Here is a 72,089-nt window from a genome sequence, read left to right as displayed (position 1 = left end):
CAGTGATACACCTTTCACTTCTACTATGTCTATTTTCTCCTGTAGCCACAAGTTTATTTTTGCATCTGCTTGTTTCCTAATCTTTTTAGTTCTTTACATGGATGCTGTGGTAGACAAATCGATATCCCCCCCCACATACCATCCAAACATGTGCATGCCCTAGTCCCAGGACCCTGTAAATATGTTACCTTGTATGGCCAAAGGGACTTTGTGGATGTGATTAAGTTAAGAATCTTGAGATGGGAGGATTATCCTGGATTATGTAGGTGGGTCAAAAGTAATTTCAAGAATCTTTATAAGAGAGGCAGGAATATGAGAGACAAAGAGGAGATCTAATGACAGAAGCAGAGGATGGAGTGATGCTCTTTGAAGATACAAGAGCCCTGAGCCAAAGAAGTCAGGTGTCCTCTAGCAGCTGGAAAAGGAAAGAAAACAGACTCCCCGCTAGAGCCTCCAGGAGGAAAGCAGCCCTGCTGAGCTCTGATTCTGGCCCAGAGGCTTGCTGGACATCTAACCTACCATAAGCTAATACATCTGTGTTATTTCAAGCCACTATGTTTGTGATAATTTGCGACAGCAGGACCCAGAAACGAATTCTAAGGTTATGTCTTTCTTTTTTGATTTGAAGATATTTAATATATTTAGAATCGTTTCATATTGTTCTATTTGTTCTATTATACGTACTTCATTTGGACTAGATAAATCTTCACTCTTTGTCCTTTTCCCATAATCCTACTCTTTCTCATTAGAGATACAGGCCTTATGGTTTCTCTTTGGCCTCTATCCTGCCCCTCCTGAGGTCTCTATTCCAGAACTGTGTCTTAGAACAGTGCCCCCTTTCCACAGGGATGCTGGGATATCTCAGGTCCTGTAGCACAACCAACAGGCAACCTGGCCCCTTTGGCTTCCTCCTCTTCCCGACATAAATGTGACTACCTAAGCCTTAGCCCCAGGCAATGGGCAACAGCACATAATTTTCCCAGCATCCTTTCTCAAATTGGGTAGCCCAAACCCAGCTCATTATTTTAAGCAGCAAAACCATTCCTGGCCACTCACCTTGGATGTGGTGCCACTGCTTTTTTTTTGCCTCCTTCCAGACCCTTCAGCTCTGCCTACCTTTGCCTTTTCTTCCTGGTCTCGCTCGTTCACATGTTCATTTTGCTTTTGACCATTTAATTTTTCTCTTTATCTTATTGTCTTTTTCTATATAGCTTGGGGGGGGGGGGGGTTGTCTCAAAACATGAATCTTAAAAATATCACCACAAATAAACATCTTTATATCCATTAGTTGACGACAATTTCATTTTTAGAAGAACCCTTGGTGAAAGACAAAAGTAAATAAGCTCTATCTGGCAGCCAGGCAACACAGTTTTCTTTCCCGTGGCAGCTCAGTCTAATGTGTAATGCTTCCTGGAGCATTGGGCTGAGAACCACCACAAGCTTCCGTCTGTTCTCAGGTCAAGGAGAGAAAACTGGAAAACTGTGCCATCCTCGGGGAACAAGGGGGCTGGGGGCTGGGGACGTGCCCCTCACACACACAGCATCCTGCCACAATGCAGACAGCATCCTGTTGCAGCAGTTAGAGGTACTTAGTTTCAACCTAAATAATTTTAGAAGGGAATTTTTCACAAAGATATTAGAAACTCCTGAGTCCAACAAGAACTGGGGAAACATTTTTGGATGAGTCAGGGTGAACCACCTCCCCACCTAGTAGTTCAATGAAGAGGCATGTTGTCACTGTATCGGCAAAACCTCATAGAAAGGGTGTTGGTGTAAGCATTAATGTATTGGGACGTCCCCAGTGGTCCAGTGGCTAAGACTCTGCCTTCCAATGCAGGAGGTGTGGGTTCAATCCCTGGTCAGGAAACCAAGATCCCACATGCTGCAGGGTGCAGCAAAACACTAAAACTAAAATAAAAATGCTTCATAATTTTTTTTAAAAAAAGAGTTAATGTATTGTCTCCTACAAGGCAGTAAACTACAAGTACAGTCTTAGAGTCAGTGGAGAATATACCATTACAAATTTAAAGTCCCTCAAACCTATGCAGAAGTCCAAGATCAATATTTTCATGCCTTTTACACAGTTCCAACTGAATCCTAAGGAGGATGTTCTAAATATTTTAAATTTCCTTTTAGTCTTGTTAAACAAATAGCAACAACAAGATGTGAAAATTTGGCAGACACAGAAATGTAAGTAGATCTATAAATACAGGATATCTTTTGTGGTCAGGCAGTTTTAATGTACTTTACACATAGGGGATATATATTTCTATGGGTCTTTGGGAAGGATTCTTCTTTTTTCCCAATGTGCATATCTCTATATGTAGATATGTCTATATATCTCTATGTAGTTCAAGTTAAAATATATATCTATAAAGGCATTAAAAGAACTTAGGTGATATTAAAATTACAGACTTTTCATTCTTATTTCAGGAATAGGATACTTTTATCTATAAGGAATCATGTGAACATTGATTTCAAAGAAGAAAAAAAATTTATGTGTTAACTGAAATGAGAATTGATTTAAAAACTTAGCCCAGATTGAAAATTTGCTTAACAAAAGTTTAATTACTGTAATATTATACCCACTATGAGAAATGATTTACAGATAATTAAAATATATAGCAAAATGCCAATATTCCTTTAATAATTCACAGCACGGTGATGGGAAAATTGTAATTGTAGTTATAAGTAAAGACATTTAGAAGGCCAGTCAATTCATTTATTGGCAAGCTCCTCTGCTTTGTCAAGACCCTTAAAAATGAAAAATACTTGCCTGTACCTTAGACTTGACTGATATTTAAGTGATGGCACATGAAAAGTCTGAATGCAAATGTTTCATTTAAGAATTATCATTTCTGGGACTTCCCTGGTGGCACAGTGGTTAAGGATCCACGTGCCAATGCAGGGGACACAGGTTCGAGCCTTGGGCCAGGAAGATACCACATGCTGCAGAGCAATAAAGCCCGTGCGCCGCAACCACTGAAGCCTGCGCACCTAGAGCCCGTGTTCTGCAACAAGAGAAGCCACCGCCCTGAGAAGCCTGTGCACCGCAATAAAGAGTAGCCCCTGCTCACCACAGCTACAGTTGCCTGTAAGCCCGCATACAGCAACAAAGACCCAAAACAGCCAAAAAAAAAAAAAAGAATTATCATTTCTAATGATAATTTCTAGTGCATTTTTCTTCTTACATATTCTGTTTTACTATTCACCAGGTCATATCACATGAGGCATTGATTTACTATCTCTAATTTCAAAGATTATACTTCTCTTTTAATTCGTTTGGTTCCATGTTACAAATCTAATCTCAGGTTTGTCGTTTACTGTTAGAAAATATAAATTCTGCTCACAAAGGAAGCAACCTTGCTCCTCTTTTCTTTTGCACACATCCACAGAATTTCTTTTTCACTTTCGCTCCTGAAGGCCATAGCCCTGAAAAACTCTAATTAAAATACTGGGTTTAATTCTGTTCTCTTCAAGGATTACTGAAACTAAGGAGGCGAAAGGAATGTGGATTTAAAAAAATTATCCAGGTCCTGATAAAGACTTCCTCTGAGTTTCACACTGTTAGCTTTTCTCCAACATCATGTACCTTGGGGTGGGGAGGATGTGTAGGGGGAGAAGTTACAGTCAAACACTGATGAATGTGGACATCACTGAGCTACTTTAATGCATACATTGTTGTATTAGTTTAATGCACATATGTGACTGTGAACAGAATTTCAAATAAAACATCTAAGCAATGATACATGCAGAAAAGAGCTTTGTCACCTATTAACTTTATGGAAATAAGCATACTATGTCCACCTGTATGTCTGCCTGTCTTTACAGTAGAAGTTGGGTTTCTACACTTGAGAATGATACCCAAGAAAACAGACATATTTTCAAGAGGTAACTGTCAAGAGCTATAGATCAGGATCAAGCTCAGTATAATAAGCACTTCTGCATGGGCTTTAATGATCAAAACGCTCTCTCTTTGATGAAAGATTCTTTCTCTCTTCCTCTTTCTGTCTCTTCCCCTTCCTCCCTCCCTTCCTTCCTTCCCTACTTCAACTCCTTCCTTCCTTTCTTGCTTTTTTTACTCTACTTGTTTCTTTTTTTCTAAGTGAGACTGCATGCATATCAAAAGAAAGAAACACAACCCTGTATACTAACCCCTTCATGGTAGTTGCACTATTAAAAAAAAAACTCAAACTGATGCATTACTATGTCTTGATCTTAGTGTCCTCGCTTATTCCTTTGGGTCCTTTACAGTGATGAATCCTTAGCCTCATTTGCCCTAAAAGGTCTAATATAATACAGAAAAGAATTACTTTGATGTTATAATATTGTATTATCTATATTTCCCTACTTCTCAATAAATCCTCTAAATGAATACCACTTGCTTCCATTATATTTAAAAACTTTTTCCACCATGGAAAATTGATTCAGTTGAGAAAAAGAAAAAGAAAAAACAAGAGCCAGCCTTTCTAAGGTTATAGTTGTACATGGATAATAATTGGAAGAAAACAGAGAAAATGTATTTCATCATGTGTGGGATACAGGAGGATGATATCGAGAAATAGGCCTTTTGGAGTTTTCATCAAAATGTTTAGCTTCATGGAAATCCAGCCTTGGCTTTGGTGTCACCACTCAGGGCCTTTCTGCTTATCCCTATCATGAAGATTATACACTTGAACCTTTGATACATTTGAATCAGTTAAGGATATTTTTGTAAGTTTAATTTCATATTTAACACCCAAATTCCATTTCATTATACGTAGCCCAAAACCCAAAGGCTAAGTTTTTATAAAAGAAGAGTTTGACGCTGTACTCATTCATTTTCACAGACAAGATTATGTGGAAACAAGCTCTTCTATCAGAACAAAAGATGCCAACCTCCACATTCCACTTGGTGATAGCTGGAAAACAGCAGGTATTAGAGCTCAGAGGAAAATTAGAACTCAGAGGTTAAATGACCAGCCCAAGAGCACACAGCTAGTAAGGATAACTCAGCAGTAGATCCCAGATCACCTTGCTGTCCCTCTCAGGATAGAACTACAAAAATTACTGTCATCAGGGATAACACAAGCTTTAAAATACATCATGGAAAATTAATTTTAGGATTTTTTTTTGCAGTTAGATCTGTTTTGTTAAAATTATGTAGAGATTGTCAAAAGCTACATCTAAACAAAACAAACATAATAAAATGGAAACTAGATAAAACATCCACATCACTGACATCATACTGCTAAAGTACGCGTTCTAGACAGCAGCCAGAATTTTGTCGTGTTCGTGCAGGTGCTGTCTGTTGTCAGACACACATTTTTCTTTTCCTTTCATGTCAGTGCAAGTATATCTTCTTATATTTGTCCCATGCAATCTCTTTTCTACTGTTCAGTACAACATGTAGTAGTTCATCAAAGCAGAAGCAAGCACATGAAGTTTTGGCATTTAAACAGCCAAAATACAAAAGCTTTACAGCTATTAATAAATATTTATAAAGCAAGAAAGGTGATTTTAAAATGTCAGAGTGCACCGTAGTGAAGAATTCACGTCTGAGGCATCTGACAGTGAGAAAAGCTGCAATACTGGAACTCACTTCCACTTCCACGGAAGACTCAGGTTCATTAGCTTTTGGTGAAGTGACCGATGACACTTACTCAGGACCATGCTTTCTGGAGAAGAGCAGCCAGTCTGGATTGAATTGAAAGCTAAAGTGACTTTCCATTTGGAAAATATTTAGATGTCACTGCAAGTCTTGTATAAGGGAGTTAAGCATCTTACCCTAAATGAAACATCTCCAGGGGACGCCAGGAGCGCTATCAAGTTCATGGAGAAAATATTCAGTCTCAGAAAACGTGGGTACTGCAAGGCCTTGGAAAAGGAAGGACAACAAACATGCACCGGGGCCTCAGCAAAAGGCCCCCCGTGATGTTGAAGACCCACGTGGGACACTGGACAGCAGCCAGTCAGACGCAGCTTTAGACCCACAAGGGTGTTCTCAGCCCTTCCACTAAAATGAAATAGAGAAGGTGTACCAGGCAGAGCCTAAAAACAAGAGAGGCTATAGCAGACAGCATACAAAAATAGATTTGGGGCAAGCACACACTAATGCCTAGTTTCTACTAACTGCAGAAAAGTAGACTATCAGAGTTTAGGTGATTTCTAGGCTGATAGTTATGACGGCTGATTTGTTAGCAAATCTACTCGGGGTGTATTGTTTACAAGCTGAACTCAAACACAACAGTCACATTTCACAGAGCTCTGATTACGCTTGTTTATGTCTATTTTATATTGTTTGGACAATGAAATCCATGACGAGAGTCCACGGGACCCGGGAACATAGCTGTATTTCCCCTGCTGGCGCCCAGCTGGATATCGGTGGGCCTTCCTTTCCCAAGTTCCTGTGGCCCTCACGTTTTCGGAGTGAATATTTCCTCCATAAACATTGCAGAGATCATGATATCCCCTGAGGTGCTTCACGTAGGGTAAGAGGTTTAATGCTCTTATACGAGAACTGCAATAACATCTAAATATTTTCCAAATGGAAAGCCACTTTAGCTTCCAATTCAATCCAGACTGGTTGTTCTTCTCCAAAAAAGTATTTAAAATGCCATTTTCACACACACACACACACACCCCCATCCCACGGCACAACTGCCCTATAGTAACTCTATTTTATCATAAGAAGCAAAGTTGGCAACAGAATTATAAAGACTTGGTTTAAAGTTTTATTTGAGCATTTGCCAATGGAAAAACCAAGATTGTCTGAAAATAATAATATTGATTCTAACACAAGGAAGAGATCAGTCCCCTGCACAATGATATGGAACAAGAATAGTAAGATGACTCACAGAAGAGAGACAATAGAACTTGGATGGTGTAAGAAGACACTATGCCCTGGATAAGAGGCTTCTCCAGTCTAGTGAGGAACAGGAGCTGGAAGTTAGCATCAGAAAACCATTACACACCACATACGCTGAGTACATAAAAACAAAGTAGTAAACTACTTGTAACTCATATGACATAACATGGATTCAATACGTCCAAAGTTTTTCCCTAGCAAAGAAACGCCTTCAGATCCCTGCATATGAATACCTGGACTTTGTGGATGTCACCTCACTATGAAAGGCAAGATTTTGATACAAAAAACTGGTCAAAGCATATTAGAGATATCCCTTAAAGAAATTTCCCAGAGCACACTTTTATCTAAGTGCTCCTCAAATGGCTGCCTTAGACAGTCCCACTGCACATCCTTTATTACAGAAAAATTATTAATAGCATCTCCTTTTACTCTCAGTTGTGTTCTGGTTCAGAAAATAAATTATGTGGTAACTATACTCAGAGCCAAATGTTTTCATGGTGCCTCATTTTACACTGAGGATAGAGAAGGCTTAAATACTATCTTTGGCTTGTAAACAAAGTAGGCAAAGAATCACCTACGGAAATTGTTTAAATATACATCACTGGGCAACAGTCTTAGATATTATGATAGAAAACATTTGAGGAGAAGGGATTTGGGGAAGATGTGGAGTAGGGAAGTACTAGAAATCCATCACCCTGCACAGACAACACTTGCACTGGCAGACTGTCTGATGTAACTGCTTTGGAGCCCTGCAATCTATTGAAGGTTTGCAACCCGGGGGAAGGTTTGGACAGAAGACAGTGGTTAATTTTAGTCACTACAGGTTCTTAGCACAGGTTCTTAGTAGAAACACCCCATCCTCCACCCCTCAGCTCCAGGGCACACGGCTGTGTGTATCTTCCCAGAGCAGCTTGAACACGGCCTGCAAAAGCCAGGATGGGCATAACAGGACCCTGACCACCAAATATTGAGGACCGGTGCTCTGATGCTGACCGCTGCTTCTGGGCACAGAAGTGCAGACCAAGATGCAGCGCCTATGATCGTCACACCTTCCTCCCCCACCCCCTGGCTGGAGTCATTTCCAGGGGATTTAAAGAGCCAACATATTTCCCCCTCACCGTCCTCCTTCATTTCTTTCCTTATCCCCTTTTGGGAACGGGTCATTGAAGACCAGGGCATTCAAAAGCCCCTGTGAATACAGCCGGTCCTGACCTAAGATGGTTCGACTTAGGATTTTTCAACTTTATGATGTGGGAAAACAATATGCATTCAAAACTGTGCTTTGAATTTTGAATTTTGATCGTTCCTGAGCTGAAGATATATGGTCCAATACTCTCTTGTGATGCTGGGCAGTGGCGGTGAGCCGCTGAGACATGTAAGGTAGGCTGGGCTAAGCCATGATGTTCAGTAAGTTAGATGTATTGAATACATTTTCGACTTAAGATATTTTCAACTTAGGATGGGTTTACCAGGGTGTAACCCCACTGTACGGTGAGGGAGATCTGATTAGGAAAATTAGAACATCGCTATGCACGTGTAGGGGAAGGCCCAGGCCCAGGAAAGAGCTCACAAGAACCTAAGTTTACACCTCAGGATGATACTCAGCATGGAGACAGCCTGCAACAATCAGAAAACAAAAACAAAAACAAAAAACAAGAAAATAAAAGCACCAAACCCCAGGGAAGGGGAAGAATATGATTTCCAGAGTTGTCACATTATTAGATTCAAATGTCCAGTTTTCAACAACAACAACAAAATCACAAGGCACACAAAGAAACAGGAAAGTGTGGCCAATTCCAAGAAAAAAAAATAAACCAACACAAACTGTCCCTGAAAAAGATCTGATGGTGGATCCACTGAACAAATTTTTTAAAAACTGTCTTAAAGATGCTTTACAAACTAAAGGAAGGTGGGGAGAAAGTCAAGAAAGTGATGAATGAACAAAGTGAAAACATAGATAGAAAGAAAATCTAAAAAGAAACCAAAAATAAGTTCTGGAGCTGAGAAGTGCAATCACTGAAGTGCAACATTCACTAGAGGGATTCAGAGGAAGATGTGAGCAGACAGAAGAGAGAATCAGTGAACTTGAGGATAAAACAATGGAAATGAGTGAGTCTGAGAATCGGAAATGAAAAGATTAAGCAAGCATGAACAGAGCCTGGGGGACCTGCGGGACATTATTAAGTGGACCAACGTGCCTGAGTATCCACTGGCTTGAATGCTGAAAACAGTAGTGTGTTTAACACTCCCACGTGCCACACCTGTCACACGTACTTTAAAAAGTGTTTGAATATATCTTTAACGTGATCTATCAGATTTTAAGTACTAAATGATATTAGCTTTAAATAATCATTTCTAAGCAAGGATTTATTATTTCTCCAGAACCACCACTCTCCGTATAGTTTGCTTATTCTTTACACCTTCTCCCTCTACAACATCTTATCAAAGCTAGTACCAGGGTGCTCTCTGCCTCTGTAAATCTCTCTCTCTTTCTCTGTCTCTCCCTCCTTCTCTCCCTCCCTCTCTCTCCCTCTTTATCCCTCTGTCTCTGTCTGTCTCTATCTCTGTCTGTCTCTCTCTGTCTCTCTCACACACACACAAACACACACACTATTTATCTCTCACCTGTCTCTGAGCACAGAAATAATGTTCTGCTTAAGGCTGACACAGTTATTTACATCTAAAGCCTTCAAGGAGAAATATGAGGTTCACAAAGATTTTAGTTTCCTATTGAAAGCACCTTAATAGCATGTGTTCTTGAACCTGGGCCTTGAAAGGTGGGGTGACTTGGGGAGGAAATAGCTGAGCATTCTGGGTTTAATACTAAGCTGTCACACAAAAACTGGGAGGGAGGAGTTGGGGAAGGCAAAGGAAGAAGTTGAAGGGAAGAATCAAGTGCAATGAATAGTTGCAATTACACATTAGGTAATTGGGCATGGAAACATTTGCTCTAATTTGAACATCCACTATGCATTCGGAATTCACTACTGTCTATTTGTGTAATGTGTCCCTATTTCTTGGTCCTTAGTGGCTTTAAAAAAAATAATTGTCTTCAGCTGGAAGAAGATATTGCACGTGATGCATTACATACAGGAAACCACATTACACATATGATGGTAACCCTTTGTGTTTCAGTTATCAGATATTTTAGAAAGTCTAAAAAAAAGGAAAAATAAATTCTCAATGCCTGATAAAGAAACTGATGACTCTGGAAACAGTGGGATAAACCTCTCATGTTATATCTGTAAAACTAGAACCATGAAATACACATCAAGCTACATAACCCTCTGATTAAAACTGTATTTTTAAATATGATTCCACACACACAAAAATGTTAGGCATACTAAAATGAGACTGCTAGAGGAAAAATATTTGAACTAAAATTACTTAACTCCGATATTCATAACTATAGCACAAAAATATCTTGGGCTTTCAATAGTAAGATGATTCTCAGCTAAATTCTGATATTATTGGTAGGTAAAAATTGTCTTCTAACATCTTAAAGAGTATTAGGGAGTTCCATCACTTCCAACAAAATCTTTCTCCCAAAAAAGTCCAAAATCACCAATTTTTAAGGATATTTTAGTCAACTGTAATCAGTAGGACAGATTTATTTTTTTCTCCTCTAGGAGAGGCCCTACTACACAGATATTTGATGAGATAATTGCTCTAAAAAGCCTATGACCAGAAAATAATAAGAAACTGTCAAAGACGCTGCTAGCATAACTGCGGCAGTTCAGTGGTTCTCCCCACCCACCTATCGAAACATAACTTGCTAAGAAAAGCTTATGTCACAGCGACTTCTCTAATGTTGCTGCTGTGTGTGTGTGTGTGGGGGGGGGCATGTGTGTGTGTGTGTATCTGTGTGTGTGTGTGTGTATGTGTGTGTATGTCGGGGGGGTGTTTTAAAAGGTCTGAGGAGGCTTTTTCCTTCTAGATAATATGATCAATACAAGACATTTATAGTAAACAATTAGGCAAAAATTACTAGTTCATTAAAACCTCAGCTATCTGATTATTTTATACTCTGATTAAAGTAAGTAGAATTCAGGACATCGATTCTGGATATGAGAAAACAATTTGTCCGGAATGTCTGTTTTTTGTTTTCTGTTTTTTAGTTTATATTAGATTCTGGAAAAATATGTAAACGAAACAAATATAAGCAATAGTGAGGCTCGGTGACTCTAACCTCGTTCTATGATATGTCGGTAGACTGTAGTGTTGTTCACACAATTACCGTTCCCCCTGCGCTGACACCATCATCGTCAGGCTTAGCAGTTGGCTTGTTTTGCCCGTGGAATGTGAGCAGAAATAATACGTGTCCTCCAAGGAGGGCTTTCGAGAGAATACAGCTCAAATGTGTTCACTGCGCTCCTTTTCTCTTTGATTATCGCAGTTTTCTAAAGAGGAGATGTTCAGTCGGCTTGCATCCTGGGGTGAAGGTAATGTGGACAGAGCTTAAGCCAACTAGTAGTGAAGACGTAATGCAAGTGGGAAATAAACCTCTATTACAAGTTATTAAGATGTGAAGTCATGTGACTACAGTGTCACAGCACATCCTAACTAATAAAGGAGGTGGCATCAAGGAGGCATTTGGTCTACAATAACCGGATCATGAAATGATAAACAGGTCAATGCTGCATGTTAATTAACCCACATCTGAAACAATAAGCCCAAAGTAGCACAATTACCTTCCAGTTACTGAAGAAATTCTAGTGTCTCATTCTGACATCACATAAGATGCTATCTGCTATTTCTGTAAAGTATATAATGAAATAATTATAAGCATTCTAAAATATAATTTCCTCAAAACTTATAACAGCAAAAATGTAAATTATGATGTCTTAAATTTTATGATTCCACAACACTTAATGAGCAAGGCTAACTAGAGATAAGGTAGGACATCAATGAATGCTTTCTACAGGAAGAACTTTTTATAACAGATGTTCCCTGAGCCTGCAAATTACATGAAATATATCCAATGCTTACCACATTTATAAAAAAATTTAAGTGAAGCAGGAGTCATAATATAATCTTATAACTATGAATTTTAATTGCCCACACAGTTGGCATGTACCATTCACTGAATAAATATTAAACAAAACAATGGTAATGACCTGCACCTAAATACATGGTCCCTGGACTTCGCTGGAGTCCCCTGGAGCAGTGGTTAAGAATCCGCCGGCCAATGCAGGGGACACAGGTTCGATACCGGGTGCAGGAAGATCCCACATGCTGGGGAGCAACTAAGCCCATGTGCCGCAACTACTGAAGCCCACGAGGCTAGAGCCCGTGCCCCACAAGAAGAGAAGCTGCCACAATGAGAAGACCGCACACTGCAACAAAGAGTAGCCTCCATTCGCCACAACTAGAGAAAGCCTGTGTGCAGCAACAAAGACCCAAAGCAGCCAGTCAATCAATCAATCAATAAATATTTAAACACATGGTCCCTGACAAAAAATAATTGTTTCTAGTCCCAGAGATCCTTCTAAGTCCAAAATGTTCTCCCTATGCATGCTCAGTACCTTCACAAAAATATTTTGTTTTGCATATATTTTGCTTAACTCATAGTATCATAATAGAAACCACCAAATATCACTGCTTTTATACGTCTTTGTCAATGTGTGGATCTTCTCTTTTAGCTAGACATATAAAGATGGATATAAAACCATTTTTATACCCACGTTTAAATATAGAAAAGCTGCCACGTGAGCGTGATACAGTGTGCTTGCAGTTGCTTTGGCTACTGTCCAACAAGACACGATTTTTAGAACTACTTGCAAAATCCCATGGCACGCACCCCACAGTGGCAAAGTGGTAAAATCACAGTATATATAAGCATTTTTAGATTTCTTTAACTCAAATCCTAAAGATTAATTTGCATCTTCCTAGAAAACTCTACCTTGTGCAAACGTTAATCTCAGAAGACCTAACTGATTTCCTCCACTGTGAGGCCAGATCAACCTTCACAAGGGAAAGAGACATGGGACCATCAGCAGACATCTGAGACGCCGTGTCTACTTTGCCTCAGTGACTTAAATAATCAAACAGGCTTGAGTCCTAACGCGTCTGCAGCTCTTAGCTGTACTTCTTCCCCCGCTGAGGACCCAAACATGACCACATGCTTCTCCTGAATTGGCTGTGTCCCTCTTAACTGGTCTTTCAACCATCTTATTAACTATAAGTTGATTAACAAATCAGGTCAATAATATGTTTTGGATATTTAGTCACTGCCACACCTGAAACTTCTCTATTTGCTCTCTCTTTATTCAGTGCTACCATGCATAGAATGTGTGTGTGTAGGCATGTGTATTTCAGAGAGAGGGGCTACATTTATTTATTTGTTAAGTATAAACATTTATTATGACATTTATTAAGTATAAACACCACGATGACAGTCAAATTCATAAAATCGCATGATCTAGAACTTGCACTCTGCTCGTGGATTACTTACAACTGGCATGGTGCCAGGAATAGTGTCGAAAATGCCATATTGTATTTCATTCTCTGAGCTAACCACCCATGATTTAGTTCAAGGACTATATAAGAAAAAGACCAGTATAATGAGTACTCACAGTGTAGACTACAGCTATTTTATTAAAGGTTTTTAATTTTCTCTTAAAGAGATTGAAAAAAATAAAGTTGCAGCAAGGAGAGCTGACATTTAAAATTAAGTAATGTGTTCAAAATAGGAAGAAGAGGTCATTGAGGTGCAAAGTCAGACTCTGAGCTTCAGTGGCAGGTTAGGAGGTGGAAAGCTCTGCGAGACGCGGACAGAAGTGGTGGAAGATCAGGCGTGGGGCCACAAAAGGTGAGCGAGAGGAGCAGTGGCGTGATCTAGGTGAGAAAGGTGAATAGGATGTAAAATGTATGCCTTTGCTTCTCTGCAAGGAGTAGGGCTGCAATTCATAATGCACGTTGTATAAAACACGGAGCTCGCGATGGGGAAAAGGAGACAACCTGTGTGAAAACTATCCCAGGCCAATAGCTTCTTCCATTAGAATGCAATCAAAATTTTCAGAATGCCCCCAAAAGATCTGTAAATTTTTCTACATCTCAATGATGATTTCTCTGCAAGGTCGTTTTGTATTAGAAATTTAAATTATTTGTTAGCCATGTCAGACTTGAAGATTCCACTTAGTTCTATACAGTGAGTAACAGAGAAGGATGTGTGTCTGTGTTTGTGTGTATGAGGTCTCCTTGTTAACTTGTTTTATATATATACAAGTTACATACATAACAGGTTCCTGGAACACAGTAGGAAATCGATAAATGTTTATTCAAGTATCACTGAATTGATAAAATTGATACACAAAAATTTATGGGAAATATAAAGTTTAAGTTTGACAACAGAACCATTTCCTCAAATGTGTGCTATATTAGAAAACAATAAACGTTCCCTTCGTTCCCTTCCATTGCAGAGTTTTTCAAACTCATGGATGTCATGTCTGCTGCGTAATATATGATTTCTGCTTTTAGGCATGTGATTCTCTGAAATTTCTTCATTTCTCAGTTCTGTCTGTTTCTTAGGCATCACACTTTACATTCTGTATCATGGAACAATTATTGATATTTGTTTTTGTTTCAATGACTATTTCTAAAAATAGATGCACTGGAAAGAGACGTCACGGATCTAATACACAACTGCCGAGTTCTCAGAGTTTCTGAGTGGCTATACTTTGAACCTCTGCAGTCCTCCTCCTTTCCACTGCCCACACCTTCTCTTATGGAGTCACCAACAAAATACACTGAATGCCAAGGGGTGGAAAATATCAGAAGCAAGATGGCTTACGATGTTTAAACTGATTACTGTCCTACCCTCAAAATCCTTAAAGTCAGGTGAGAATGAAAGATTTACTAATGGACTGATCACACATACATATCAATGCTGCTGCAGTAGGCAAAGAGCGAGGTGAGGCTCCCAAGAGTAAGAGGGGTGGGAAGGCTCCCTGGTTCTAATGCTTACCTGAGGATGTTATGCAGAATTTTTTAAGGATCATCACTATGGCTTTCAGTACTTGAAAAACTGGCTAATTTGCTGCTAACTCGGTATAGTCTTTGGAAAATACCACTTGATATTCTCAGACATATGAGGAGGACAGAAAGGTTATATGGGGGGTCCAAAATGCATGGTGTCCTTACTAGAAAAAAGGAAGGAAACTTGTTGGAGAAATACATATTTTTACCAGAAAATACAATTTCCAAAGAATTACTCATGAATTCAAAGGTAGACTTCTTCGTGGCAGTGATAGGATGTGTCTCCAGTTGGCCTGAAATAAAAGTTTAACAAGAGCAGAAACTACTTGCGAATCACCATTGCTCTGCGTCTGTCACCAGCACACGTGGGGGCTTTTACAAGGGCGAAATCTTGACATAAACCACGCTAAGCAAGATGAAGACACCCATGCTTCTTTTCTTAGAGCCACAGGCTCTTTCAGGACCAGTGTGAAAAAACAATTGAATGTTAAGAAAGGTCAAAAGCCAGGATGAAGAGACAGTCTGATTAAAAGCCTTCCCTGAGGGCGGCAAGCCCTGTCTCTGTTCTCCAAGTCAAACAGAAAGACATTTCGCTCATGCTAGTTTCCTGGTTAATTTTTCAAGAATATGGGTTGTTAGGGATCAGAATATTGTACGAGCTTCAAAAGATTTGAAAAGCTCTGGCTGGACCCAAACGGCATGAGTTGGGTCTCCCTGCGAGCACAGTGCTCGTTTTTCCTTTAATTTCTGCTTGTCTTCGCTCTTCACATTTCTTTCTGACATCCTTCAGTTTTAAAAGACATTTTTTAAGCTATATTATTTAAGACAAAGAATTTCTACAAAGCCTTGGAGGGGAACTGAGTTCTTTACTTTCGAAAGAAGCTAGCAGTAGAATTTTTATTTTTTTAAATCAGTGGCATTGATAGATGAACCTCAAAATTTTCAAAGACTTAATTTTTATCCAAGGTATTTTAGTGCAAAAAACCTCAGGAGATCAAGTTTTCTTTTTATATTCCTATTACTTCCTGGTTTAAGCCAGATCTAAAATATCATAAAACGGCTTGACTTGGAATTTTTTTTTATATGATACAAAAGTTTCCAAGCTTGAACATTCATGGAAACCCAGATTTCTCATTTATGTGATATAGGAAGCATAAGAGAAAGAAGTAAGAGAACAACATTTATAAGGCTGGACAGGCTGTATCTATAGACCCATAAGGCCCTACCCTTAATATCTGCAGGCCCCAGGGCTACCATGGAGGTCCACATACCATACGTGCAAAGAGTATAAGTTAAAACTAAGGAAACAAGTTTGGCACCTCCTCAAAATGTGCAACATACAATTGCCATATGATCCAGCAATTCCACTCCTAAGTCTATACCCCAAAGAAGGAAAGACAAAGGCTCAGACAGATGACTTGTACAGCCATGTGCACAGCAGCATTAATCACAATAGCCAAAAGGGAGAAACAACACAAGGGTCCATCAACGAATGAATGGACAGACAATAACGTGGTAGTTCTTACACTGGAACCTCACTCACCCAAAAGAGGAATGGAGCTCTGATACACGCTACGACATGGAAGAACCTGGGATACACTGTGAACGGTGCAAGGAGCCAGACCCAAAGGGAAGAGCATCGTATGATGCCACTTATGTGAGGTACCTCGAACAGGAAAATTCCGAAGGTCGTAAAAAATAGAGTTTACCGGGGGTAGCAGAGAGCTGGGAGCTAGTGTTCAATGGTATAACAGTTTTTCTTTGGGAAGATGAAAAAGTTCTGGAAATAGGTAGTGGTGACAGTGAAAGTACCTACTGCTACTGAATAGTACACCTGAAAATTATTAAAGATTCAATTATATATAAATATTTTTTATTTATATTTAATGTATATTTTACCGCTCAAAAAATACAGTATTAGAAAAACAAGGAAACAATCTGTTAAATAAGTTATACCCTATTCTTTTATCTTGATAAATAGGTCTCTTGGCATAATTTGAGTTTAGGTGTGGTCGATTTCTCTGTCTCCCATCTGGAATGAGGTGGTACAGACAGGGCAGCGTCCTACCCTGTGCCACCCACCACCGTGCACACACACCGGAAGGCGTTTCTCTGCTCTTCCTACCCTGGCTTCTCCCTCCCCTCATGGGGCTCTGTGATCATGTGTATGCAACGCGGTCCCACCGTCATCCCCTCGGAGGTGATGGTGTGGTCTGGCCTCAAGACAAGGAATCCACACAAGAGGTTCTGCTTGCTCTAGACTCTGAGAGCAGGAAACTCCGGGAGTAGGGTGTGGAAGCTGGTGCAGGCTGATTGTGGGCAAGGCTGTCTGGTCCACAGGATACTCGGACTCCTTGCTCCGTGGCAGAAGATGAAATGATTGCCCACAGGCGGGTCAGAATGGGTCCTCTGCAACATGGGGTCCAGGGTGCTTCCCTGTCTGCTGAGACCTAAGGGCAGAACTGGATTCTGTGATGGGTTCAGAAGCTGTTTATTTAGCTACACTGATGAGAGAGCCCAAAGAAAATGATAAATGCCTGCTCTAGAATTTAAGCAAGAAAGGACTCTGGGCTCACACATTGTGTCACATCTTTTCTGTTTTAGGAAATAACTGTAGTTAATCCATGTCGAATTAACACCACCAGCCTCGGCAACACACACCCTCTGACTTCCAGATCAGTGTGTTTAAACACTCTTGGTTGACGCTGCCCAGTTGTTTCTCAAATGCTGACCCATTTCTGCACAGACAGCCAATCCAAAAACTCCATCTTGGTGTCCCAGAGTGGATCACTGACTGTGACAGCTACCACACAGTCTTCGTTCGCACACCCCTTTTCTCTACTTCACTTCACTGGCCAATAAGAAAGCAAAGCTCCAATCATCTGACTTTTTAAAAACAATCTGAAGGTGACTTAGAAGGAATAAAGAGTCACAGCCTCCTCCGCTCCTCCTCACACACTGGCCGGCACAAGTACTCGCTCTTCCTCTTCCCCTTTCTGCCCAGGTTGAGAAGTACATGCCTTTAGCAACTCTATCATTTTTGACAGATGGCTGGTCCTAGACCTGAGAATTAAGCTACATTGTTTTGGTACCTTTGGATTTTGCAAGTATATCTAGTTCTTCCTGTTGTTAATATATTAGGTGGTTTTCATATGTAGAAGAAGGCTCAAGAATACTGTCCTTATGATCAGAAATTCAAACTACTCACTTTTTCTTTGCTTCCCTTGGTGAAACCAAATTGCTCCAACTTTTTTTTTTTTTTTTGGTCAAGTAGACATTCACATTTCGCTATTAAGCTATGAATTTGATTTCTGTAATTTCTGTGGTTTCTCATTGATTCATTTATCTGTACCTATAGAAGTCATCAAATTAAACCAATATTACAGAACTACTTGTTGCAGGTAAAAGCTATCTATTGATGCTAAAATAACTGGGCAAATGTACAAAGAAAAGCAGATGTTTCCATGGCCTTAAAATATCTCTCCAGAAGATACTTATAAATTACTAAGTCAAAAACAGTTGTGCTTTTCTCATTACATGGTATCAGGGGGTACGTAATATGTGAACCTGGCAGACACCATCAAAACCAAAAGATCCAGGTTTACAGGTTTATATCTCATGTATCCCTGACGCCATGTGACAACAAAAGCACAATGCCACCTCTGCAGTATTTCTGCAAAAATACACAGCCTCAAGCTAATCATGTGAAAACATCAGGCAAGCCCAAGTTGAGGGGCATTCTACAAAATAATTGACTAGTACTCTTCAAAATTTTCCAGGTCACGAAAGACAAGAAAAAAATTAAGGACTGGCATAGATCGGAGAAAACGGAGGAAACATGATGAATAAATGCACTGTGGAAAGTGGAGCCAGAAAAAGGGCATTCGTGGTAAAACGAGCAAAATTTTAATAAGGTCTATAATTTAGTTAGTAGTGTTATTAACTAAAAATATGAATAATATTACTATTAATATCCTATATTACTATATATTCTATATTCTAGTATTTTATATTACTAGTATTACCATATTATGAATAAATAATGGTACTATGAGTTAATGGTAATAGCTGTTAATGAGTTCCAATATAACTACTAGCAATTAGTTTCCAGTAAACACTAATTTCCTGATTTCAATGAACACACTCTTGTCAGGGATGACGTTAACACCAAGTGTAGCTGGGAAAGTGGGTATACAGGAACTATCTACTATCTTTACAACTTTTCCATAAGTCTAAAGTTATTTCAAAATAAAAGAAGAAAAACACAGCGCCTCTTCTGCAGACCCGTTTTATCCTTTGCCCCTCTTCTGTCTGCTTGGGACGCAGGCTCACTGCTGCAAGGGGAGCAGAGACAAGGTCACCAGGACCAGACAAGGATGACTGGGTGGAGACAGACGGGCCGAGTCCCAGTGGCCCGCGGTCCTGCAGGCCCTGGCTCTGCCCAGCGCTGCCTGCCCGTCTCCAACGTCGTGCCACGTGGGCAAAACAGCAACAACACAGGACGAAGTAAGAAATAATTCTGATTCTTTTTTTTTACTGTCCCTCATTCTTTGGAAAGTAAAAGTTTTCCTTATAGAAGGAGTGTTCTCTACACAGTGTGGCTCTCAGCCCACCTCAGAGGTCATCACCCCAGTGTCTCCAGCACACAGCAGGTCCATGATGAATGGCGCTGACTGGCACCAACACTGTTACCTGCTCACACCTTCCATTCACACAGCAGTCAGCACTTTACAGATCCACCACAGGCATCTTTTTATTTAACAGCCTCGGTGCCTCTCCTAGGTGGATGGTGTTATTTTCATTTGTGAAGGAAACTGATATTCAGAGAGGTGATATTGCTCAAGGTCACACAGCTCCTGTGGTGGTCTCAAATATGCCCACACGTTCCTTGTCACTCCTCACTTCAAATGACAGAGCCTAATTCTTCTGCCCTGCAGCATCAGCTCACCTTAATAACCCACTTCCAGTGAATAAAATATGTAGACACGACGATGTATGGTTTCTCTCTTGATGTCTCTTACTTGGATCACTCATTCTGCAGGATGCCAGCTGCCAGGTATGTGGGCAGTCAAACCACCAATGAGGCACGGGTTTCTCCTACCAGAAACCTTGCAAATGAGATAATAGGGAAGCCGATGGTCTCATCCAGTCAAGGCTTCACACACCTGGTTCACGGCTCCACTGCAACCTCATGCAGGGCTGCAGGTCAGAATCACCCAATTAAGCCATCCCCAAATTCCTGACCCACTGAATCTATAAAAGATGACAAACACTTGTTTTAAGAAATTAAGTTTTGGGATGATTTGTTACACACCAATAGATAACTAATACAGCCACTAAAAGCAAAAGCTGGATTTAAACTTGTTACCAGCTCCTCTGATCCCAGATCCAGAGATATTTTTACTAGATCACAGTTACCTTCTTCCTGACAAACTATAAGCCAGTCTTTTATTTTGCTCTGAACACAAATAACCCAGATATAAAAGTAACTGTAATTATGGCTTTCAGTAATAGGATGCATTCGCCATTCTACCACTGCTTCAGAGCACAAGCCACGAGCCTGACATAACATTGCATGGTTAATAGGGAGAGAGGGAAAGAATTCTCTCATGCAATAGCATCCATGAAACATTCATGGAATAAGTCTTGGCAATGTCTTTCAATATACTTTATACACAGCGTATAAAGAAGAAAAACTTTGTCCCTCATAAGATTTATAATAGCAATCAATTTAAATGAGTAACGAGGGACTTCACTGGTGGTCCAGTAGTTAAGACTCTGCACTCCCAATGCAGGGGGCCCAGGTTCCATCCCTGGTCAGGGAACTAGATCCCACATGCCGCAATGAAGATCCCGTATGCCGCAACTAAGACGCGATGCAGCCAAATAGATAAATAAGTAAATAAATATTAAAAAAAAAAAAGGGTAATGAAGTTAGAGTACCTCTAGTTAGTAATTCAAATGCTACAGAATTATTAGATTTTATATTGTTTATGTTTATATGATTTCTATGTAGGTCTAAAAACAAAATGTTTAGGATTGAATGGCATAGCTATGAATACAATATGGTACATCACGTACACATGAAAATTACGAGGTGTAAAACAAGATTCATTATGTTATTAAATCATTAAATTGTATTGCTTTATTTTAACGACTCCAGCCCCTCCCCCGCAGTTATTCTTGCCTCACATGTGTTGATGCTCCTTCTGTCCAAGTGCTAAAATGGATGCAAAGGCAACAAAATGCCCAAGACAACCTTTGCGAAATTTCAAGGAGAGAGCAGTGCATGGCTTGCAGGCTTTATTTATTTTTTAAGAACTTTTACTGAGATATAATTGACATACAATAAACTGCACATATTTAAAGTATATAAATTGATATTTTTTATTAGTAATATATATATGGCAATCCCAATCTCCCAATCATCCCACCCGCACCCCACCACCACTTTCCCCACTTGGTGTCCATATGGTTGTTCTCCACATCTATGTCTCTACTTCTGCCTGGAAAACTGGTTGATTCGTACCATTTTTTCTATATTCCGCATATATGCCTTAATAGACTATATTTGTTTTTCTCTTTCTGACTTACTTCACTCTGTATGACAGCCTCTAGGTCCAGGCTTTACAGACTGGCACCACGTGTTCCCATCTTGAAGTCACTCCTTCTCACTGTGCCATAGCATGTGTGACTTAGGACAGAGTCTATGTGGAAATACATGTGTTTTAGTAACGTTTCTTGCATGCAAACGGGCTATTCTTTTCAATATAACTTGACATTTCTGGCCAAATGGAAGAGAACTACCAATGGCAGAATGAGTAGTGGTTTGTCACTGTCCCACTCTCTCAGTGCTGTTCTTGGTCCACCTGATGTGAGCTCAGCTAAGGTGCGAATCACCTCAGTATGTGCCTGTGTCCTTTGTCCAATGTGGCCAACAACTGATGCCTTTTTTTCTTAACTCTCTCCTCCACTGCTCCCTGCTGTGATTCCACTCTAAAAGCAAAATTAAGAATAGCTCAGGAGTTGACAGGAAGTGTTTTTCTTGGGGTCCAAAGACTTCATACTGGGCTTCATTAGGAAAAAGAAAGTAAAAGGGTAATGTCCATACTGTCCAAATAAAAATTGCCTCCAAATTACTGACATCCCTTTTTTTATTGGGTACATTCACAATTGTCTTTAGAACCAAAATGATTATTATTTATATTTACTAATTCTCTTCCTCTGTGTATTTTATATTACATAGAGATAAGTAATTCAAACTTAACCAAAAAGAAAACAGACAACACAACTAAAACATGGGCATAAGATCTAAACAGACATCTCACCAAACAAGACTTACATATTTAAATAAGCATACAAAAAAATCACTGGGAAATGCAAATTAAAATGAGATACTATTACATATCTATCAAATGTCTGAAACAACAATAACAACAAAAAAACCCCCACAAAACCTGAAAATATTTATCTCTGGCAAGAATGTGGAGTAAGAACTCTCATTCATTGCTCATGAGAATTCAAAATGGTACACCTGCTTTGGAAAACAGTTGGGCTGTTCCTTACAAAGCAAAACACAGTCTTACTATATAATACAGCAATCTGGTATTTAACCAACTTATTTGAAAAATAATGTCCCCACAAAAACCAGCAAACAAATATGTATTCACCTTTAATCATAATAACTCAAAACTGGAAACAATCGTAATGTCTTTGAACAGGTAAAAGCTTAAATAAACACTGGTACATTCATGCAATGGATAGTGTTCAGAGATAAAAAAGGAATGAGCTGTAACACATGCAAAGATATGGATGAATCTTAAATTAATATCACTGAGTGGAAGAAATCAGTCTGAAAAGGCTACATACTGTACGATTCTATGTTTATGACATTATGGGAAGAACAACACTATAGAGACAGTAACAGATCAGTGGTTGCCAGGGGTTCTAGGAAGAGGAGAAGGTTGAACAGGTGAAGCATGGGATTATTGGAGGGGAGGGCAGTGAAACTGTTTTGTATGCTACTGTATGATACCTAATGGTAGATTTATGACACTATGCATTTGTCACAACCTTGGAGAAACGGCCAAGTCTAGGGCCGGGTTAGATAACATACAGGATGAGCCTGGAACATCTTAAAGCATTAGACAGTAAGAAAGTGCATCCCCCAAATCCATGATTATGTCAAAGAGACACAGTCGCCATGGGAGGTGCCCAGTAGGGCCAAATGGCCGAAGCCGGAACAGCCTGAGCAAGAACAAATAAAGTAGGTTTGGACTTTAATCCAAAGTTTAAAATAAATATTCACGAACCGCATTAATATAAATAAATGGTTAAATAAGGAAACAAACTGCGGAGGAGAGCTAAATAACTCATGCAGATGAATTCTGAATAATTTCTATGGCTATTTTTGTTCCCAAGGATACGAAGCAAAACTCTCCACTCCTTAAGCATTAGTGACTTCCTTCCAAAAACATCCAGAACGGAAACAAGGAAAGTGGCGGTGGCGGGGGGGCGACAAACAGTATGTCCGCCAGGTGCCCGGCATTAACGCGGGTGGTGGGAAGCCTTGTTGACGGTACGTGCCTGTGATGCGATGCCCTATCATCTTAAGCATTAATTTCTATTAAAATCAGAATATAGGTAAAAATTCAGAAAGTGGTATACCTGTGAAAGGGGAAAATTATTAAGAAAACAGAGAAAAGAATGGGATTATTTTTAGTGATCTCTTCTCATTATTATACTCTTACGAAGATAGTTAAAGACATTGAATCTGAGTCTGTAAGAACTATTAGGCCTACAGGAGTATCTGCACTGACCAAATGAGTCTGGGCTATTAGCAGCAGCGCATGGAGTCAAACAGAACAGTTCAGCTTCATGATAAATAGTTTGCATTCTGTTGTCCCGGTTATTTGGATGTTTATAGAGTCTGTCCTTCACACTGGCTTATTACCTTAAAATAGCGATTTTTCTGAGTGGAGTATCATAGCTCCAGAAAGCAGAGTGTTGAGGTAGGAAAGTGAGGAGAGTGGAAGCGTTCAGTCCACACAACACTGTAGTTACTAAATTACTATGGTCTGCATTTTCCTATGAAAATAATACCTGGTGATCTTCATGCACCTTACGTGTCTAACAGATAGGATGAAAGGACCTGCACCCAGAATGGTTGAAAACCACAAAGCAGTTCCCTTGTAAGAATGCCAAATGACATAGACTCCTAAGTGTTCAGTAATAGATTTCAAAAGTTCCCTTGCAACAATAAGTTCTATTACTGATAAAACTTGAGAGACAACTAGAACCTACAAAAAGGCAATGACTGCAAAAATAACTGAACTTCCCTTCACTTGATGTGTTTTCCTAGAGGCAGTTGGGCTTGAAAATAAGGTCAGAATATTCTTATTTTAACCTATTACTTCTTCTTATTTTAACAAATAAGAATAGCTTTTATTCTTGGCAGCCTTCAGAAAAGAAAATATTTTTCTCTTTTCAAATTGCTGTTTCGGAATTCAAAAAATAAGTAAGGAGTTGCCTAAGCAGTTCAAAAATGAGAAGTATTTCTTTTTCTTGAAAATGTTTACTTCACATCAGCTCTGAACGGGTGTTTGTTCTCCAGTGGGTGCCTCAGTCATTTGTAAGTCTGATCCAGTACAGAAAGGAAATATTGCCCATTTCACAAGATCTTCAAGATGGCAATTTGCAATGGTTTACGAACAACAACGGAGGCAAGGTGAGTTCCCACACATCTCAGAGATGACAAGCTGGCCACACACCCACTGAATGGCCCAATGGCCCTCACCTCCAAGAAAAACCAAATTCCTGCACCAGGGAATATGCGGCAGGCACTCTGACTCGAAGGACCCAACTTCTCTTTCCTCTCCTGCTGCCTTGTCTGCCTCTGCTGGACAGGCTGTGAAAGCTAAAAACTTGATTTCTCCTCCTCTTTGTGAAAGCCGGTCTACCAAGGCTACTTCCTGCCCGTCTTGGTTTTCCTGCTCAGGGCTCCACGGCCACTGCAGGAAGTCATGAGGGTCTGGTTTCTCGCTGTCATTGATTTCGAATGCCGCCCTGAACTTCTTGCAGCATGAAATAAATGACAGAAATATCTCCTGTTTCCAGCAGGTGAACCTAGTCCTGACTGATAAGTGAGGCGATAGGAAATGTCAGTGATGTCTTTTAGATAGTTAACACTCTACAGGCCCAAGTGAATAATGTCCAAGATACTAAAGGAAATTGGAATAACAGGTAATACTGAAGTGCTTGAACAGTACTCAGATAATTACTTGAGTGAGTTCATGCAGTCGTTCTCCGAAAACCTCAGTGTGAAAGGTGATGGTATCATCCCCACGTTTTTATTAAGACTGAGTTGAAAAGAGATTCACAGTAATCTGTAAATACAGAACTGCCCTCACACAGCTGGTGAGTGATTGAGAGATGGACTTCCATTTGTGACCCCCATCTACTCTGATTCAGAGGCTAAAAGGCTGCAACTTCTCTACCTCTGGCCTTCTTGTGATGTGACACATGAAGCCTCATATGGTTTAATGCATTTTTATTGGAATCAGAACACATCACAACAAGTGTACGTCAAATGTGGAAGTAAATTTATTTAATCTAGTAGAAGATAAAATCTGCCTTGGACATAGGTTACATAATAACAATATATTCATTCATTCACTCAGTAAACATACATTCACCACCCAAAGTGTGCCGACAACACTGTGCTCTCGGAATATAATCATAAGCAGACATAAACATGGCCCTGCCCTCCTGAAACTTATGGTGCAATGGGAGAGAAACCACTCGAGTAATCGCAAAAGTCAGTGGTTTTTAAGTGCTATGGGAGGAGCGTGGTATCTGGCTTTGTCTTGGTAGTCAAGAAAAAGAGCCCTGATAAAGTAGGAAATGAGATAAACTTTGCTGATTATAGGTATGAATCAAGAAAGATGGGGGAGTTAGAAAAAACCACAGCAGGAAAGAAAATAGCACCGCTAAGATCCCATGGTGCGGACTTCCCTGGTGGCGCAGTGGTTGAGAATCCACCGGCCAACACAGGGGACACAGGTTTGAGCCCTGGTCCAGAAAGATCCCACATGCCGAGGAGCAACTAAGCCCGTGTGCCACAACTACTGAGCCCGAGTGCCTAGAGCCCGTGCTCCGCAACAAGAGAAGCCACTGCTCTGAGAAGCCCAGGCATCACAATGAAGAGTAGCCCCGACTTGCTGCAACTAGAGAAAGCCCACGCACAGCAACAAAGACCCAACGCAGCCAAAAAATAAATAAATAAGATCCCATGGTGAGAAGTAGCTGAAAGACATGTAACTCGTGTAGCTTGAACCAGAAAGTGAAGGGCGGCCTGGATCACAATAACACTGAAGAGGAGAGGAGGGTGAAGAGCAGCAGGATAAGGGAGGCTTGTAGGCCAGGACAGGAGCGTGGGTCTTTACCCTAAGAACAATGGGAAGTCATTACAGGCTTTCAGTCGTGCAATAAGTCATCAGATCTGCATTTGGCAAATATCACTCTGGCTGATATATGGGAGATATTCGGTGGCTGAGAGGGTGCCTGAGGTAGTGGAAGCAACAGGCAGAAACGAGGCCAACGCCATCTATGGGACATGGTCTAGGGAAATGGTGACAGTGGTAAGAGAATACTGGTGAAGATGGTTAAGGTGGAAGGAGACAGAGGTGAGGGATATTTAGAAAGTGCAACCGACAGAGCTTGGTAATAGAGTGCTCATGATGACTGGTGCATGTGTAGGGAGAGAAAGTACTCAGTGTTAGTCTTCGATTTCTGACAAAAATAATTCTACAGAAGGTGGAACCATTATCAGAAGCAGGAAGTACTAGAAGAGGAGTGAAAGAGGTTTGGAAAGAAAACTCATGAACTCCCTCTTGGACATAGAATTTGAAAGGCAGTTAAGATGGAATGTCAAATAAGCAATTGTTGACAGGTCTGGGCAGTGGAGACTTCTGGGTTGAAAACATACATTTGTGAGAGCTGATTTTAACACCTTACTTGTTCCCTCATTCATTGATGAGTTAAATAAAATTTCAATAGGTGTCCATTCTATATTTTTCTTAGAATCACGCTTTCACCTTTTTGAAAATTATGTGTTAACAGACTTAGAGGTGGGTCATCTATCAAAATGCTCAGCTGATCAACTTAAGCCAGATACTGTTTCTCCTGCCTCAAAGAGAGGGTCACAAATGACAACAGAAACGCAGTTTTGTGCAGTTTCTCCCGCACTGCTGTGCCATGGACTCTGTGTTTTGTCTTCTCCCTGGCTACTGAAGTGGCTGGTAATGTATTCCTCACAAGGAAACAACTGGGAATTTGGTTTTATTATCTGACAATTTGGTTCTCTCTCTAGACCTATTCTCTGTTGAGTGAATGATGACCAGTGACCTCACTTATTAGTCTCATTGCTTATTTTTTTTATTTGTGAGCTCAAAGCAACGACATATTTCATACACACTGGGAAATAGAACAGCTCTTGGACATCTGGACTGAGGGACTTTGGTATCTTTGTAGCTGAAGTGGTTGAATGGAAGCTATGAGCTTTCTAATCTGTGTCTGTGATTAATAAAGGCCTTGAGCTCTTGTTATGCCTGTGAAGAAATATTTTCCTTTCTCCTTGCGTTAAAAAATGTATGTTCCAATTAGCTTATAGGTATAAATGAGCATCCAATACATTCAATATTCTCAAAATTAAAAGAAAATTAGGAAAGAACTTCTAATACTTTACATCAGACTAGATTTTTAAAATATCTTTAAAAAAACTTCTACTTCAGAAACATTTTAAGATTCCAAGTTAATATAATTGAATAAATCTTTGACAAATTAGATTGATTTAATAATATTAGATTTTTGAAAAACATAGCGTCTATCTTTTCTCTGATCTATCAATGTTAACTACAATTCAACCCTACAATTTATTTTATTTTGGTTTGTTTTCCCATGATGATAAGAGTTAAACTGCAGTTTATAAATTTATATTTGTCTACTGAAAATAAAAACTTAATGTTCCTTCCACATGCTTAATACATCAAAAAAAAAAAAAAAAAACCACTGCATTTAATTAAATTAACTCATTATTGTGATATACTTTCTAAATCAACAGTAATTTTGTGTTGTAGAGGTTCAGCTTGACATATAACTTCCAAATTCTTTAGGTTGCTTACAATCTTGGCTAATATCAAACTGACTTAAATATTGGGACTATTGGGAATCCAAAGAAATGAAAATAATTTCTCTTTAAGATACAACAGTGAAGCCTTAACTATAAAATTTAATCCTATATACTTTTGCTTGTTCTTTTTATACAGTATACAGAAGGCTCTATTTTGGGATCATGTTAAACGTTAAAGAGCATATTCATTTTTGCCATTTAGAGACAGGTGTCCAGGGATGCATGAGGCTGTCGGAAGGTGTGCTGTGCGTGTTCACCACCTTTTGTAATACGCTAAATAATTGCGTATGACATCGGTTCTCAGTTATGCTCACCCAAACTCAGCTTCTTTTGTGAAATAATTGTAATCCTATGGGTGATTGAGACTATCCTAGGATTAACAGAGTCACAGAAACACAAGTGAGTATATCGTCCAAGGAAAATGAGCAGTTTCTGTTTTCAAGTGACTGGTATTTCCAGAATAGGAAAGAGCAGAGCTAAGGACAAAACTTGGAAAGTGAATTTTATATGTCATTGTTTGTAATACCTGAGCCTGACCTGAAACTTGGATGTTTTAAACTTTGGCAGATTTCACTCAGTTTTGATGTGCTTATCCCATGGTGTTTTTATTCATCACTCACCTACAATATCAACAGCCATTTTTTATCTTTTGTGTAAATTGCCAGTGTAGTAGAGAACCTGTATCTCACCTGAATAATTTTCTATGTTGACTTTAATATATTCTTTATTATTAAAAAATGTCTTCTAGCTTATGAAATAGCTAAGGTTATTTATAATTGGACTACCCTCTATGTTTACATAAAAGCTTTTATTGTCACTTTGATTAATCACTTAACCAAGTACTCTTTCTCAGGTACCCATGATTTTATCTTAAACAAATGCTCAAATCTCCTCTGATAATTCTTTAGATTTTGCCTTTCTAAGATTGTATCATAAATTAAGAAAACATAAAATAAAACTTTATCAACCTTTACATCTAAAACTATTTTTGATATTTCCTAAAGGATGCCTAAGAAAACACAAAGTTTGTTCTTTCACCTGATTAAAGAAAAGATACTAGAAACAGTTAGGTTTGTTTGATGTGCTCCATATTTCTTATCTCGATGCTGCAGTACGAGCTTGGGAAGAACCGTTAAATCAGAGGAGATGCTTGGCCTTTGCTAAATACAGTCTGAACAGGAACACATGATGGTGTTCGTCTACTTGGGCTGCTATAACAAAGTACCTCAGGTTGGGAGGCTTAAAAAGCAAACTTTCTTTTCTCACAGTTCTGGAGGCTAGAAGCCCAAGGTCAAGGTGGCGGCAGGTTTGGTTTGTGGTGAGAATTCTCCCCGTAGCTTGCAGGTGGCTGCCTCGTCACTGTGTCCTCATGTGGCTGTTTTGTGTGTGCAGGTGCACATCTTGGGCCCCTCCCTCTCTTCTTATAAGGACACCAGTCGTGCTGCATTACAGCCTCAACCTTATCATCTCATTTTACCTTAATATCTTCCTTTAAGGCCCCATTGACAAGTATAGTCACACTGGGCATTAGGCCTTCAACATATGAACTGGGTGGGGGAGGGGGGGAACACACATAATTCAGCTCACAATAATTACTAACACAAATGTTTCAGAAATTATACAACTTACGGGAAGGCCCTGGAGATCTGTCAATGCTCTGGCTACCCATGATGTGTTCTCAGCTCAGAGGCTACATTACCAAACACTTATGAAAGAGTTGTGCAGTATACCCAACAGAGGATTCCTCTCTCCTCCATCCTGAGATGATTAGCTCTTACAATACCCACAGCCATTCACTTTTTACCAGCTGTAGGTAGTTTCTTTTTATATTGATGCTTATTATAAAATTTATATAAGCCTCACACCAGAGTTTTGGTCTTTGATAAAAAACAGTCTTAAAGCCTCGCGGAAAGGTCTATACCAAGGATTTTTAACTATTCACACTTCCAGTATGGCCTCTTGTGTACAGACTTCTAAAATGACACTGCCTAACAATTCTGAGAGGGTGTCCATAAACAGAGTCCGGCTTTGCAGGCCACTTGATGATCTGGAAGAAAACTTCCTTCCTGAAAGCAAGATCCTGCAGAACATGAATGGATTACATGGGTGTGAACTGGTAGAGAAATGGAAGTGTTCTGGAACATTGTTAATGTTTTATGTAATGTTCTAAAAGGTATATAATGACTCTTTTGAAGCAAATCTACCCCTTGATTTCATAAACTCTGCTTTTGAAGATGAAATGAAACACTTTTCAAAGGTCTGAGTCTCGCTGACTCCCCAGAAGTCAAACTTTATGAAGTCTCCTAATGGTTTATGGAAGTGCTGTGCAGGTATCTGCATACTCTCTAAGAACTTCCTTTCTAAAGGATGTGAGTGGACACTCTGATTGTGTAAACAAGACTTGACTTGGAGAGCCACAATTGAAAATGATTCTCATTTCATCAGGCCTGACAAGCCCGCTATTAAGCAGACATTATGTGTGGTGCCCAAGCCCAAAGCCTTCCTTGAAAAATCATCCAGGTACCTAGCTTACACTGCCTCTGCCTCAGGTGATCACAAGGGTCACTCCCTGGCCCATCACATACCTTAGCCGATTTGAGGTATTCACCCAAGTGTGTAGAAAATACTGTATGAGCGAAGGCTGGTGGAAAGAATTCCTTAAGCCTGCTTTCCTGGCCTTGGAATAGCAAACAATAGAGGCGTTTGAAAGCCCAATCCAAGATTCTTCGTGAAAACTCCCAGACATAACTATATTTCCTGGCCTCAGTAGTAGCTTAGTAACTCGTTGATTTACAGCCACAGAGCAAACTCAAGGGTGCCCATATAGCTAATCTAAATACTGTTGCTCCTATGTAAACAATCAGGTCAGATCTAATGAGATTTGTCTTTTTGTTATCAAGAATTATCTTTGGAGATTAATTTCATCACAAGCAGGGAAATTATCAGCAAATGGGCAGCAGAATTACTGGGTGTGCTTTCAATGAAATGCTGGGAGTTAGTCTAGCAGAACCTCTGCGTGACTGTCTGATTCATTAAGAGTGTACATCTTTGGTTGTTTTACAATTCTGTAGAGAAAGAACTCCAGTTGTAAAAAATTAATAGCAATACAAATGTTTCCTTCCATAGGCATGCAAATAATTACTGTTCACAGTGATACAACAGCATCATGTCCCCTGGGAGATATATATCTCTGTATGTCAAATTCTCATTGGAACCAGTTGTAACATCTTATTTCTCCCCTCATTAATATGTCTCCAAGGAGACAAATCAGGAATAGTCAGAACTGAAGAAGGAAAATAAGGAAATTGTGATATTAACATCTCCAAAGAGAGGCAGTGCTTTCAAGAAAGATGAAGGCTTAACTGCTCTTAATATTCCTGAGAGGTTATGTAGGATGAGGAGAGAAAAACACAAAATCTTTTAGTGGAGTGAAGGGGCAGAGGGAGATTATGTCAGTTGAAAACACTGGAAACAGGTATTGACAGCTGTGGTGTAATAAAAAATATATTTGGTCTTTGTCCCCAGTTCCTGGCTCAGAGCTCCTAAAACTCTGGATTTCCTCAGGGGTGGGAGTGCTTTTGTGATTCACTAGGAGCCCCTTTCTACCACACCTGGGCTTATGCTAATGGGGGGGGTGGGGGATGGGGAATAGAACTCTTTCTGTTCAAGAGCTTTTATAACCCAATTTCAAGCCCCTCTCCTCTCCCTGGTGGTTATTGGGTTATAAAGCAATACTGACTTATAAAAACTCTCTTGAACAAAAAGCTTCGGAGAGTTCTGGGTCTGTGGACACACTCATGTGTCAGGAAGGTGGCACGCTCCTCCGAGAAGCCACGGGAGCTCTTAGTCACTCCTGCCTCCCGATACCTTGTCCTCTGCATCTCTTCCACTTGGCTGTTCCTGACTTCCATCTTTTATAATAAAACGATAATTGCTACGTATAGTGTTTTTCTGAGTTCAATGAGTCACTCTAGCAAAATATCAAACTTGAAGGGAAATCATGGAAACCCAAAGCTGTATTTGGCTGGGCAGAAGTGTGGGTAGCCTGGCCTCTAAAGTGGGGGCAGTCTTGTGGGACTGAGCCCTTGTACTGTGGGGTCCTCTCTAACTCACGGTCGCTAGTGTCAGAATTGAACTGAATTCTTAGATACCCACTTGGTGTCAGAGAATTGTTGGAAGAAAAACTATTGCAAGAAACCCCCCAACAGCTTTTTCAGGAAGTTTGGTTTCCATGTTGACAAGGACACTGCAGTAGTGGAATGGAAATATAGGGTCAAGGAATACATGCATAAACCAGCGAGATCTTGAGTTCTGTCTCCTTTAGACAAACTTTCATAGGTATTCTTTACTTGATTCTCACAGAAAATCTGTAAGGTAGGGGGAGATAACATGATTACTCCCAGATTACAGAAGAGAAAAGAGAGGCCCCAGGAAGATAAGTAACCTGTCCAGAGTCACATAAGTATTTCACAGTGAAGCTGGAACATTAATCCTTATTTCCAGATGATTTCAAGGTTCCTTTGGACTCAAAGTATAAAATTTGAAAGCTCTCAATTTATCAATTTAAAATACAGAATCAGGGAGCTCTGGCTCAGCTCCTACAAATATACCTTGAAACACCAATAATGGAATCTCCTTTTTATGACAGGAGACGATGGCAAAGTCCACATCAGAAGAAGCCTTCATTCCAGCCTGGGCCAGCCTGAGCAGAGCTCAAGGGGAAGAATCTACACAACAATGCACAGGGCTTCTGTAAAAGGTTGTGGACCAAAATCAGAGGAAGCCTGAGTAGAGTCTGGAAAGGCACACAGCCTGGAAGAAAAAACAGAGAGAAACAGAAACTCAAGGAGTCATAATAATTGCTTTTAAAGATGTAAAGGGCTGTTACGTTTAGAAGAAATATACTGGATTTGTGCTGTTTTAGTGGGTGGAACTTGGATCAATTGATTCAAATGGATATAAAAATAATTTTCTAACAACCACAAATATGCATTAGTGAAATGAACTGCCTGAGAGTTACTGAGGTCCTGTTCTGGGAAGTATTTAAGGTGACTTTGGTTGATAAAGAGTGAAAAATATCATAGTGGTTACTTAGAAAATTCTGTGGCATTTATACTAAAATTATCCCTAAATTTGCACTGTGATTCTACGAAAAGTTATCTGGAACTTTAAGCACTTAAAAAAAAGTTTGGTTAATCATCCAACGTTGAATTCAATAAATCAAATCAAGAAAAAAATCCCTTTTGAAGGTACAGCACAGTTCAAACTATTTCCATTTCTTGGAGAATAGCAGCAGTAAGTTTAATAAATGTGATGCTAAAAAAACCAAAGTGGGGTAGGTTCTAACCACTAACCATTTATTATGCTGAATAAAAATCTTGTGGTGGTAGTTCAGTATTTACATATTCTGCACGGATACTGTATATAAGCTGGGATCTCTTGGAGAAGGTGAGCAAGAGAGAAGCCACCCAAGCCTGTTTAATTTAAATAAATATCGTAAATTATAAGGAAATAATCATCCTCTCTAGATAAGAAACACACAACTTCAGTCACACATTCTGAATGTATTACATTTCAATGTATATGGACTGAATGTCTGTGTCCCCCACAAATTTACCTGCTTAAGCCCTACCCCCCCATTACTGCACAGTGTGGTGGTATTTGGAGATGGAGCCTTGGGGCGGTAACTAAGGTTAGATGGAGTCATAAGGGTGGGGCCCCCACGAGGGGGTTAGTGCCCTTGTAGGAAAAGACTGAGAGCTTTCTTTCTCTCCCCTGAACACAAAAAAATAAATAAATAAAGGTCAAGGGTGCACAGGAGAGGTGGCTATCCACAAGGCAGGAAGAAAATCCTCCCAGGAGCTGAATCTGGGGCACCTTGATGTGGGACTTCATATTCTCCTAGTTTCTCCAGAACTGTGAGAAAATAAATTTATGTTAAGTCACCCTGCCTGTGATATTGTGTTTTGGCAGTCCAAGAAGACTAATAATATAACATATTTTTAATTTTTAAAAATCAAATCTTAACCTAATGAAGATAAACTAACGATTCATTAAAAATGCAAATGAAATTACACTAATAGAAGAAGTCTCAGCACAGAGAACCAGGAGTGTTGTCCTCCACCAGGAACTGCAAACTCAGTGGCCTCAAGGGACAAGCAAGGTCCAAATCAGCAAAGGGGCAGGGCCACAGACTCATCACTGCCAACAGTTTTAAAGCATTTCACTGTAGCATCATTAATTTTACTAGATTCAAAAACAATTCTATTGAAATTTATTAGTTCATAAAAATTTGCATCATGCACCTTTTCTATATCCAGTGATCTTGTTATATTTTTTCATTTTTTCACTTTGACAGTGACATGGATAAAGAAATATTTCACGTTGTTTTTTTTCCCCTTAAGAAAAATGACAGCATAAGTAGGTGATAATTGGAAATGCTATATGGTCAATTTCAGAGTCCAGGAGGCCACAGGGAGCAGGGAAGCAGAAGGAACATGCCCAATCTTAGAAAGACAGCCTCTGTACGGCATCACCGTGGGAGGATGTGGACTAGTGTTGGGAAATTTTACAATTTTTAAAGAGAGCCTAGAAATCCAGGTTTTAAGGAAAATCACCTGTTATTTTTAATTCATGGAAAGCAACTAATTCAATTAAAACCACAATAACTTTGTGGATTACACAAAGCCTTGTCATTTAGACCCTGAACCTGATTGGATCAACATTATAGGAATTATCTGTTAATATAAGAACAAATAAAAACCAGACACCAACAATAGGATTGTTGTTAAACCCTTATGTGACTTGCTGATGGGTATGTGGAATTCCTTAGTCAGGCACTCACACAATGGAATAAATAATACACGTTTCTGTATCCTTTTTAGTATGGTTGAATATAGATTCTGGGAACGCAGTACATGAATTCTTACACAATTATGTTCCAATAATCTCAAGCATAAATATAAATATATTTTAGCTTAAAATGCACTGTATATCATTTGATTAAAATGATACACACACACACAATATATATATATATGAAAGGCAGCAGAATCTGCCATCCTAAAATATGTCTCTTTGGCAAAGTACTCATATTGGAGAGGCTGCAGACAAGGAGAAACTCTGAAAACAGGGTAGAAGTTGCCCTTTTGTAAGACACATTTACATTTATAAGGGAACTCTACACTTTTAAGGGTGTCTCCCTCTCTGTACTAGGAAGAGAAGGATGACCAAATCTCTAAAAACTCTTAACAATGAAGAAGGCAGTGACTTAGCTCTGCATAAAAACCATACCCTGTTTACTGTGCGTTTCCTGGTAACCCCCCCAAAATGCCCCTGACCCCCAGCATATTTTCTTTGTCTTTACCTGGAGATGGTAGTTTTCCAGGGTCTCCTCTCATGTATATAGGCAGTATATACGTTGTTAAATGTCTATGTTTTTCTCCTGTTAATTTGCCTTTATTTCAAGAGCAACTCAGTCAAAAACCTAGAGGGAAGAGGAAAAATTATTGTTCCTCCCATACAGAAATGCTGAAATGAATTTACAAATAGATGCAAAGCTGGCTTTTCCATGGAGATCGGGGGAAAGGTAACCAGGAATCAGCTGTCTCTTCCTGAGAGAGGACTCAAGTGCATTTCTATGCACAGGTGTCACTTTAACAACTGTCATTCACAATTTGTGAATTTCTACCCAGTTCAAAAACAGTTAAAACAGTTAACCTGAAAGGTTATTCTGAAATACAGGAAGCCTTTTGGAGATTTTTGTTTTGTTTTCTTTTTCCCATTTCAGATTCTTTCACTGGCAGTGTCTTTTCTGACAGTGGAATATATGTCTGTAGCTGATGACTACATTCTATGACTTTGCCAGGCTGCTGGGTCCCTGTCCATCTCAGAAAACCCCTTATGCCTACCTTAACGTTACCATTATCTCCCTTCAAACTGGATGAATAGTATCCATGTTATATGACTTTATGTTCTTTAGATAAGAGCAAATAGTTGTGAAAAGCCAATGGACCCTACACACACACACACACACACACACACACAAACACAGGCTCTAGAGTAGACCCCTTAGTTCTGTTCTCAGAGCCTATAGTCTTATCCACTTGCGCCATAACATGCTGGCCGTTCAGTTAAGGAGCCTGTGTTCATAGTTTGTAATAAAAAAGCTAGCAAAGCTTCAGATGACTCTACACTCCTTTTTTGCCCAGATCTTAAATGGTGTCTATCAGCTGACTAGAAGAGCCATTTTCCCTTCCTTCCTTTCTTCCTTTTTTCTTTCCTTCTTTCTTTTGAAATTCTCTAAACCAAGGGAAGAAAGAAGGGGGAGGGATTTGGCAATAGGTCAGTTAATTTCATCAACGTAGACGAAGTTAAATTAGCAGGCTGAATTTTCATGATTGACTGTTTCAATTGATGCAGTTAAATCAAGGAAATTGCCAGTTCTCTGCTTTACTTGGTGATGTAAAAATGCAGCCTGAGGTGTGACTGAAGTTGTGGCTGATTGGAAAGTAATCACAGGGAAACAGGTGGAGTAACAACAGCACACACATCAAAACTCAAAGCCAAGCAAGGAGCATCTAGTACTTTACAGCCTTCTTGCCTTTTCATTATTTTTAGTTTTATTTACTTATGCATTTAAATTCACTTTTCCTAAAAATAGAAAAAAAACTTAGTTTGCTTTATGGATAAAGAAGTAAAATAAAATGTCTTAAAAAATCAGAAAAATGAGGCAAGTAAAATGAAGTTTAAAAAGTAAGAAGCCAGGAGTGAAGTTAATCCATGAAATTTGCCTGTGTTTTTCCTAACAAGGAGTTTCAAGGTCAACTCTGAACTTCCGGCAGTGGAGGTGAACTGCAAAATACAAGTCGTTACCAAAAGTACAGTCCCTGGGTGAAAAGCAAGTCTGCTGATGTGAAATGAAAGAGGCTGCTATAAGTATAAAGGAAACAATTTTCAGATTCATTCCCCTAAAGAAGACACTCTGTGATACAGTGACTACCATCTTTAAAAATCTTATGTTGATTTCTTAAATACCCTTCCAGATAAAGCAATATCATTGCAAAGTCCAACCTGGCAAGACATTTTTTGGGAAAGAGGAGAGGAAGGGCACTAAATGATGTCCAAATATTCAGCTGTCTGACACTCTGACATAATCCAGGAACCATTTCCAAATAGGCAGGATAGATCGGAATTTACTTGTACATATTCTATGTTTCATCTGCTTATGCCTTTGCTCACTTTTTAAATCAACACTTAACACCTTGGTGTTCTTCCTTGAATGACTAACAAAAATCTAAACCTTAAGAGCACAAATTATGCACCTTGCACACACACCTACAAAGTCTCTTAATGATGTTACTGGTATTCTGTCATAAAAATGGGAGATGGAGCACAGTTTTCATCGAAAGTATTCAATGATATCAACAAATTGGTTAAGTCTAAGTCTTCCCTTTAATAAATTCTATGCACTTTCTTCCTCCTGTCATTAATTTGTCAAATAACTAGTCTTCACTTCTTCACCTGCTTTCATGCCCTGGTGCCCTGTCATCTGGTTTTTGCTGTCAGCAGACCACAAAACTTCTGAGGAAGAAGCATTTCATGACCTTTTAATACGATGGACATTTTCCCTTCCTTACATTTAAACTCTCTGTCCCCTCTGACTCTATCCCCATAAAGTCCTTGGTGCCCCTCCTACTCTTGGCTCCCCCTCCATCTCTTTCCTGAGCTGTTCTTTCACTCATCCTCTGAAGATCATCCTTCCCCTACATTCCATCCTCAGGCCACAGCTTTCCTTATGCTACCATATCAGCCAGGGCAATGGCATAGACAGATGGCACACTGCCATGGCTTTTTAATTAATGAGGAAGGTTTAATCAAGGTACCATCTAGAAAGGGATGGCAGGTTTTGGGAAATCAACAGAGGGTAGTTCAAAACTACAGGGCTGGCAACAGTTGGAAGACCTCAGCATCCCGAGGCCTGAAGGAGATCGAGGAATGAGCAGTCACAGCGCCCCCCAGAGGGAGTTGTATGAAGAGGTCTGTCTGCTGGAGCTCTAGTCTCTTACAGAGAATCATATTCAACTTTTCATGTCACTGATCCGATAGGGAAGGAGCTCAGGAAATAGATACGTTTTCACTTCCCTTCTATCTCCCGATTTTCTCTCAATGTCTCCCATTGATGGATTCAGCAAGAACCAGAGGGCAGCAGAGCCCATTAGCACATTCCACTTGGGCCAGTGTCCTGGGGTCCAGAGCACAGTGACAAGGGCAGCTCTAGGGGCAAATGAAGGACATGAAGCTGTAACACGTACTCCCTGGTTGATTTATCCGTTCCTGTGATTTCAACCACAACCTATATACACACTACCGTCCAGTCGGGTTTTCGATTTAGAAACCTAGATTCACTAAGGACCCAACAGCTGTGTACAGTTCCCTGTACCCCCTAAGCTCTTTCTTACTCCTTTAGCTGTACTGCCCTTTTCTTTACAAAATAAACTCCTTCTCTGCCCTTAAAATGTGTCTGTTATTTCTAAATGTTCACAAGTACTCTTTTCACAGCTACTCTTAAGGTGTCTTCAAATTTTTATTTAACATTTTTTATGTATAAGCGGTATCCTTAAAAGTATAATTAGACTATGTACTCCCCAAATGAGTTATAAACCAAACTTCAGCCCATTAAAATGCACTGAAATTGATCTCCATTTATACGGATTGGCTTTGAAATAAGTAATTTTTATAAATTTGAATTTATAAAAATACTAAAAAGATATTGTTTTGATATGTTTTAAATTGTGTGATAATGTGAATGTATACACCTTTTGCTTCAGGTAAAAGGAGCTTCTGCTGCTAAAACTGTTTAAATGCCATTGTTCTCAGTTGCGGGATCAGGAAAAGCAGTGAAGAGATGCTGGGGGAGCAAAGGCACCAAGGGGAGTGTCCACTGGATCCCTTCTCCTGGTTTAATCCTCCCCACACCAGAAACCAGTCAAGCCTGCGGAACATCTACCCAGCACTGGGTTTCTGAAAGAGACACCAAAAGGACAGGCGGGGGAGAACATGGAGTCCTCCTTTACATGAGGTGTCAACCAATTATCCAGATTTCCATCAAATTTCCAGCACAGCATAAGAACCCTTAGATTTAGGTAACATTTTTGTAAGCCAATACTTGAAAACGCTAAATAACATCACAGTAATTAACAATATGGGTTGATGCAAAGTGAGGGAAACTTGGTATTACACTTACACAAAAAATAAAACAAAAATCTTGATTTCACTTATGGGAGGAATCTAAAGTAAGTGAACTCAAGGAAACAGAATGCAGAATGGAATTTTCCAGGATCTGAGGGAAAAGGGAAATGGGAAGTAGTGGTTCAACAGGTGTTGAGTCTCAGTTTTAAGAGATGCAAAGTTTCTGGATGTAAGTCGTACAATGCGAATATAGTAAACATTACCGAACTTTACATTTAAAAATGATTAAGGCGACAAATTTTCTTCTATGTTTACCACCATAATCAATCAATCGATCAATCAGTCTTGAACAAAAAGACATCTCAGCACATGGGTGCTTTCCTAAGTACCCCTAAACCAGTTAAGTAACACATTTAATGCTCAAAAATGTGAGATTATCTTAATTGCCCTTTTATGTATTTTGTTATAGTACATTTTTTAAAATAATCCTCTGTGTTCCCTCTTATAGGATTTTACATATTTTCTAGTGGTGGAATCTTGTTGAACTTGGGAGTCCCAACAGTTCGTGCACTGCACGTTACACAGTGGACCCTCAAAGATGCTTAGAGTGAATGAATGAACGGATGGATGGACGAGTGGGTGGATGAATCAGATTTAAAATATCAATCGATATACCTCAGAGATTTTTTGAAACACAGCTACTAACTGCTTGTTAACTCGAGACTATTTCATAGCTATCTCAGGGCATGTGAAGATGCTGTGAGTGATAATCATCACCCACGCACCCTGGGTGGGCCTAAAACAGTCAGGTCATCACAAGTCTCCCCCATGTTCTGTTTGTGAGGCCATTGTCTCTCCAGTCACATGCGGAACGCATGTTCTAGACACCATTCCAGGTTACTTTAAACACACTCATGTCAATCTTCACAGGCAGCATCACTGTCCCATTTTTCACATGAGGAAATGGAGGCACAGAGGAGAAAATTACCTTGTCTAAGGTCACACAACGATGAACTGGATGACCCTGAACTATTTATATGAACATACAGAAAGTACACAATCAGCTTGATGAATTTTTTCCGAAGTAAACCCATCAGTGTAACTAGACCCAAAGGAAATCATCATCTTGGAAATCTCCCCCAGGCCTCCTCATGGTGACACTAATCCCCAGAGGTACACCCCCATTTGACTTCTACCATCATAGTGTAGTTATGCTTGTAGCTGAGTTTAAATAAATGTTGTGATATAGAGTGCAATCTTCTGTGTCTGGCTTGATCCACTCCAGAAGTTCTGAGTTTCACCCATGTTGTTGGGTACAACAATTCACTCAGTTTTCTTGTCTTAGAGAATGTCCATCTATACCTATGTCACAACTAATCCATTCTCTTGTTAATGGACGTTTGGACTGTTTCCAACTTAGGGCGATTCCAAGTAATGCTGCAGGAACATTCTGTGCATGTCTCGTGGTGCACATATTCACACATTTCTGCTGTATAAATACCTTAGAGTGAAATGATTGGGTTGTAGGAGATCCTGAATTTTACTTCAAGAATTTTTACTCAATTACAGGGCTTTCTGACAAATCTGTGCAATTCCTTAGGTTTTACTATAGCCCAAAGGCACAACTAAATATGTTCTCCAGTTAGTCACGTAAATATACATTCAACTATTTATTCATTGTGTGTATGTGTATGTAGGTGTGTATATATGTATATGTGTACACAGTAGTCCCTTGGTATCCAAGGGAGATTGGTTCTACGACCCCTGTGAATACCAAAATCCATGGATGCTCAAGTCCCTTATATAAAATGGCATAGTGCAGTTATCTGCAGAGATGGAAACCCAACTGCATGTATGAGAGAAGGACAGAGAGAGGGAGAGAATGATAAAGTTCATTACGCACTAGGCAATGTGCAAGTCCTGGGGCAGGAAAATAAAACCATCCGAACCTGTTCCGTACCTCATGAAGCTTTACAGTCAAACAATTTGATTCACTACAGTTAACCAACAGGCAAAAAACAATAACAGATTTAGCATTTATAAATTTCCTGCCATTTACAGAGCCAATCAGACTAGATTCAACACATTAAAATGACATTCTTTTGATCACATCAGACTATCTTGCATTTGTATAAGCTGAACTGTTTATACGGTGCACGCCCACCTGTTGCACCCAAGATGAATCTGTATGTCTGAGATGCTCCCTGGGGTAAAGAGTCCTCTAGACCAAGAACCTGGGCACAACATACCTCAGAGATGCTGCAGGCTTAGTTCCAGACCATTTCAATAAAACAAGTACAGTAATAAAATGGGTCACATGAATTTTTTGGCTTCTCAGTGCATACAAAAGTTATTTTTACAGTATACTGTACACTATTAAGTGTACAAAGCATTATGTCTAAAAAAGCAGAGAACGTACCTTGATTCGAAAATAGTTTATTGCTAAAACATGGTAACCATCATCTGAGCCTTCAGCAAGTTGTAGTAGTAACATCAAAGATCACTGATCAAATATAATAATGAATATGTTTGAAATATTGCAAGAATTAGCAAAATGTCACACAGAACCACAAAGTGAGCAGATGTTATCGGAAAATGGCCCTGATTGACTTCCTAGACTCAGGGCTGCCAAAACCTTCAATCTGTGAAAAAAAAATGCAGTATCTCTGAAGCGCAATAAAGTGAGATATGTCTGTATTACGGGTTGCTAATGGTTCAAAGTTTCACTTTATCTTCTTAAAAAGACAGATTATCATATGCGGTAGAAAGACCAGTAAATGGTGAATCAAAAGAATTTCAACTGCCTGATTTTGTCCTGGCTTTGTCCAATCACGATGTGTAAGCTTTCATTACCTGCTGGGATGTTCTTGTGCTCAGTTTCCATGTGTAAAAGAATAACTGAATCCGGCGAACACCAGGGTCTTTTTAGCTCATGGACTTTACACTTCAGTTTATTGCTTACAGTCCTTGGATTGTCTGAATTACGGTGCAAAAATTTCACTCTCAGGGAAACTATTTACAATGCCTTGACTAATGCAGGCCTTTAACAGAAAATCGGATTGGGTTCATTTTAGAATACACTGCATGGCACTTTAAAAAATGAAACAGACTTCTAATGGTCTCCCTTAGTAGGTAAAAACTCATATTTACCTTTTTGTTCACCTCATTTAGTGTATATTGTAAAGGTCTAGGGAACAATTTCCAAGTTTTCTTACTTATTATTTTATTATCTTAGAGAATACATGTCTCCACCAAGGTATACACATTACATGGGCAACAAAGTTCAACCTAAAAGGTTAATGTTATTTACAGTGCACATAAAAAAGTAGTATATCCCACTCCGTATCTTCAGCTCTCATACAACATGGCTTTCACTACATATGTTTTCCGGATGCCATCTTCACTGAATTAAAAACACACATTTCTGAAGCATTAGTGTGAGTTACTATTTATGCCAGAAAATAATCCCCATCATCTGCGAAAAATATGTGTGTGTCCTTCTGACACCCTCTACAGATGAAAGGAAGGAAGCCGTGTGCTAAAATGCCTTCATGTGCCCAAATCAGGCAAATGCACGTTCTCTCAGCCCTTTCCTAAGATCTGCAGATGTGTAAATTGCTTCCGTTTTTTTTTTTTAAGAGTAGGTATGCAACAGTATGAATCTCAAATCAGCTTTTGTCCCACCTCATAGTTCTGAAATGTTCTTCAAATGATGAGGACTGATGTATCATTGAGGCATTGTGAAATTCTGAATGGGGTCTAATCTTCCATTTTAATCTTTTATGAAGCAACTGGGTAAAAATAAAAATTATGAATGCAAGAGACGCGTGTCAGCATGTGCATGCACACATGCTAACCTGCATCTGCATGTATGACACACTAATGGGGACCCGATCGCAGGGAGCGCCAGAGTAGCTTGAAAAAAAAAACCTTAGGATTTGGCACTGAATAGGAAAAAGACCATTTAATAAAATCTGGACAATAATTGTAGGGTTCTACAAATTATCCAGTATATAGAATACACTCAATAAAGTGTTTTCTCATCATATAATCCCGGGAATATTCCCTCTGTGAGTATACAGAATAAAGAAGTAATGTTTTAAGTTGTTAGATTCCTTATGCCTATTTTGTTGAATTTATTTATTCTGTATACAATATACATATACCTACTTCACCCATCTGAGGGGAAGTCATCTTTTCAAGACAGCAGAGAAGCACTGAATTCTATAGAAGAAATTTTATTTCAAAAGATATCCACATCTCTTGGAAACATTTCTTTTTCTCCAGTGATTTGTGGTGGGCCTTTAAATTACATTTGAGTTTCCTTAACAAATATATAATAAGGAATGCTGTGGGGTTTAAAAGTCACTCCAATGGAAAAACATGTAAAAGTAAAAGCATGACGAACCTTTGCATATTGGTGATCAAGACAGTGGGTTATTATACACATGGATAAGGGTAAAATCTGACTTACCAGGAGCCACCCTGCCTGAGAAAAGCTAACTCCTTTGTCTTTTCCAAAGGAAAAATCAAAGTACAATGGGACTTTCCTCTCTGGATTTTCTGAGTAGGTCTTCTATTTGTTTTCTCTAAAATAGCCATTCACAGGATTTGGCAACTGTCTGGGATGTGAATGTAGCCCACGGACCTGATGAGAGGACTGCAGGGAGCCACCTGTGACCTCAAACAAGACCTGGAAGAACCCAGGACACAGAGTCATGCCTAATGGTTGGTACCGGGTGTCAGTCCTCTCCCTGGCCCGGAGCACACCTGCGCTCCTGTGCTCTGACGGATTCCTTACCTGTCCCCACCCTCCCCTTGGCTGGGGATTAGCAAGCAGGAGCCACAAATAAGCCAGGAAAAGCCCTGAGGTTCACTGTCCTTTCTTCAAAGGGCTCCCCTCTGTTGCTCTGAGAAACAGGGTGTGGTCTTAGGAGTAGAAACCTCTGAGGCAGCTTCCCGTGAGCTGAGTCCTCAGAACTGGGGGAGGTTGGAGAAGATGATGGACAGAGGGAGGGAAGCAAAGGGAGAGAGAAGAGGGAGGGCAGAGCCCAGTGGGACACTGGGTACACTCCCTGTACCTTTTCGGCAGTGGTTCTTGGGCAGCTTTCTGCTATATACAGGGTTTGAACTGGGATCACTTTATGATGCGGTGGGGAATGAAATTCTCTAGCCCCACCTTGAATATATATAAGAAATACAGGCATACCTCGCTTTATTGCACTTTGCTTAATTTCGCTTCACAGATATTACAGCATTTTTTACAAATTGAAGGCTTGTGGCAACTCTGCTTTGATCAAGTCTGTTGGTGCCAGTTTTCCAATGACATTTGCTCACTTTGTGGTTCTGTGTCCTGTTTTGGTGATTACTGCAATATTTCAAACATTTTCATTTCATTATATTTGTTATGGTGATTTGTGATAAGTGACCTTTGACATGACTACTATGACTTGCTGAAGGTTCAGATGATCATTAGCATATCTTAGCAATGAAGTATTTTTTAATTAAGGTATGTAATAGACATTAGACTTAATGCTATTGAACACTTAATAGACTATGGTATAGTGAAAACATAACATTTACATGCACTGGGAAATCAAAACCTTTGTGGCACTGGTTTTATTGCAATAATCACTCCATTGAGGTGGTCTGGAACCAAATCTGCGATACCTCAGTGTTATGCCTGTGTCAACAGTAAACTGAGTATCAACCTTAAAACCACTTGTTCCTCATTTTTATTTGTTAATATCTGCAACACCACTCTTCATCTACCTCATAGAAGGGACTCAATTCTACTTTGAAAAGTTTGAGTTTAAATTGGAACTATACCATTGTTAAAAAAGAAAAATCCAAAATGGAGTCACTTGTGCTAAGACCCACGACTCAGTAAACTAAGACTTACCACCTAAACTGACTGCAGTTTCAGCCTCTTCCAGGAATGTAACCTTTAACCAGTTAACCTGGCATTACCTGGTCAGCACTAGCAAGATAATCTGCCTGACAGACCCCTGCCTTCCTCCAAAGGAAGGTGACCTTGCCTGAAACAACCTACTCTTTGCAAGAATAAGTTCCTTGCTCCACCTCCTTCTGCCTATACAAGTCTTCCATTTTGTACAGATCCCTGGAGCTACTTTCTATTTGCTAGATGGGATGCTGCCCAATTCATGAATCATTCAATAAAGGCAAGCAGATCTTCAAATCTACTCAGTTTAATTGTTCTTTAGCACCACTTTTCCTAATGGTGCCATCAGCGATGATCACCTCATCAATTCTTCATTAAATATTTGATAATAAAATAATCATACTATTCCACTGTCATACATTTTAGCTCTAAAATATATTGTGAACACAAGTTATTGCAAAAACAAACAAAAAAACAAAACTGTAATTTGGAGGCTCTTCAAATTCAGCAGGAATTTGACAAACATTTCATGCCACACTATTTTGGGTCTAAATATTGCTGTTAAATTTTTTTGGTCTTCTAAAGTTAAACCTTTCTTTGCCAAAACTACCAACCACCTCATTTAATCATATTTTTAAAAAATCCATTTTTCTTTCTAGCACATCCTCAAAGATTTCTGGCCTAAAATAGAAACGTAGAGAAAGTTTTCTAAAAATTCCTTCCCAGAAGTATAAACCTTAGTTGCTGCTTGTTTTTTTCAGCCCCCAGTTACCTTGGTTTCTGTTGCCCCAATTCATTAACTCCTTCAATTGCTCCTAGATGACTAACGCCTACCTGAGTGCCATGCCATGGACCTACTCTTGCCCAGCATCATCCTTGGAACTCTGCAAAAGTTCCAATGGCTGAATAATGTTTGCCTCTTACAAATCTCACTTACCTTGGCCTCCGTGGATCTCAAATAGTTTGTTCACCTTGTTTCACTCTTTTTAACTTTCTGTTACTGACTTCATTAGTCTTTCTGCTCCTGAATAGGAGATCCCCCCCCCCCCATTTTACTCTATGTGCTAATTCACTCAGTAAATGTACCCATGACTTTACTTTTATGTCTGGTATTCCTGCCCCATCTGTTTACATGTCCAAATAGAAATCCCCTTGAATAACTGACTGTCACCTCAAACTCAGTATGTTCAAACTCTTAACTCATCATTTTTCTTCAAAAGCTGGCTTCCTTTTAAAACAATTTGTTTCTGTCCCTGGTATGGTGTCACAGCTCTTGCAGTATATTTTGGAGTCATCATTCTTTACCAACTTTTTTTACCCCATAATCTCATCCCAACTTGTTCTTATTTTTCTTTAAAAAGTTATTTTTGTTGAAGCATTTCTCTCCACCCCTCTGGCTATCACTTCACAACTGATTACCATCATTCCATAATTCAGCATTTACATTATCACATAATTCTTGTGCCAGAACCACTTGGGTTTCCAAAGCCCAGCAATCTTCCTCAATATCTTGGCAATGCCTCCTAGATCCAACTGCTCCAGATTAAATCCTCTCTTACCTGGGATCAAGCCTGCCCTCAGCTGAGGTTCTTCTGATTCTGTGTGGCTAAAAATTGTCACATTGAAAATAAACACAGTAGCAACTTTATTATATGTTTTTATGCATGTTATTTTATTAAAAACTTTTCTTGGCTGGGAAATAATTCCATATTCTTCTGCATAAAAATGATTTATCATCAAAGACTTAATTTAAGTTTTAACAACTCAAACCTTATCTCTCTTAGCAGTTTCACTGTTGCTTCCTTTGAAGAAGAGAACCAGCCTCTTCATCTATATCTGTTTAGCATTTTTATTTCATTATCTCCCTAACCCTTTCCCTAAAACAGACGCAAAACCTAGAGCATCTCCCATTATTCCTTACATTGAATTACTAAGCATGAATGTAATTCAGGAGCCACCAACATGTTTTAATGCTTTAATTTTTTTCTCCAGCCGCAGTATAATTTGAAATTCACTCTATGCACAAATCAGTCCATTCTTCAGCTTCCAGTCTCATTCCCACATCCACTGACACCAGCCCTCCATTTCCCTCAGCCTCTCCCACACAGCTTCCCTGAATCCTCCCACCTGCCTACTCAAGCAGCTCCTTCCTCTCCTGTCAGGCTCTGCTTAACATGCTGCCTCCTGGCCTGACTTCCTTCTGCTCTCACCATGTTCATCCCTGGCATTACCTAACTCTCAAATCCGGGTGGACTTAACTCGCTCTTACATTTGATCCTGCTCATTCTTTTACTGGCCCTTTTCATCTCTAAAACCCCCTGAATAAAGGTGGTTTGGAATTCATTGGTAATGAGTCAAAGTAAAGACAGTTTTCAGCTATTTCACTTAATATATAACAATATCAGAGCATATTCTTATTCAATAAACATCATATGATCCCAACAATAACCTCAGGTTAATAACATTCTAGAAGATTAGAGATGATATGGTCAAATAAATATATCCTTAGGGCCAAAACGATGAGATTTTCAAACTTCGGGAGTACTGCTCAAAGCTTACTTCATCTGGAGACAGATAAGTAAACATGCTTCACAGAAGGCTGCTCCCCCCGAGACCCCACCCCAGGCTCTCAGGTTCCTATTACTGCACGCAGCCCCCAACCAGCACTTTTCAGGCAGCAGAGCAACTACTGAGCCAGATTCTCCTCGGGCTTGTGGTATTTCCTGTTGGCAGCCTAAATATGTTTCTAAACCACATGCTCTAGAACAGTAGGTTAAATACAACCTCAGTACAGGTGTAGCTATAGAGAAGACCCACTCCAAAGGCATCTGAATTTGTAACAGAATGTAGTTTATACTTGCAAAATCTGTCTCAGTGTGAAATGACAACCAAATTGAATATTTCTGCCTAGATTTGCCTTATCTGTGTTTCTCCACATTCTGATTGAACACATTACATTCCCATTTGGGGGAATTCCTAACCAGTTTGTATACGTGGGCACCTTGAATTTTTTTTACCTACGTTTTCCCAAACACTTCGAGGTATTTAATGTCTGGTTTGTGAATGAAAGGGAAGGGATGAGTATTTATTGCTGATCTTTCTCTATAGAAACTTCTGAACTACCATTTGTTTTATCCCATTAAAATAAAGACATAAGATAGCTGTGGAAGGATAAGACCCTCAAGAGAACACTGAGGCAACACTGACCACCATGAGCTCAATCACTAACCATTATCAGATGCTACCCACAAATACCTCTGGTCCAAGTCTCCCAACTGCCTGCTCTATATCTCATCCTGCATCTCTTAGATATCAGCAACTGGACCCCTGGAGTCATCAGCTTTTCTGCCCCCTACTTTCCAACACCACCTGTGCTGAGTGAAGGGATTGGCACCTCCACCTACAAAGTGACTCAAGTCAGAAACTGGATACTCTTCTTTACTCTTGCATCTTCCTGGCTCCCCAAGTCCACACAATCACTAAGTCTCACCTATGCCTCCCTCTAAAGGCCCTTCGGATCCATTTACATCTCCACTTCCTTCCTGGCCCTATTCTAATCTATGCCAGAGTACTTCTTGTTATAGTAATTCCTCTCCTCTCTTCCTTCATTCTTTCTCAGTTCCAACCATTCCCCACAATGCATTCAGAGTCATCTTTGTAAGAGTGGTATCATAACCAGATCTCCTGCTTAACAACTTTGTTATTAGTCCTCCAACAGGTTCAAAACTAAAGAAATACATGTTACCTCACGACACAGCCCTTTCTCCTCAAATCCTATTTCTTACCACTTACCCAATGCCTCCCCATGACTAGATGTTTCTACTCCTATTAATTTTCATTTCTTTTTTTTTTTTTCTTAATTTTTGGCTGGGCTGTGCAGCATGCAGGATCTTAGCTCTCTAACCAGGGGTCGAATCTCCCCCCCACCACCACCCCCATTTTGGAAGTACAGACTCTCAACCACTGCACCATAGGGAAGTCCCAATCTTCATTTCTTTCATGACCTTGAATACAGCGTGTTTTCTTTTACTTGTGGGCCTTCTCAAATTTTTGTTTCTTTTGACTGAAATCCTCTACACTGCCAGACTAGTCAGTCTCCAGGTTTCAGCGTGGACAGGACTTCCCCTGGAAAGCTTTTCTTGATCCCGACAGTCTGGGCTCAGTACCCCTCCTGTGTGGTGTTTCCTTTATCAGAGTCCTGATGCTTAAATGCCTGTTCACTTAAGGCCAGTGAACAGTAATTTCAGTGTGGTGGCTGTATAAATACTGTTCTTTAAAGAGCCAGGCAGGAAATAATTATGTATTATTTTCATTATTATACAACATTTTCGTTTTCTTGGAATTTATAATTGCCTTTTTTTCTTCCTTGTTTCCTTCTGTTTTCCTTCTTTTTTTTTTAAATAGTATAGCCTTTCATCATATCAGTGATTTGTCCAACATCTCTGTCCAACCACATATATTATCAGAATATTTTTCTTTATTTAATTATTTTCAGAGTCCTCACACCCGAGGTTGTTTATCTTCTGCTCCAATCTAGACTGATTCCTGTACTGTTATTATTGTGGCATTTCCCTTCATTGTTTTTCTAAACTGCTACTATGCTTTTTCTATATTCCATATCATACTTTTTCTTAATTTGTGCCTCTGTTTTGCTAATGTATATTCTAACATATTAAAGAAAATGCTGGTGAAACTAAATTTAAAGAATTTTTCCATATTATGAAAATATCATGATCTGGACCTCACACAGGATTGATATGGTAACTAGAGACTGAAAGTCAATTTTTTTTCCAGAATTTTTAGGTGCTTCTCTATTGTCTTGGAGCAGCCAGTGTTTATGATAAGAATTTTTAATTTTATATTGAAGCTATATTGGATTTACAAAATGGCTTCAAAGATAGTAGAAAGCTTTTCTATATACTCTTTCCTCACTTGTCCTAATGTTATCATCTTGCATAACAGTGGTTCATTTGTCACAAATAAGAATACTGATATAACACTACTAACTAAAACACAGACTTCATCTGGATTTTGCTAGTTGTCCCACTGGTGCCCTTTGTGCTGTTCTAGGAGTCCACCTGCCACACCGCATGCATCTGGTCCTCATGTCTTCATGGACTCTTCCAACCTGAGATAGTTCTTCAGTCCTCTGTTGTCCTTGGCCTTCACAATTTGAACCGTACGGGTCAGGTATTTGGTAAAACATACCTCAGTTTTGCCCTGGCTGATTTTTTCGCATGATTAGACTTGGGTTATGGATTTGTGGGAAGAATGTCAGAGAGGGAAAGTGTCCTCTTCTAGGAAGGATTTTTGATGGAAGTCTGATTTCTATTTTTTTGCAGTTGACCATATTTTTTCTCTGTGGGTATTTTCCATGATTTCAAGAGTTGTTTAAGTCTTTACATTCAATATGCTAGGTTTTGGGTGAACTCTTTTTGATGTGACTGTTTGTATTCGTAAGCTCTGGAAAATTCTATTTTATTTTTCTTTGATACGTCCTACCCACTTTCATCTTTATCCTCACTTAATCTTATTTATGGCAGCATTTATTAGCTGTTTGCTTATAGTGTTATCTTGAGTTGCTTTCCTTTTTTGAACAAATAAGTCTTGAGGATAATTTACTGATAGAGATTATCTCTTACATGTCTCAACCCTAAGCTTAAGAGATGAAGGAAATGGATTTTTTTGTCTGATCTCCACACATGCAAAACTGAAGTACAGGGAGGCATAATTTTGACTTCTTTTCCTTCCTCTGCTTTATATAATTATATTAAAAAAAAAAACAACTCTGTCCAATTTTGGCCTCTGAATATTTGAAAGCAATGATTCATAATGGACAGCACTCTCCACCTCCTTCCACCCCACAGCTGACAGGGCGGGCACTCTGGATGTATGCCTTGGCTTTCTCTCCACGGTCCTAAAGGGATAGGAGCCAAGAACGTGGTCCTTCTGACACCAGACACTGTAAGCAAAGTGTGGTTGTATTTTCTCTGGTGAATTGGGAAGATAGCCTATACTTGACATTGACAAAACAGGTTTCGGGTACCAGCTGTTCAGCTGTGGGTCACTGAGGTGCCCGTAAGTCTCCCAGCCACCAGCATGAGGTAATGTTTCCTTTGTCACCGGCAACACTGTTCATAACCAAGTTTTAAAACATTAGATAAAAGGCAATTTTATGATTTTCACTTCCTCATTAAAGTAGGTCATATGCAGAAAATGTAAATTGGAGGCTGCCTTCCAGATTTCAGTGTTGTGGTTTACTCTGGCTTCTCTAGTCCATATTGAGTTACTTCAAAAAAACACTTTCAACTGAAATTCTAGCGTCCCTTTCAAAAATCAGTCTATTAAATACATACAACTTGTTAAGAAAATTAAGGATTTTTGGTGTAACATAACTGGAGCCAACAACAGATTTTTACAGCTAATTCTAGGTAACTGAGAGGTTGTTTATGCAGGTTTCATGCTGTACCCACATGGTACTTCCAGCTGCAAGCTGCCATCTAGCTTAACCTATTTCCATATCAGTACTTCCATAAAGATGGGGGAAAGGTATTAAGTGCTTTTTAAAAATATTCACAAATGAGAGGCAAAGAGTGGCTAAAATGAGATTTTAGATTATTAATGGATGACAGTGACTGCCTATCAAGCATTAATGACTATGAATGAAGCTGTGCTATATTTATTTTGTGCAATAAATTTTATACAAATACATGGAAAGAGGATGATTTTGTTGGTTAAGATGATACTATACAAAATTTCAGAAACTGATATTTTAATATTAGAAATACTTGCTGCTGATATAGCATTTCTTCAAAATTAAGTTAGTTCATGGCATGAAGACACAAAACTCCATAAGTGAGTATGAAGGACCAGCTACCTGAATGTCTGGAAGAAGCTTCCCTCCTCTTTATGCCTCAGAAGCCAAACATGTTATTTGGTATCAATCACGTTCTTATTCCTTCTTCCTTGCTCATTTAATATCACCATTCAAGCAGCCTCCAAATAGTACCATTGGATATGCAAAGCTCTAGGAAAGTTTCAAGATTCTTTTGAGATCAAAACAAACATACAAACACCTCTGACTATGTTTGGTCATTTGGTCTATGATGGATCTAGAACGTAAGTTCTTGAAAAGTGAAGTTTAGATATTCCACTTATTTAAGAGGTATAAGGAAAGTCCACATCCATGAATGTTCAGTGTTGTGTGATGGGGAAGAGCACAGGCTTTGAAGATAGATCTACAATTAGTTTTACCTCTTTTATGGGTATTAGAGGAACTTTGGAAAAGTTGCATAATTTGCATAATTTCAAATCTCTCTTCCCACACATAAACGTGTTCAAATGTTTGTCATGAGGACACATTAGTGACATAAAATTAAGTGGTTTGTGCTATCTGGCATTTAGAAGTGCTCAAAAATTGTAGCTGCAGTTTTTTAAACATAATATAAAAATAAAAAAGAATCTCTGCCCATTCTTGATGACATAAATGATAACATAAAAAAGTTATATATCCCAGAGTATGCATAAAATCTAAGATTAGATTTGAAATAAAATTATCTAATAAAGAAATATGGGTGCGAAGTGAAATCACGTTGGGTACTCACACCTGCATGAGCAGCCTTCTGGGAGGCTGCAGCCCGGCTCTCGCGCCTCGCAAATGATTTATGCTCCGTAGGCGCTAAGGTTCTCAGCACTTCTCATCTCCCTTTGTCTGTGAAGATACTCTTGGTAAACAGTCCCATTTCCCCTTCAAGTCTTCCTTTCTTCCTTTCATTCTAACAATGACCTGTAACTACAAGAAAAATTACTGTCAGGTAAAAGCCTTTTTAATAGATCCTGCAATGAAAATTATAATTACTCTAAAGCGGTAAAACTGTGATCTTAACAGGTAATACTCAGAAATGTTCTTCCTAAATACTCATTTAACTCTTCAGTGATATTTTCTGAAGCTCTGAAAGAGTTTCCCCTTTTAAAGAACTGACATATAAAATACACCCACTCTCCCACTACAGGTAAGAGCCACTTTAATCCTGTATTTTATTATTGTGGGGACGGATAAGTGGAGAGACAGATGAGGTCAAGCCCTCGAATGACCAGACCTGTAAAGGGTCAGATGCGGGAAGTTGTAATTTTCCAAACCTCTTCACCATTTGGCCTATTATAGCTACGCAGGGTAAAATACAAAGATGCAACTCTAAAAATTAAGGTTAAAAACAAACATACTTCAGTTGAGTGAACAGAGACATGGCCTCACAGTTGGCCTTCCCTACACACTGCTGATACTGGATTTGCCTGACACTTAATATTCAGTTCCTGGGGGTCTGGGAAAGGTATATTGCTAAACTGTGCAGAGCCAACACTGTCATAAAGATAAGAGTTAACATTTCACTTAAAAATTATATGATGTGCCGGTGCTGTGCTAACTGCTCTGCATAGATCCTTTCATTTAATGTTTTCTGTATTATTATTCCTCTCACTTTATAGTGTGGAATCTGCAGTTGGAAAAAGCTAGATTGTTTGCACATCCATGTTCACAGCAGCATTATTCATAATAGCTAAAATGCAGAAGCCACCCAAGTGTCCACTGATGGATAAGTGGATAAGCAAAATGTGATCTATGCTTACAATGGAATATTACTCAGCCTTGGAAAGGAAGGAAATTCTGACACAGGCTACAACATGGCTGAAGCTTGAGGATATTTTGCTAAGGAAAATAAGCCAGTCAAAACAAGACAAACGCTAAACAACAAGGACCGACTGTATAGCACAGGGAACTATACTCAGTATCTTGTAATAACTTATATGAAAAAGAATCTGAAAAGAAATATACACGTATAACTGAATTACTTTGCCATACACTTGAAACTAACACAACTTTGTAAATTATACTTCAATAAAAAAAAAAGACAAATACTGTATGAGTCCATGTATATGAGGTACTTAGAGTCATCAAAATCATAGAGACAAAGAATAGAATGGTGGTTTCCAGGGGCCAAGGAGGAGGGGAAATGAGGAGTCGTTTAATTGGTACAGAGTATTATTTTTGCAAAATGAAAAGAGTTCTGGAGACGGATGGTAGTGACGATTGAACAACAAAATGAACGTACTTAAAACCACTGAGCTGTACATTTAAACATTATTAACATAGTAACTTCTATATGATGTGTATTTTATCACAATTTTAAAAACTGGGGGGGAAGCGTAGATGACTTGACTAAGGGCACAGATCAGCACTCAGGCAACCTGATGCTGGTACCCACCTCAGCATCATGGTTGTACAATCCCTTTTTATAGAGGATGCGTTGCCCTGGACTTGAGCGGGTATTCTCTGAGCATCTGGAGGTACATCCTTTTCCCTTAGGGCCTTTGAAAGAAATTGTGCCTCTCTGATAACCAGAAGAATTTTTGCACACACACAGATTACCTTTTTATTTTATGGTGTCTACTTAAACTGCATACTGGAGGTTACCTATTTTACAAGCCTTTTCAGAGAGGCTTTTTTTTTTTAACCACAATTTCTGATACAGATGATCATACTGAATTATTTAGGTTTTAAAAACTATGCTTTGTACTTGACTGTCTAAAACAGCATTTACATTTGATTCTTGAACAACACAGATCTGAACTGCGAGGGTCCACTTATACGCGGAATTTTTTCTGTAGTAAATACTACAGTACCACAGGATGCCAGGTTGTTTGAATCTGCAGATGCGGAACTGCAGATAAGGAGCAGCTGCATCTACAAAGGGCCTACTTTAAGTTACACACGGATTTTCAACTGCACAGAGGGCCAGGGTCAACTGTACTTTACTTCAGTCCATTAAATACTGAGCACCTGCTATATGCCAGGCACAGATGCCAGTGTAAGGTGTTGCTCTGTAAGCACACTGTGAAAAAGGAGCACAAAGGGGCACTGGGCTCACAGTGGAGGAAAAGGCATGCCCCAGATCTGCTGACACTAGAAGGACACATCCTGGAGAACGAGCAGGGGTGAGCCGGATGGACAGAGGACATAAAAGCACCTGCATGAGCAAAGGCACAGGTGAGCCTGGTACCTTTCTGGACGTGTTGGGGTGCACTACAGGTGCAGCCAGCGCTGCAGTGAAGGCGATGGGAAGGGTTAGAAAGGTTGGGAGGTAATGACATGCTGAGCTGTGCTAAGGAGCAAGGCTTTGTGTTGGAGAGTGACTGGGTGCTCTAGATGGGGAAGTGACATGATAGCATTAAAGTCTATGAAATACCACTGGTGAACGTGTGGATGAATTTGAAAGGGATGTAGCAGTGCTCTCCTTTGCTTTACCATTCAGTACCTTTTGGCTGTGTGTATTTGGCCAAAGAGAGCATTATAAAATTGAAGACCAATGATATGACTTTTCAAACACAGGAACCTTCAACTTAAAGGAAAGTGATGGAATGAGCCAATGGGAGGGGGAATCTCTGGGCATCTTGCTTTCCTCTCAGAAGTAAAAAGTAAGGAAGCAGGAGGTAGGGTGCTCAGATGGCCCTTCAACTGGGCCATCACTCGTGACCTACACCCATGTCCTACAACCTAGACGGGATCTTCTGTCCCCTGGACCCCGGGCCTACTCACACCATGGAACAATGCAGAGAACATTCATTAGACATATGCAGTCACTGTTTAACACTTGCTAACACTTCAAACACTGAACCTTTTCAAAGAGCGTTCTAAAAGAATAATAAGCATGAAACACCATCTCTCGAGCACCTCACGGTGTCTCTATCTGTATACGATCTAGAAAGTGCATCTAGAGAGACGCGGGAGGAATGTCGGCAGCAAGGAGCTCCTGACCCTTGAGCGAAGCCTCCTCTATACTCAGCACATCTTTCCTCCTCTCCTGCATGTCACTCCTTTGAAGAACACAGCTCTGCTATCTCCACCCTCCACACTGGGGTAATGCGGTCTCCTCTGACAGGCGACTTTTTACAGCATTTCCCTTTCCCATCGAGGGCCCAGAGGAGTGCTCTGTACATCGCAGCAGGCCTAGAAACATTCACTGGCAAATGCGACTTTACACCCGATCCAGACTCCTGAACCCAACTCCCTGAGCCGTGTGACGTTCTCCCCGTAATTTAGTTTATAGCCAATGGCCCCTATCATGCATTGGGGCCGGCAAGGTGAGAGGAGGGGGTGCACTGAGGAAATAAAGGTATAAAGGGCAGCAGAAAATCTGGTCTGGGAACTTTTTACGTGACCTATTTGGTTTTCATTTTGTTTCCCCTTTATTTATTTGTTTATTTTTAAGAGCAGGTGGCTATCTCATCATCTATAATTATGTTCTAAATCTCCATTTTCTGGTATATTCTATAAAACTGCCAATTTATTCATTTTCAATTCATTCTCTGTCTTTATTAACAAAGGTTACCTTGAAGAGGAAGATGAAATCAATAACATTTAAGGAAAAATATGGAATTCAGACGTAAACATTTTTTTCCTCTCTTCATCCATTCATCCAGCTTCATCTTCATGTGACAGAGCTTTATGCTGCAGGATACCCTTCATTAGCTCTCAAAGTCACCCCAGCCATGCAGTGGATGGGACAGTCACATCTACCCCAACACACTCCTCCTACACACGGGGGCTGGGGAGGGGGCTGTCCACAGAGGGGGAGTCGGGGAAAGAGACAGACAGACAGGGAGATATGTGAAGGGAGAGCTAAAAGTCTCTTACTTCTCACTCTTTAAATTCCCGTGATACTTTATTCACCCTTCCCATACGACCTGTCACTCTCTCTCCTTTATTAATGATGTGCTAATATTACTGAGTATGTGCTGTGTATCAAGCTCTGTGTTATGTATCTTACAAACATCATTCAACTTAATTATTGAAATAATGTATTTGTGTCCTTATCTTGTGGCCCCTTTTCTGTTTGAGGGCATGAAGACAAAATTTTGCCTGGTATTTTTTTCAAATATGATATATAATGTCTTCACGTACATCCTTTCAGACAGCAAGTGCATAATTTGATGTGCGCGTAAGTGAAAAAATGAATAAAAGTCCTTAAAAGAGCATTTTCTTATTACTCTTAAACCAAATATTTTATGGGTAAACCAGAAGTGTGGTTATGTAAAAAAGAATTACAAATTTTCCACTGACACACATTTTGCAGCAATTACCATTTTCTCTTTTTATCCCATCACATGCAAAAAATGAGATTTTTGAGCCATAATTCTGGTAATTCTTTATGAATCCACATTTATGAAGCCTAAATATTGTCATAGAAGTACTTAAAATTATCTTTTAGTTAACTACCTTATTAAGGAATAACAGATATACAAAAAATTTCACGCTTAAAGTGCACCATTTAATAAACTTTGACGTTTTAAATCCCTTAAAATTATCATTCCCATGCAGACAATGAGTATTTCCACACCCCCTGAAAGTTTCCTCACGCCCCATTTAAACTCTCCCTCCTATACTTTTTGATCCTGACTCCTCTGTCTCAAGACAGCCACTGATATGCTTTCCTTCTCCAATGTCAGCCTGCGTTTCCTAAGACTTTCTAGAAATAGAATCAAAGAGCGTGTTAGTTTTGGGTCTGGCTCCTTTCGCTCAAAATGATTGTTCAGAGATGCATCCTCATTGCTGCCTGTATCAACAGCTCATTCGTTTCTTATTACTCAGTAGTACTTCACTGGGTGGATATTCTATAATTTGTGTATCCACTCATCTGTTGATGTACACTTCTGATGGCTCCAGACTGGCGCTATTACAAATCAAACTGCTGAGAAGAATTCTGTTCAAGTCTTTGTATGTATGTGTATCTATTTTCCTACAGGGAAATACCTAGAATTTTAAAAAAATTGTCAATCTATTTCCTACAATAATTTCATAACTTTATATTCATACTAGCAGTGAATGAGAGTTCTTTTTCCCTTCATATCTGAATCAAAATTTCCATGGCCAGTGTCTTGAAATTTACCTATTCAAATAGGCGTACAGCGTATCCCATTGCAGCTATCACTTTGAGCATCTTTTAATGTGCCTATTGCTGCCCATATACTGTACCTTCTTTGGTTAAGTGTATGTTCAAATCATTTGCCAATTTTTATCAGGGTTGTTCTTTGTCTGTTTTGTTTGTTTTCATTTTTAGAGTTATTTACTTTGGATATACGTTCTTTATTAGATAAATAAACTAGCAAGTATTTTCTCCCAAACTTTGGTTTCTTTTCTTCCACTTAGTATCTTTTGAAAAGCAGGAGTTTTATTTTTGATGAATTCCAATTTACTTTTTATTTTTGAGCATTCTTTTGGTGTGCTATCTCAGGCATCTGTATATAACCCAAAATTACAAAGAATTTTTTTTTCTAGACGTTTTATACTTCTGGTTTCACATTGAAGTTTATGATAAATTTTGAGGTAATGTTTTTCATGGGGCAAGGTATAGATCAGAGATCATTTTTTTTTACATGTGGATACCCAATTATTTCAACATTACTTATTTAAAAGACAATCCTTTCTCCACTCAATTGTTTATGAAGCTTTGTAAAAAATCAGTTGTCAGTGTGTGCATAGGTCTATTTCTGGAACATCTATTCTGGTCCCTTGATCTATCTGTCTTTATGCCAATACATCACCATCTTTACTACTATAGCTTTGTAACAAGTCTTACAATCAGACAGTGTTAGCTCTCCATCTTTGTTCTTTATTTATTTTGACTATTTTAGACCCTTTGCATTTCCATATTTATTTTAGAACATCTATCAACTTCTACCAAAAATTAGCCTGGGATTTTGATTAATAACAAGTTAGAATTTTCTAATCTCGGTATTTTTCTTTTTCTTTCCTGATTTCATGGACTAGGAACTCCAGTAAAAATGCAGAGTAGAAGTGGTGAGAGAGGGATCCTTGTTTTGTTCTTCATCTTAGTAGGAAAAATCTCAGTCTTTCATAGCTGAGCTTTATGTTAACTGTGGGTCTGTTTCCTTTGCTTGTTTTTGATAACATTTATCAGACAGAGACATTTCTACTCTAACTTTCATAAAAGTATTTACCAGGAATATACTTGTATTTATTAATATGCAAAATTGCATTGGTTAATTTTCAAATATTAACCTGAATTGAACTTCAGTTGCTAGGATAAATGCCTCTTCGTCACTATGTATTATCTGCTTTGAATATTGTTGGGTTTGATTTGCTAATGTTCTGTTTAGAAATTTGCATCTTTCCCTCTAATATGATTTTCTTTTCTTTTCTGGAAATAATTTTGGTTATGATATCAGGATGAAATTTATCTCATCTAACATGTTGGGAGGTGTTTCCACCTTTTAAATTTTCTGGAGAAGTTTGGACAGAATGAACATAAAAGTTTAAACAGAATTTATTCTTTAAATATGTGGTAGAAATCACTTGTGAAGCCACCTGGGCTGAAATTTTTCTTTGTGGAAATGTTTTTAACTACACCGTAAAGCACTTTTATTGGAGTGAATATTGGTAGTTTGTGTATTTCAAGGAAATCTGTCCATTGTTTTCTAAGTTGTCGAATTTCTTGCATAAAGTTTTTCACAACTTTCTTTTTTATCTCTTAATGTCTATGGTATCTACAGTGATGTCACCTCTCCTGTTACTTGGTAATTTGGTTCTACTACTTTTTTCCAGATCATCCTGCCTAAAGAGTTATCAGTTTTATTGATCTTGTCAAAAACCCAGCTTCAGCTCGTTGGTCTTCTCTATTGTGTTTTACTTTCTATTGTATTGATTACTATTCTGATTATTACTTTATCCTATTTACTTTGTGATTAATCTGTGTGTCTTTTTTCTAGTTTCTTAGGTTGGAACGTCAAATTACTGATTTGAGGCCTTTTCTTTGTCTAAAAAATATGTCAAGTACCATATACTCCACCTGGAATACTGCTTTAGTAACACCCCACTTACTCTGTTACATTTTTATTTTGTTCAAAATATTTTCCAGTTTTCATTTTGGTTTCTCATTTGACACATGGCTTACTTAGAGGTATGTTATTTACTTTCCAAATAATCGGGACATTTCCAGAGATCTTCCTGTTACTTATTTCTAGTTTAGTTTTATATGCATCACAGAATACATCCTACATGAAGTGAGTTGTGTTAAATGCATTAAGAACTTGTATTATTGTCCTGAATATGGCCTATCTTTGTAAAGGTTACACGTGAATCTGAGAATAACATGAATTCTGCAGGTGTTGAGAGCAACGTTCTATATGTGTCAACAAGGTTAATTTGGTTGTTCAGGTCTATGTCCTCACTGCTTTTTGTCTACTTCTTTTATTAGTTATTAACAGATAAGATGCTTTATATTATTTAATAGGCTACCTGAGGGTTTATAATACACAATGTTAATTTATGACAGTCCACTTTCTTGTCTCTCTAGAATATTGTCCTGAAGAATCCACCTACCTTGTTCTTCTTCTCCCCAGATGAAGAATCCCACTGGAGGCCTTTCTCACCTTCTGAGATGGCCCACACTCTGTCTGTGGAGTGTGTTTCTTTCTAAATAAATCCATTTCTTACCCATCCCTTTGTCTCTTACTGAATTCTTTCTGCAATGAGACATCAAGAACCTGAGCTTCATTAAGTCCTAAAACCAGGTGTGATATCAGCTGGAAGACCATGGGTTTTGGCCGGGTTAAAGTCCCGGTCGCATGAGTTCAAGTCCCAATCTCAGGTACATGATTTCAGTAGGGGAGATTTTCCTTTTTTTAAAAGAGAAATTCTTTAATGATGTTTGTTATATTGTGTTTAAAATGAGACGATTATATAAGATTAAATGCATTTAAAAATCACCAAGGAGCAAAAAAGAAAAAAAAAAGAAAACCAAAGGGAAAAAAAAAGAAAAACAAAGAAGACTCCCACTGGCTTCTGACGGGGTTCCCCCTGCGCAGGCCATGACCTGGGCTGCAGCACTCACATCACCTGTTGATCTCTTACGCATGCATCACTGCCCTCTCTCCCTGATGCAAAGTGCCTTGCAATGCACTGTTTTATGCATTTAGTCCACTTTCTAGGTTTTTTGAAGTAAAAGAGTAAATCCACTTCCTGTTAATCCTTTTACCATTATCCTTTGAAAAGCTCTTTCTTACGTGGGTTGTATTTTTTTTTCCCATTACTGATTAAATAGACTATTAGATAACACTGTCTGCAACCATGGTATTATCTTTTGTAGTTAAATATTTCACCAGTTTCAAATAGATAATGAATCTGTATCACATTCAGCTAAAAATATTTGCAACTTTGAAGGCTGCTTCATTTTAAGGATAGCGGTAAACGAATAACGGCAGGTGCCTCTGAAATTAATTGCAGTACCTTGCTAAGGACTCAGAAGATGCCATCTGCAAATGAGAAAACTAAGGAATAGCTTTATCTTGTAGCTCTTCATGAAAAAAAAATTGGCAACAGTTAAATCAGCATTTTGCCAAATAAATGAACATAAAAAAGAAATCACAGTCTGTTGCCAGTGATGGGGAAAAATTTCATCAAAAAAAATTGTCTCTGCACAATCTTTCTTTTGTCCTCTAAAATATTTACATCAGCAAAAATATATAAGCAGCTAATGGAGAAACACTGTTTATCTGTTCTCCCTTAGGATATTAAATACATTTAATGATCTGGGAATTTGAAACTATTGACAAATATGCATCTATTTATTAGCAAATTTGGAATTAACCTCAGGAATGGCCATTCTGTTTAACAGACTTAGGTCACAGATTTTTAGGATCACATATTTTCAAGGATTCTTTGGAAAATAACCTGATAAAACAATGTCTTCCTGCAGGGGGTTAGCTTCCGTAGTTTGACTTCTTTTTTGCTCCTCTGCAATAAATTAAGCGACAAAGGTGGGAAATGAGATTCTTTTCTGTTGATATAAGTTGTTTTAACTGATAGTAAAATATCAAGATTTTTTTTCTGTGCTTATACTAGAATTAAGCACTGTGAGATTTCTGTGAGACCTCAAATACTTTCTATCACAAGGAAAATTTTACTGCATGCAATTTTGCTGGGAAACTCTTTTAGGAGTTGTCTGAAAATACCATGCTGTCTGGATCTTGGTTTGTTTGGATGAAAGACAAAAAGGAATGATGTAAGAAAAGCTATTATGAGAAAAGGCCATTATTAACATTTCAGTGAAACTGAGCAGGCTGAAAGGGTTCACATCTATGTTGAAAGAGTTAAGTGACTTTGTTGTTTTATACCAGGAAATGCTATGCGGTCATTATTACTTATAACCATTACCATAGTTGCAATAAATGATTATAAGAGTTAACTGAAAGGAGCAATCCTAGTTATTACTGCTTATGGTTTAACATAGACGTCAACAGCATAAGTACAGGACAAAAATTCCATGCTTACAAATCAAATACGGTAAAAAACTGTTATTACGTATCTGCAGATGAAGTGTCCAGTGACAACTGGGTGGGAGTATTAGTGAAATCCTGTGAAGTAGGGTCATAACAAAGTACATAAATGAATTGTCTCAAGTTGTTTCAGTGTGCTTGTATCACTAATTTTATTAGCTAGAAAATAAGGTGGAAAGAAGAAAACTAAGATCCAATTTCTGTCTGCCATAAAAGAGAAAGCATCTTGACCTTTATTCTCCAGCCTCCATGACTTTGAACTGGGGATCAGAGGGACTGAGGCACTCAGTGAGGACAGGAGCCCAGAGTCTGCACTCTCTGCAGCCCTCTCCGTGTCCCCTTTCCCCCTCTCACGGACACACACTTGAGCCTGGGGTCAGGTACAAGATTCCTAGCCTCTCACCCTTCCTCCCAGACAATTTCCCCCTAGACGTCCAGCCTGGAATACACTGCTCGTCGCTCTCTCCCACTTCTCGTTGTTGTCATTTACTAGCTGGTCCCTCTGCTCCTGCCATGATTCCTAGTGCTTTTAACACGTGAACAGATGATCCTTCCAATAACCTGCCCTCTCAGTCCTTGAGAATCCTTTCCTCCAAAGAACTTGTCCTCATGCAACTTATCATTCCTCCCGTGGCCACTTCACAGATCCCGTCAAGACGAAGGATCAAAGGTCATTCTCTACAAACACCACCTACTAGACCCTGGTTCCCTGTGACCTCATTAATTCTTCTATATTTGTACTCTCTCCCTCTCTACCTCACTCCTCCTTTTATTCAGAACAATTTCCATGGACCATGGATATAAACACTCCCTCCCATGTATTCTCAACCTCTGTCCTGCTCTCACTCCACTGCAGTTACCTGTGAAACCACATTTTGGACTGGATTTTATTCACTATGCCTCCTCCACTACTATACATGTACAACCACTTACGGAACTAACCACAACCTGAGAAAAACAACATTCATGCTGATAGGTCTCACCGCAAGTTCACCATCCCTAACCCTAAATGGGTCCTTAATACTGCCTGGAAACCAAAACTATATGAGAGTGTGTCTTCACTCTCTTGCTCTCCAACGTTTCTCTTTCACACCTTTTCTTTTCTCCTCACACTTTCAAAACCTCCTTATCCATTCTCACTCTGCATTGATTTCCTTCATTCTTATTTCAGTTAGAAAATAGAAGCAGTCAAAAGGTACTCCTGCAGGTGCCCACACCCTACTAACTACGCGTGTGTCATACAAAGGAAGGAAATAATGCCACTTGCAGCAACAAGGATGGACCTAGAGAATATTATGCTAAGTGAAGTCAGACAGAGAAAGATAAACACAGTATGAGATCACTTACATGTGGAATCTAAAAAAATAAAACAAACAAGTATATACAGAAAAACAGAAATAGACTCAAGAATATAGAAAGCCAACTGGTGGTTACCAATGGGGTGAAAGAAGTGACAGGAGGGGCAAGCTAGAGTTATGTGATTAAGAAACACAAACTAGTATGTCAACGATAGATAAGCAACAAGGATATACTGTACAGAACAGGGAATCATAGCCATTATGTTGTCGTAACTTTTAACGGAGTATAAGCTCTGAAAATACTGAACCACCATGCTGTACACCTAAAACTAATATAATATTGTAAATCAACTACACTTCAATTTAAAAAATGGGGGGAAGATTAAGAGCTTATTTTATTCTCCTTAAGCAAAGTCTCCAAATTTATAAATAAAGATAAAACATTTGTCATTATGGTCCTTGTTCACTAAAAGGTCCAGGAAACATTGCCAAAGCATCCTGGTTGTGTGAGAGTTTGTGTGTGTGTGTGTGTGTGTGTGTGTGTCTACCCTCTTCCTCCAAGGGAGACAATTCATGCTTCTCCCGTGCCCCTTCTAATGCAGGAATATGTTGGGTGGGTGAATAGGGGACTATACTTACTTTCATTAGTAAAAGTTATGAACAAGAAATGATTTGTAAATTTGGTTAAAGGAACCAACAAGCCTCCTTCACTTTAGGCGAGGCTAACATTACACCATTCCAGAAAGCAGAGGGAAGTGAGCCCCACTCTGCCTGAAACAAGCCCATCTATTAGTGGGGGATTCAGGCTGGATACAGCATTAATGATATCTGCTCTTGGGGATACTGACCCCTACCAGAACATTGTATCTAAGTCGCCCCATTTTTCAGTTTATGAATAGGTTCCATTTAACATCCCTGAGAAAAGGAGGACTAAATCACCCAGGCTTTACCTGAGCACACCCAATGATTACCCCAAAGGATGACTTCTGAACCCTGAAGCTGCCATGGAAATAGTTGAGTCACAGAATCGGTTCACTTTCCCAGTCATCCAAATGTTCCTGTTTTAAAACGTCATCAATAGTAAATCTACTTTTTTCTGTTTTAAAATGTGTGTATAGTAATCCAGGGAAATTGCAAGCCTTTTATTAGCCTCCAATCTAACGATCCTAAAGGTACACATATATTACTAGATCTAATACGCTTCTTTATACATTTTGCCTAACAAAAATGTCTATGCACACCTACTTTCATACACCTTTGTGATAAATTTCTATACCACCAGATTAAGAGCTCAAAGTAACTTTTCTTGGAAAGCTGACAGGAGCTTGACAAAAATCACATATATAAATTAAATATATAAATATTACAGATATAAATATTAAATATATATTAAACATCCACATTAATATATAAATAAATATATTTCCCCAGCTTATTTACTCTGAAGACAAAATGGGTCAGTATACATTTGAAGTACAGGGAAGATACGCAACATTTTTACTTTTATTACTTCCCATGTCTGCTCTTCTCTGCATTTTTATGGTGTCTAATTAGAAACACAAAAGGAAATAAAGGAAAATGTTTTTTGTCCCCGTACTCTACGGCTTATAAAGCTCTTCCGTGTTAAACTCCCAGAGGAATGAGGATCCCTTTATCTTCCTCAGGATATAATAGCTGTTCTCCCTGGAGCTGCTGGGGATAATTTTATAGAACGTCAGAGTGTAAAACATATTTTTAATGTATTCAAAATATGGCACAGGAAGAACTACAGCCATATGTACTATTCACGAAAATAAATCACGTCATTTCTGGCTGTTAATTAAGTCTGTTTAAAAGCTTTTCTCTCTTACTTAATGCATCTTTGAGAATAAAAAGAAAAATAAACTCATTGACCAAAATGTGCTAATATGCAGTTAATTTAAAAGATGAAAAATTTTAGAATCACTATATATCTAAAATTAATTACTGACAGGGATAGGGTCTTTTTTCAGTTTGACAGGAATAGCCAATTATAATTTTGTACTTTAAATGCTATTTCTTTGAAATACAGAGACTTCAAAATTCATCCAAAGCAGTCTGATTATTTCTCAAGAGCAAATTTACCTTGGAAAATATGTCTTCCCTTTGGTAGCATACCAGTGGATTAACTCCTCTATAAAGCAGCCTGCGGTGGGTAAAGGGGGAAAATTAATAGTTCCATTTGATTAATTTTTGAAACATACTGAAGGTCTTGATGAAGGTATGTTCTTTAGAAAACCCAGAACCCATAATTCAATGTGATTTTTGTTAAGCTCCTGTCAACTACCCCAAAAAAGTTATTTTGAGCTTCTAACATGGTTGAATAGAAATTTGTCACCAAAATGTAGGAAAACAGGTTTACATAGACATTTTTGTTTGGGCAAAAGTAAAGACTTCTCAGATATTGGCAGCTTATCAAGCATCCTAACAAAAGGTTTGGTTTCTCTCTTCAACTGGTCACCCGCTGCTGCCCTGATGGGAAATCTGCCATGTGCAACCGGGAGGTGCCTGAGGAGCCTGTCTCTACTCCACTCAGTGATAGAAGAGAGAAGGAAAGCCCATGGTGTGCAGACACCCTGGCTCATGAAACCAACAGAAATTCCTTCGGTCTAGCTGACTCAGCTGGAGGGCATCTGAGCGAGCTGCACACAGACCCTAGCATCCAAAATGTTCAGACGAATCTGCTACTTAAAGGAAAGGACCCGGGGCTTCTTTTTTTCCACTCTGTACAACTTCAGAGTTCTACAGAACTTAATATTTTAGTTTGTAAAAGGGAAAGTTAGAGAAGCACCCAGTTGAAGAAAGGACAAAAGGAGGCAGCTTCCTTTAGACGATGGTATCTGAGTACTATATGAGACTCACCACGCTACTACGAAGCACTGCTCTAAGCGGTTTACACACTGTACTAACATATTCCAGATTACAGATAATCTGCCGGATGAAGAAACGGAGGCAATACAGACAAGTCAACAGTTAACCCGAGGAAAACATCCACGTGGCACGGAGGGGACTCGAACCCAGCAGAACAGCCATGGTGAGTTTTCTACACTTCCATTCTATTCTCCTCACATGGTCCAGTAATCTAACTAAAGATATTTCAAACTTAATTGAGTGGGTCTGACATTATTCAGGCCCAAATTTAAACTAGTGCCACATGCCATTCTATAATATAGTAAGTGGGTATAAAGAAAGTACCTAGGCTTCCTCTAAATTTATTTATTTATTCATTCAGCAAGCATTAGAAATTATGACGGAGGTCCTCTGCTGAATCTGGGGCTGGTTCTGCGACAGGACGTGTGTGCTGCCTGCTCTGGGCTCTGGGCTCTGGGCTCACCTTCTAAGGAGGAGCACAGGAAGCAGCCATCATGAGTGGGTGAACATCTTGAGAGCAGAAGCAGGGCTTGGTCTGACGTCCAGGAGCAGGCGTGTGCGAGGAGAGGGCCAACGGATGGAGGAAAGGCCAGCAGCAGTGAACAGGGAGCAAGCTGAGATTTAAGGCGGGAAGGAGGTACCGAGTCAACCTGGTGGAGCGCAGGCCATACCCCACTTAGAGAAAATCACCGTGGCTGAGCAGACGGAGTGAGGAGGAGCGACCAGGGTGGGGCTGGCGAGGAGGCAGGGCTGGGTCTGGTAGGGCCTTCGGGACTTCCCTGGATGGGCAACAGCGAGTCATTCAAGGCTTGAGACCTTGGGAGGGTCACGCTGCAGCCACAGGAAAGCAGCAGCCTGGCCTCCCAGCGGAGAGACCGCAGTCGTCCCCGCTCAAGGTGGTGGTGGCACATCCCAGAGAGGGACGGATGGAGGTTCTCCGTGTGCAGCATTAATAGGGCTGAGTGAAAGCAGGTGGGAAGGCGGCAGAGTGCGGCCAGGGAGGAGCCGGGGAGGAGCAGCGAGCATCGCCCACAGCTCCCTGCTTCCGGCATCAACACTTAAGTACGTTGCTTTCTAGAGTCTCATGTCTCAAAACATGATGCCCATAGTATTCATAAAACCACTTTCCTTGCTTCTGCAAATCTGTCTAATATTAAATGCTTTCTAACATTCAATGGGATCTGGGAATGTTTATTTTCCCATTTCTGTAAGTGAAGGCCTAATGGAATAAAAGAAGCTTTTCAATTCTTGTCATAATACTGTCATCTCTCACACACACACACAATTAAAATAGCTTTACATTATTTTATATTCTTATGTTCACATTTATATTTAGCTTTTTAAATAAGGGTCAGAGCCCCCACATGTGGATGTACAATTGCACTATACAACATACCTTGCCAGGAAAACAGCCCCGGAAGGAGCATGGTTGTTTAGTGCCCAGTGCTTAAACTGACTGCAAAGCTTCTTCAATGTCATAGAATAATGTTGCTCAGACTTTTCTTGGGTGTCACTCAGCATCTGTAATAATATCACTGGACAGTCGAGTGCCATCAGTGCCATCTTAAATAATGGTTAATACAATGAAAATGCCATCACATCGGTCATATGGGCAAAACATCCACGACTGAATAAATATTAAATGATTCTTGGAGTGCACTGAGACAGAGTCACCGATGCAAAGATGAGAACGGCCAACGTCAATTCAGTGTCTTCTACGTGCCAGGCATCGAACCAGGAGTTTCACTCATATTAACTTATTTTATCCTCACCACAATACTACAAAGAAGGTGATATTTACATCTCTATTTTGCAGCTGAGAAGTGAGGACACAGAAATTAAATATCCTGTGCAAAGCCCAAAACTAGCAAACTGTGGAGACAGGATTCAAAGCAGCCAGTCGGCCTCAAGAGCACATGTTACCAGCAAAACACAGGGCTTTTCCTTATGGAGGGTTATTCCTCTGCCCAGAGATGGAAGGCTGAAGTTCTGATTGTATATGTGAATAAGCACACTTTAAAATAATTCCATTTAATGGACATCTACTGTGTCTTTTCTTTGGGCAAGTTAACATAATAAAGAAGATGATCTAAAATACTGCCAGGACCTGGAACTAAGTCTATTCTATTCGATTGCCGTTTGGCAGATAACATTCTTATCATGAAGCAAAATATCAGGGCAGACAAACAGCACAAAGAAAATAAGACCATCAGCAAAGAAGATAAAGAAGTTTGTACAAAGCACCTTTTTTTTTTTTTTTTTTTTATAAATGGATGGCTGTCAGGTAAAAAATCAATTTCCTGTGGACGAGACCAAGAGCAAGGTGAAGGGAAAATAAACATGTTTGAACTGTTGGAGAGTCCATAATTTCAGTATAGATCCTTCTCCCGAGTGGTGGTGTGCACTGAATGAGTTCCAGGGGCGGTGATAACCAACATCATGCTGCATTTCAGGAGGCACAGGAGAGGAAGCAGGCGAAGAGGAACGAATGCATGATGGATGCTGGATGTTCCCAGCCGCCTGGAGCAAAGGAGGTCGGGCTGCAGAAAACTCCATCTTTGAAGATTTAATAGATTCCTCATTCTCTGTCAGTTGGTCCTTTTAGATTTGTCAAGACGGAGCTCTGTTTTTCCTTACATTTGGGTCATTTAGCTATGGCTTTTAGGTTGGAAAAGAAAAGCAGGTTGAATTTAAGCTAATGAACAATAAAACTTCAGGGTTAGAGGTACTGCTTTTATTCGGGGGCTGAATGAGGATCTGCAACGAATTAGAATTTTTTAAATGGATGTTTGTATAATGACAGAAGCTGTATCACCAGGAAATGTTCTTAGGAGGGAAATATTTGAAATTGTTGACATTTGCATGAGAAATTGAATTTTGTGGAATAGGCAAGAGAGAAGACATAGCTCAATGGTCAAATTAAAGGTTACTTGTACACACCAAAGGCAAAGTTCTAGCTGAATTGGGTAAAAAGTGCTGCTAATTACTTTTCTCTATAGATGGAATGTAAAACCAACTGTAAAAAATTCATGAATGAGACCCAGGGACTTGGCATTACAGCAAATTCGATGATTTTTGAAATGCATGCCTCTACAAAGAATGCACTATTATTCTGTCTAGACTTCACGGCACAGTATAATAAATAAAGACTGACAGCATCAATGTATTTCATAAATACATTACTGGAATTTACATTATTTCTGACTATTAGTATTTCCTGAGCTACCCTAGGTAAAGCAATGTGCACATCTTATAAAATAAAATCTATTGGCAATGTCATTTGTTAACAGACTAAGAAATAGTAATGGTACTTATTTCTCTGAATGTATTCATCTTCTTAAGTAAACCTAGGAAATCTGAACTTGAACCCATAGATAATTCATTAGCTTCAGTCCATAGGTTTGTTTTCTTAGAGTCTTCTCATACATATAATATCCTAGCACAGTTTTTATAAGATTGCTTCAAGGGATTTTTTTTTCCCTGAAAGGGTATATCTCACATTAAATAAACTATGACAGGTAACTTGTAAAGCTATCAATTGATATGGAGCTGAAATGACTTCTTTTTAAAAACTTTTTTCTAGAGATACACACATTTTTTGTAATGAAACCACTAACAACAGATGGAAGTCCGGCAACAGGCCTCAGTTTTTTTTCAGGCTAACATTTCCTAGAGCTGTGGATGGAGAGAAGGCAACCAAAAATATAATTTTGGAGCACAATTAGTCATTCTCAGGAAATCTATAAATACCCTGGGAAAGCAACATGGTATAAACATTCTGCCCCACAGAAAATATGAGCTATATTGTATTATATGTCACAATTTGCAAGTTTCTGTGATGGTCTGTGATGGTAGAGATGCCCCGCCATTTTTTTTTTTACTTTTATTTTTAGAAGTCACCAAAGAGGAAACAGTCCCTTTGGCTGAAAAATGTGCAGAGAATGTATGAAAGCACCCTGTTTCCCCTCCTGTCGTAGCACTGGTAACCTCTTGAGATGCTTCTTTCATCAGTCTCACTAAAGGATGAAAGCTTTCGCCTGCATGGTACCTATGGAAAGTTCCTTCACAAATACACATTCGCGTGAAAACAAACCAAAAAGAGAGAGCTGAACACAGAGTGCTTTTTTTTCATAGAACTAGCTTAATTTCTCTTAGAGATTTTAGGACATTGGCACTAAAGTTTACACATGCAGTAAAAATCATGTTCACATCTGCACACCAGTGTGGGTTTATCATGAACCAGGTCACCTATCTCCTCAGAAGCTGGTGTTGCTTTAGGTTTTTGCATATAGAAACTATAATTTTAAAAAATCCCGGTGTATAATTATCAGCAATGGCTTATGTCATATGATATTGTCAATATTTCTCTACAGAAGTGCAATTTCATATGGCCCTTCCTAATATCAGTTATTTAGAAGTGGCAGGTAAAATAATTAATGGACTGTTTATCTTTTCAGATCATGTTTAGATATGCCATTTCTTTCATTACTCATTAGGAATTAATTTTTCAAATTCTCTCTCCAAACCCCAAGTATAATTTCTCAAGCACTTATACCCTTGAGTTCAAATCTATCCTGACTTTCTTACTAAAAACCATATCCCCAAATTCAGATTAGAATATAAAACGAGATAGAGACATGAGAAGAAAATTTTAATTGATTCTTAAAATACAAACCAAAGGACTTTTGCTACTGATTTGAGACTTGTGAATTCAAACAGCAGTCAGTAAACTACAGCCTGAGGGCCAAATCCAACCCAGCGTCTGCTGATATAAATAAAACTTTATTGGCACACAGTCACACTTCTTCCTTTACATTTTATGTATGGCTCCTTTTGTGCTACACCGGGTTGAGTAGTTGCAACAGAGACTGCATGGCCCACAAAGTCCAAAATATTTACCATGTAGCCCTTTACAGAAAAAGTTTGCTGAGCCCTGGCTTAAGACACTGGTAAAATTCGATACTCAATATGAAACCAAACCTAGGCTAGGAGTCTTGGACCACTTTTCTATCAGTCAAGATGGACTAGGTTACACTGAAGTAACAAAGAAACCCCAAATGACAGTGATGTAAAACAGCTCATTTCTTGTTCAGATTAATGGCCATCAGTGGGATCTGGGGGCTCCGTTGCACGTGGTCATCAGATAGGAAGAGCTAGCTGATGGAGCAGCTGCTGTCTGGAACTCTGCCAGTAACCTTGGCACTGGAAACAAGAAACAGCATCTCAGACACACAAACTGGTCCTTAAAGCTTGTGCTGGGAAGTGACATACATCACTTGCACCCACAGGCTCTTGGTCAAAGTCACAGGGTCTGGTGTGACTGAATTAACAACAAAACAAAGGAAAGTCCTTCTGCAAGAAGGAGAACTTACAGGAGAACTAGATACTGAATAATAGCAATACCAACAACCGCAACTTCCCAGAGGATGCTAAGCCAGGGTTAGCTCT

This window comes from Hippopotamus amphibius, chromosome 14 (assembly GCF_030028045.1).
Source record: "Hippopotamus amphibius kiboko isolate mHipAmp2 chromosome 14, mHipAmp2.hap2, whole genome shotgun sequence".
NCBI lineage: Eukaryota > Metazoa > Chordata > Mammalia > Artiodactyla > Hippopotamidae > Hippopotamus > Hippopotamus amphibius.
The sequence above is the reverse complement of the archived record's forward strand: the minus strand, read 5'-3'. Positions refer to the sequence as shown.